The sequence below is a fragment of the Lactuca virosa genome, chromosome 8, assembly GCF_052849685.1.
Source record: "Lactuca virosa cultivar CGN04683 chromosome 8, Lactuca_virosa_CGN04683_v6, whole genome shotgun sequence".
Classification (NCBI taxonomy): domain Eukaryota; kingdom Viridiplantae; phylum Streptophyta; class Magnoliopsida; order Asterales; family Asteraceae; genus Lactuca; species Lactuca virosa.
The window spans coordinates 40,590,913-40,663,001 of NC_136433.1; the positions used below are offsets into that span (position 1 = coordinate 40,590,913).

The 72,089-nt window shown below is 38.1% G+C and overlaps 2 protein-coding genes across 10 annotated transcripts; one reads left to right on the top strand and one right to left on the bottom strand.

Annotated features, from left to right (window-relative positions):
* Positions 1–34,241: 34,241 nt before the first annotated feature.
* LOC145128972 (uncharacterized) lies at positions 34,242–37,068 on the top strand. 9 transcript variants are annotated; one of them, XM_079063734.1, is made up of 10 exons: positions 34,242–34,623; positions 34,748–34,801; positions 34,912–35,009; positions 35,103–35,206; positions 35,278–35,524; positions 35,597–35,664; positions 35,773–35,843; positions 36,245–36,349; positions 36,462–36,581; positions 36,898–37,068. In XM_079063734.1, exons 1-5 carry the CDS (start codon positions 34,421–34,423, stop codon positions 35,371–35,373), a joined length of 555 nt encoding a protein of 184 aa, XP_078919860.1. In that variant the 5' UTR covers positions 34,242–34,420; the 3' UTR covers positions 35,374–35,524; positions 35,597–35,664; positions 35,773–35,843; positions 36,245–36,349; positions 36,462–36,581; positions 36,898–37,068. The 9 variants fall into 7 exon arrangements, with proteins under 9 accessions (XP_078919860.1, XP_078919868.1, XP_078919861.1 ...); XM_079063735.1 differs by having other exon boundaries at positions 36,256–36,349; XM_079063736.1 differs by having other exon boundaries at positions 36,273–36,349.
* A 1,277-nt stretch (positions 37,069–38,345) lies between these two features.
* On the bottom strand, positions 38,346–41,638 carry LOC145130276 (membrane-associated protein VIPP1, chloroplastic-like). Its single transcript, XM_079065105.1, has 11 exons — positions 41,631–41,638; positions 41,289–41,386; positions 40,939–41,043; positions 40,725–40,825; positions 40,502–40,612; positions 40,356–40,420; positions 40,214–40,295; positions 39,195–39,269; positions 38,960–39,030; positions 38,735–38,809; positions 38,346–38,595 (listed from the first exon to the last, which is right to left on the bottom strand). Exons 1-10 carry the CDS (start codon positions 41,636–41,638, stop codon positions 38,761–38,763), a joined length of 765 nt encoding a protein of 254 aa, XP_078921231.1. The 3' UTR covers positions 38,346–38,595; positions 38,735–38,760.
* Positions 41,639–72,089: the final 30,451 nt, after the last annotated feature.

Sequence of the window (72,089 nt, forward strand, 5' to 3'; positions counted from 1 at the left end):
ACCATGTAACTCATAACTTTACCCATTCCTTATGCTCCATGGATTTTAACCTCCATGGGTCACCCCATGGACTTAGTCCAACATAAGGAATCTTGGATCACAAGCCCACATATATAAGAATGAATGATTTACACAATCAACCCATATATTTAATTAGTCTCCTTTTGATCACTTAATTAATTCCAAATTAATTCTTGATCAATACTAATTAAATAACCTTATTAATATATTAGAACTTATAATATATTAACCAACCTTAAGTGTTATTTCTCTCATTATAGTCTATCCAAATGCATGATGCCATGCAACCCAAATGGACCATGCCGGGTCGGGTCAAGTCTTACCAATTATAGTTATGGACTTAGACATTAATCCAACAGTCTCCCACTTGGATAAGTCTAAAACTATTATTGCATATGACTTCAGGAACCGATCAGCAATCGTAGCTCTCAAAAGCTTCTGTCGAACTCTGACCTTGTCGATGAACTCTGACCTTTGTCAATGACTTGTCCATTAGATAAGGGATCATATATTCCTCCATTCTAGATATCATATGGACTGAGACATGGATTATCAATCATTCTCTCTGTCCATTTGTTGTTTCCCGATTTCCGATTCATGATGACTGACTGATTGAACAAATCAAATCAGTCCTGGCTTGGCCAAGCACTCACATGTATCATCTTTAAATCATCGAGGGGCCCACAGATATCACTTTTATCCCGAAGGTAAAAGGAATGGATAAACTTCGACTCATATGGCTTGTTCTACTACTTGTTGAATCATACACAACGGCACGTTTTATAACATCGAGTTACCAATGCATTTTCGTGCAATCAATGTATAACCAACTCATAGTAACAACTCACATCTCTAGGTTTGAAGAATATAAGATATTATCATCTCATGATCACTCGTGATAAAATCCATGAAGTGATTCAAATGAGCGCGGGTTGAATCCAATACTCAGAACTTATGAGCACTCATGAGTGTTGTAGCACCACTTTGTCCACCAACTTGGACCTCTACAAACCAACCCATGACAGTCTTGATTCATATCTACTTCCAACATATGACCGACTGTGGATGGTTTGAATAACTTAATCATTCAGGAAGAGCGACTTAGTTATTCTGGAAGTCAAAACATGCAAAGTGAAACACAAGAATAAATGAATCAAATATGGTATCAAACCCTATGAATATAAATAAACACTTTTATTTATCACCATACTGATTACTCATTATTCATTGTTTCGGTTTTATCAACTTTACACTTGAATTTAAAACAATAGTTGTCCCATGCTCCAAGCATGTACACTATGTTTTCTAAACACTAGTCATGCCATACACCAAGTATGCATACTATGTTTGTCTATGATCTTTACTTTGTAAAATAGATCAATTGAACATCACTCCAATGATCCTCTTTTCACAGTCCCAAATCCTTACTGCAAATGCAAGAATTCCAAATTCATGCCATTTACTGAAATCTGTTAGATTCTAAACTTATATGCATTGATCCTCTTAATGATTATGCACAAAGTCAAAAATACTTCACAACAATCATTACAGAGCATTCCAAAGGAGATCAGCTCCTTGGAAACATTCTTCTTTCATTAAGTTTCCTAATCTTACACAGATTGAATAATTTCTAACTTTGAAACATTTCCATATTCCATTTTGACTATCACTTCTGAACAAGAGTTGCCTCCTTACAGATTATGTCAATATGGTCCTTCCAGAATTAACATTATACTTCCAACTGTCCTTGAGCAACCAATCTTTGGTAAACCTTAGATTGTCCTCGACAATTGCTTAATCATTTTGGTCATATCCAATTCTAGACCTTTTCCCTTCATAATGCCCCAGGCATTTGGAAAATTTTAGAAAGGATGAATATAGCACATGTAATCGATCCTATATCCGAAGCATATGGGACACGATTCATGATGTCTCACATAAAGACTAAACCAGTCTTTTGCTATAATATTTCCATTTCAATTTGCCAAGTTCTCAAAATTCAGATTATGAAAAGGGATGCCGTAATCATAATCGAATTTTAGAACGCAAATAATGGACCCATATATAGAATTTCCTTATGTTGAGCCATTCCAACATGAAATTCATATATATATCCTTGATTAAATACGATTAAAATCTCAATCTAAGCTTTTAGAATTGAAATGAAGTATAATTTCCTCTCCCTTAATTATAGCAAAACAACTTTTTCAACCCCTGCAACCTCACGAATTGAAACTTTTGTTTTCTATAATTAACATTGCTAACTTGCAACCTTTGTCATAATTATCATGCTCCCACTAACATGATGATTATTAGCATAACACTTATGCTCCCACTAGCTTTGACATGTACTCAGAAATCAGCTGACTTTCTTACCAAAGTTCAGATTTCTGATACTAGATTGTTTTGATAAAACTTTATCAAAATCATACACCTCTCTTAGATAGCTCACATGTGTGTCTAAACAATTTTAGAACTATGAAAAGGGATGTCGTAATCATAGTCTCAATTGTTTAGACCTTTGCCACTTCTCACAAGTCCATGTTAGTGTGCCGGTAAACCACACACGCTCCACTAACGACTTTGAGAATGCAAATATCACAATTGCTATCTAGCTAAAATCTACTTAGTGAAAGTGTTTTCTCACCATCATTTTCATGAATCGGAGAGAAACCTTATGACACTTAGATTTAATAGTGTATGTGTTCTTATCCATGTGAATTTGTCAAAACCATAATCACAAGACAAGGTTAGTGACAAATCCAAACTCATATTGATTAAACTTGTGCAATCTTAAATTCTTGCCATTTGGCAGCTCAGGTGCCTGCCATTGCTTCCAAGTAGTTGTGCAACCAATTGAGAACTCTCAGAACTCCTATGCAAAGCCAACTTGAATAGGCACAAAAATTTCAACACGATAGGTTATAAACCTCAAGTCGTGTGCTAGTGAAGGACTTTAGGTTTTACTCTTGATTAAGTCTTGAAACTTTCAAGAGCTTTAAGACTCCCACTGTCCTCTTGACATATAAGACTCCCTTGTCAAATATTCAAGAGATAGTGTGGATTCTTTATCAAGACTAACACTTTACACAATTGCCCTAAGTTGGTCTCTGTTTTATCCAAAACATCACAACTTACCAATTTCAAATGTACAAGAGTAGATAACCTTTTACTCTTACATTTGACTAGTGTTAACAAACCCTCTTTAAGATATGTCACTCAAGTTACAATCTTGGAGTATGACTCTAAGAATTGTTTTGGAACGAAGTATGACTCATCTTTTTGATTTAACCATTTCAACAATTCATGACTCCTCTTCTTAGTCATAAGAATGCACTAAGATGAATTTAGAGGACCAATTGTGATATGGTATCTTAATCATTAAGATGATCATAAACATGATACTAAAGTACTCTCCCATCTTTTCAGATTTGAGAAACTTTTATCTTTCTGCCATACTTTGATTCTTCTTATTCGTTCTGTCTCACATTGAAACTTCTCCAATGCTACAGACTTATACTTAAACTTATAAGTATAACCATATTTACTGAACTTAAGTAAATCATGACGAATAGTCTTCTTGATCTTTTGTGGTGGACTTGACCAGTGCACAAGAATGTGTACTCGATCCCTTAGTCCTTTCCTTATTCACATAAGGAATTAGTCTTAATTTTCCAAGCTGAAAGTTCTCATTCATCATACTATACAACTTGCATGATTCCAAGTTTCGGTCCAATTGAACCTTGGGTGATGAGAATAATTGGAGGAGGTGAAAGAAGTATGATATCCATGGGACATCATCTTCATTTAGGAAAGATTGTTTCAAGAGATTTGGGAAGATCATAAATGTCTAGACCAGACATCTTTTTGGGAGATATTTAAGATAGTTGATTTAAAGTCCTTAATATGACACCCAATATGAAATATTAAGGCTAGGACCCAACAAACTATTTTATAACTTAGAAGAGGGATGCCGTAATCCAAGCTATAAAATATTTGAAGGTAGGTGAATGACGATTCACCAATTTCCACCATGAAAAATGAAATAATTTATTAGGTTTTAATTGGATTTGAAAGTCCTAGATCTTTGAGATTCATTGAACTGTTCAAAGGCATGTTTCAATCTCGAGTGTGCCCTTCAGGTTTTGTGACTGGGATGCCGAGGATCACAAAACAAGGTGTGAATAACCATGCAAATATACTTGGTACCCTTAATATTTACCCCTTAATCAGTGTGCCGGTTAACCACACACGCTCCACCGATACTATGATAAATATTAAGTTACCCTTTGCCTACCTTGTTAAGTCCAGGTTAGTGTGCCGGTTAACCACACACGCTCCACTAACGACTTAAGCAAAGTGCAAAGTGTAATTTCATGGGTTAGCACCAAATTCACATTTTCCTAAGTAACTAAGACTGGGTATTAATAAGAGTTTAGTTACTTAGTATTTATCATTAATACTTTTAATGAAATGAGAATTATAGTCTTTGTCCTACCCGTTCGGCTAACGACCTTCCACCAGTCAAGGAAGCGGTGGGTGAGAGTGGACACCCATTAAACTGCCATTTTATAGGCAGTAACCTTATACCCCCCTTATAGACCGGCTTCGTGAATGAGGCCTACTAACGGTAAGACTGACTTTACTCTTATACATATATATAAATATTATTAACTTATAATATTATAAAGTATAAGGGTTGAATTTTAACTTTTAAAATTCTAAGGGCTAACTTGTAATTAAAGTATTCATAAGTGAAAACTTTTCAAATTCCAAAACTTGAGGGCAAGTTTTGAAACTATTCAAAACTAATTAATTCCATAACTTATGAGTTTAAAGTAGTTTTAATTAAAAAAAAAAAAAAAAAAAAAAAAAAAAAAAAAAAACTCTTCAAGTTCCATAACTTGAGGACAAGTTATGGAAGACTTTAAACTAATTAATAAAAAAAATAACTTTTTTTTTATTGTAACTTATGGAACTAATTAAGGTTACACTTTTTTTTAATTTAATGAAGAGACTCTTGAACCTCCATAACTTGAGGACAAGTTATGGAGTCATAAAACCATTTAATTAGAACTAGACTCTTCATTTTGTAACATTTGCCAACTTTTATGAGTTTTATGATTCTTAAATGTGACTTTTCATATAACTTGAGGACAAGTTACAAAAACACACTTTGGAATCAACTCTTAGATTAAAATGGATTGAAAACAACTATTTCTATTAATCTAAGAACCTCATAAGAACAAGATAATTCAAATCATCAATCTTCAAGAAATTAGCATGAACATACAAACTAATACAAATCTTGAAATTATGACAATTATCTTAGAAATTGGATTAGCATGAACATTACCACATCAAAAACAAGTTTATAAGTCCAAAAACATCTTAGGGTAATGTTCCTAGTCCAATTCCAGCCAAAACAATCGAATATATGCATCCAACTCGATTTTTCAGCTATTTTTGCAAGTATAACAAGAAAACAAGCCTAGGCTCTGATACCACTGTTGGGTTTTGCGCATTCTAACACTCCTAAGTGTACATGCAACCCTAAATACCTTGGATCTATGTTTTCTCTATTATACATACAATTATGAACATCCAAGGTATTATCCTAATCTAGCATACAAAATAATAAATATAACAAGATAGAATACATACCTCTTTGATGTAGAATGTCTTCATAAAGCTTGAGTGCCTAGTGCCCCAAGTGTGACACCTCAAATGGTTCACACAACACCAAATACACTTGGAATAACTTGAGAGAAACTTGAACACTCCTTGAAATCGTCTAGCCCTCACATTCACACATTAGTGCCCGATTTCTTGAGCCATGAGATTCTTTTATATGGTGGCTATTAGGGTTACACCATGTAACTCATAACTTTACCCATTCCTTATGCTCCATGGATTTTAACCTCCATGGGTCACCCCATGGACTTAGTCCAACATAAGGAATCTTGGATCACAAGCCCACATATATAAGAATGAATGATTTACACAATCAACCCATATATTTAATTAGTCTCCTTTTGATCACTTAATTAATTCCAAATTAATTCTTGATCAATACTAATTAAATAACCTTATTAATATATTAGAACTTATAATATATTAACCAACCTTAAGTGTTATTTCTCTCATTATAGTCTATCCAAATGCATGATGCCATGCAACCCAAATGGACCATGCCGGGTCGGGTCAAGTCTTACCAATTATAGTTATGGACTTAGACATTAATCCAACAGCTTTCACCGTCTTCACAACTTTGAATAGCCTAGGAATAATAGCAAGAAGTGTCTGCCGAAACTGAATGTACCATCGTAGCATGTCAGTAAACAGCTTCTTGTCAGCTGCAGAATTCTGATTGAACTTGTGAATGATCTCCAAAATATGCTCCAAGCAGGTAGTAGAGAACAGGTGCTTATCACAAAGAGCAAAGATACATTTTTGCTTTTCACCCCTGACGAACATCACAGTGTGAAATTGGGGATCGATTTTACCCTTGACCATGACATTTACATTGCCAATCCTGCTAGAAGGTTTGATCGTTGGACGCTTGTGAATGGCAGAGGCAATTTCTTGGTCCATCTTCGCTACTTCATGAATGTAGCAAACAAGCATTCGCTTGATATGGTCTATTATCGGCTGATACTCCTGAGGATTGGACAACAGAATGTTGTTGAGGAGTATCCAGTCATGAGGGTTAAGGTTCGGTAGATCAGCCAGGGAAAAGTTATGAACCGAGCCTTCAGAGCCTCGAGTCACTTTGAATTTGACATTGACAAATTTCCCAGCTGAATAAGGCTTCAGCACCTTGACAGTAGTGATTTTCTTTGAGCTCCATGTCAGGTACTGTGGTTGAGCGAATTCCAGATAAAACTCCAACAGATCCCGATCTACCTTCGGGTCCGGAGAAGGAATGGGAACAGTGGAGTTGAAGCAATGAAAGATAAATGCCTTTCGAGTGATTGGCATATCAAATTGATCGTCCTTCGAGTTTTCAAGGCTGAACGACATTACAGGTTCAAGCCAATGAGTACTCGGTTCATCTATAGCTTCTCTCTGGAGCGAAGTAATGGTCCATTCAGGAAAGAGCGACTTCTTTTTCTCCAAGAGCTCCTTTTCTTTCTGCTTCTTTTCAAGCTCTACCGATTCCCTCATAAGCTTTTCTTCAAGCTCCTTATCAGTCTGTTTTGTTTTCTGGAAAGGGTTAGTGGGATCTGCTCTGAAAATATCTTCAATACCATCATCATCATTTTCATCATCTTCTCCAATCTTCTTCTTCTTTTTATCCCTTTTGCTGCCCGAAGCTACATTATCCTTCGGTGCAGCAGTTGATTTGGGTTCGGGAGGAGGTTGAGTATGCACCTTTTCCTTTTCCTTTTCCTTTTCTCCCCCTTGTTTCGGCTGGACAGAAGTCACCGAAACACCCTCTATCCGACTTAGGATAGCCAACGCAGGTCTGAGTTTTTCAGCCAAATGGCGTCTAATGGATATGGTCAGAATTGAGTCGTGAGCATCAAGAAGATGTAAGAGGATAGAATGAACGTCACCCACGGAGCTTCGAATTATTTCCCTTTCAGACTTCAAATCATTAAGCTCGGTTGTGGCAGAACGAAGCTTAAGATTTTGAATTTTGAGCTGAGATGTGCGTTTGTCAAGCTCATCCATAATTCGATTTTCAACAGCCAGTTCGGCTTCCAACTGAGTCAAACGCTCTTTGACATTATCATGAAGATTCTGATTGGCAGCTTCAATGGCCTGCCGAGCGACCTCAAGATTAGCCCTTTCGGTTTGAAGAGACCGCTGGAGATTCTCAACTGAAGCATTCACTGTCTGAGCGTTCTTTTGAGCGGCAGCCTGCAATGAATCTAGGAATAAGTTAGCCTCAGAAATTAGTTTTTCGACTTTTGCGGTCGCGTCTTTGCATTCTTTAGATGAGGCCTCAAGAGCAAGCGAGGCCTTCTGACATTGGGAAGTGGAGGCATCAATGGCCTTTGCTGCAACAGAAAGAGATGCATCATGCTCTTTGACAACAGAAGAGAATAATGCCTTGAGAGCAGCTTCGGAGTAAGCCCCAGCGGAAGAAGAGGAAAGAAGCTGATCAAGTTTGTCAGTAACAGCTTTTAAATGGCGTTTGGTAACAGGTGCATCATCATCGTCATCACTTTGAACACGGTAGGGACTGAAGTAAGTGGAATCAAACTCCAAGTCATCACCGCCAAGAACAGTGTTGGTTTCGGTAGATGGGGTTGGTGATTGTGGTTCGGTTGTTACTGGAGGTTCGGTAGTGACAGGAGGTTCGGTTGTTATTGGAGGTTCGGGTGCTGAAGAACGAGCCCCCGTATCAGATACATTGGTTCGAACTCCAGTAGTGGTGGTAGTAGTAGACTCAGTGAAGATGGGTGTAGGAATGGGAATAGTATAGGATGGTTGAGATGTAATGATAGGAAAAATCGGAGGGATGGAGACAGGAATAGAAACCAGTGGAGGAGAAGGAGCATGGGACCGAACGGGTACCTCTGGTGTAGGCGAACGTGGTGGTGTATTACCACGAACCGAACCTTCATCCTCTGAGCTTTCACTGTCAGATGCGCTTGGAGGATTCGTTGGTTGGTTAGGAGGTACATACTCTGAATCAGAATCACTTGATGATTGGAGAATGAGCCGACGAGTAGGTTTCTTGGCTTTCTTCGCTTTAGGCTGAGTTGGCGCTGCTTTCTCAAACTTTCGCTTCCTAGGGGTTTGAACTTTGGAGACTTGGCCCCCCTTATCCCCCTTTTTCACTTCTGGCTTTTTGCCTCTTTTCGCAGGTATGTCTGCCTCTTCAATTGATTTTACCATATCAGCAGTGAGTTCCCTTGGACCAGAGGAGGTAAGCTTCTTGTATTCCTGAATAATTTTGCTTGAAGGAGGGACAGACGCATACATCGACTCAGGAATGGAGCCAGTGAAAATGAATTTTGAGGCATGAGTAACGATGATGTTGGTAGTGTGAAATGTAGCGATGGAAGAGAGCATGGAGTCTGCCATGATTGGAACATGAAACCGATCCATTATCCACTGAGTGACAATAGTCCAGAATCGAGCACAGGAAATTTCGGTGTGGCGAGATGAAGATGATAAACTCTGAATCAGTTGATGCCATAGAACCGTTCCAAAATCTAGATTAAGACCGTGGTACACACCATAAAGAAGAGACATGAAGTACTTACTAGCACCGTCAGAACCAGCACTTCTTTCAGAAAGCCCTTTGAAGAGTAGTGTGAAGAGGCCATTCCATTGAGGAGGAAGGCAGGACTTTTTGAACCTGGTAACAGTCGTTAGGGTTTCAGTATAACCCATGTTGTAGAACATTGAGAAGAGTTGGCATGTGGCAATAGAATCAGGATTAACCATGGAGTCTTCGATTGCAAGCCCTAGAAGAGTACAAAAACGATTCTTTGATATTGAAGCTTTTTGATTGAGAATATCGAAGAAAATTTTGTCTGTCACTTTGTCATATGTTGCAGACGAGTAGATTTGAGAGAGACAAGACATCGGAACAACTTCAACTGTGGTTAGGGATTTGACGAGTGGGGAATACTTCAGACATTCCACCACTTGATACATGACGTATCATAAAGAAAAGGAGAGAGATCGATCAGCAGGTTCTGATTGGGCTTGATCGCAAGAAGAGTGGAGCGTGCAGAAGTCTCTTGAACTGATGATGAGTCTGCCATTGATGAAGCTTGTTGAGGAAGAATATGAACAGTGAGAAATTGATCGCCTGCGTTTGCTCTAGTGAATAGAATTGTGGTAAGGAACAGTCGCAGTGAAAATAGTCCTTATATACGATCTTGGAGAGAGAAAAATCGTAAGTGATGATTGCTGAAATCTTGGAAACGGCTGCTGAAAAGGCGTGATTTTGACAGCTTGCATCCCCGATAAAGTAGAGATGACGCATGCTGACCAAATCCAAATTTGGCGCCTTTTAATCTTATCTTGAATTCAAATCGTTAGCCGTTTAAACTTCCTGCTGAGTCATCGAATCAATCTTCAATAAAAAGCGATTACCATAAGATTCAAAAAGCGTTACACCAAATCGTCGCTTTTAATTTCGAAACCATCTGCATTAACTTGTTAAGAATTGAACAAGACCTCTTTGAGAATATAGAATGTGTGTGCATAAGGGTGTAAATGAGAAAGAAATAAAGCAAAGTGTTTGTGGGAAATTGTGATGTCTTATTAAGACATAAAGCAGTTGATCCCGGGCATGAATCTCTTCCTTTAAAGTCAAGAGAGACTTTAAAGTGCTTGTGTGGCTTCCTGTTGAATAACAATCAAGTACTTGTTAAGAAGCACTGAAAGGCATCTTTTAAATAAGGCTTTTAAGGGTGGCTTTTGCTTCAATCCATGATTTCGAAACTTGATATAAGACCGAAACAGAACGAAGCACTTGTGAGGCCAATGTAGCCTGTTGAACAAGTAGGTGGGAGTCATATTCAGTGACTTGTTGGAATTATGATAACAAGAAATCTCAAAAATTAAAAAATGGATCCTTTTGGAAGAAAAAGCTTTGGTGAAAAACAATTTCATAAGGATCGCTCAAAAAGAAAATGGAGATTTCACAAGGTGACAAAAAAAATTAGATCCTTGAAGTGTTCGCCGTCAATTCATTATGGGAGTTGGATTTTGGGTTTCACTTAATTCGTGGTGAACGAAACTAAGATCATCAACACAGAAAGAGGGTAACCATAAACCTCAGTGGTTATTGCTGAGAGTCTCAAGGGTTACATAATGTGAAGCGAACAGTGATGGAGAAAAATGAGGTGGGTAAGAGAACCGAATGTGCCTCTGTTATAAAAGATTGACAAAACAGAAAACTCTTAACTCAGTTTGAGAAGAGTAAGGCAGCTCATGATTAGAGTAAATATGACACCCTAATTGGTAAGACAAGATTTGTATGTATCAAGTCATTAAGGCTTTACTCAAAATCGTTCGAGGCTTTGGTCAACATACAGCAGCATGCTTCTAGGGACACTTAGCTAGTACATAGTTTGAGATTGATACCTGCCCCAGCTGCACTAGTGAAAGATATTCTTGTAGACAGATAAACGAAAGAGAATATTTTTGGATTTTATTAAATATACTGAAAAAGAATTAAAAACAGAAAGAAAATATTTTTGGATTTTATAAAATATACTGAAAAAGAATTAAAAACAAAAAGAAAATATTTTTGGATTTTATAAAATATAGAAGAAATGCATAAAGGAACTCGCTGGAAAAGAGTATACATACTAAACAACCGAAACCATAAGATAGAAAGTAGAGGCGAAACAAGCCCGGTGAAACCGAACCCGAAATGGACCGAGCGTTCGGGGTATTTCGGTTCCTAGAAATGGATCGAACCCAAAATGGACCGAACCCGAAATGGGCCGAACCCGAAATGGACCGAACCCGAAATGGACCGAACGTTCGCTCTATTTCGCTTCTAACTTTTATTGAAACGTTGTAGATTTTGGTACGGATTCAGCTTCCATCATTCCTAAGCCTTGCAGTATTTTATTAAAACTTGCTTCAGGCAGGGCCTTAGTGAAGATATCAGCCAATTGATCAGTGGTTCTTACAAAATGAATTTCAACGTTACCATCTTCCACATGATCTTTGATAAAATGATACCTCAGTGCTATGTGTTTTGTCTTTGAGTGTTGCACTGGGTTGTGACAAATCCTAATTGCGCTTTCAGAATCACAATATAGAGGGATTTTCTTCATATTCAGGCCGAAGTCACGGAGTTGACTTTGTATCCAGATGACCTGAGATGTGCATGATGATGCGGCAATGTATTCCGCTTCGGCAGTGGAGAGAGATACACATGTTTGTTTCTTCGATTGCCAGCTTACGAGTTTGCCATCCAGAAATTGACATCCTCCAGTGGTACTCTTCCGGTCGAGTCCACATCCCCCAAGATCAGCATCTGAAAATGCTTGAACAAAGAACCCTGATTTGGCTGGGTACCACAACCCAAGAGACGTAGTTCGTTTCAGATACCGAAAGATATTCTTTACTGCCAGTAGATAAGGTTCGCGTGGATTTGCTTGAAACCTGGCACAATAACAAACAGAGAACATTATATCTGGCCGACTAGCAGTTAGATACATCAGAGACCCAATCATTTGACAATAAAGAGTCATATCAGCGATTGTTTTGTCCAGGGAAGGCGTTAACTTTGTACCGAACGCCATAGGAACCTTCACTTTTGAATCTCCCATCATACCAAACTTGGCAAGCAATGTCTTCGTGTAGGCCTCTTGATTAATGAAAATGCCTTCTGGTCCCTGTCTTATGTTCAGACCAAGGAAAAAGTTAATAGGACCCATTGAACTCATTTCAAATTTAGTTTCCATCAGCTTCCTAAATTCAACAGTTAAGCTTGGATTTGTGGAGCCGAAGATGATGTCATCAACATAAATTTGAACGATCATAAGGTGGTTACCCTCTTTCTTACGAAAGAAGGTTGGGTCAACCGAACCTTGTTTAAATTTGGACATTTTCAAAAATCTAGTTAGAGTTTCATACCAGGCCCGTGGAGCTTGTTTGAGACCATAGACTGCCTTGTCCAGGACGTAGCAGTGATCTGAATAATTTTCGTTTACAAAGCCCGGAGGTTGCTCTACATACACGGTTACATCCATTTGAAAGACTTCAAAGTTTTTGTGTGCAACATAGGCAAGAAATATACGAACTGATTCTAGCCTTGACACTGGAGCGAAGGTCTCTTCATAATCTATTCCCTCCTCTTGACAATAACCTTTCACGACCAGCCTTGCCTTGTTACGTATCACGTTCCCTTCTTTATCCATCTTATTTCTGAACACCCATTTTAATTCGACCACAGAAGCATCTTTTGGTGTTGGAATCAATCTCCACACTCTATTTCGTTCAAATTCATGTAATTCATCCTGCATTGCTTGCACCCAATCAGAATGATCAAGTGCTGTCTTGACTGTCTTTGGTTCGACTTTAGAGACGAATGAGTTGAACATGCAAAATTCTACTTTAGAGAAAAGTGATGTTCGTTTCTCTTTTAGTTGAGAGCGTGTGAGAACTTTTTCTGATGAATCACCAATAACTTGTGATTGGGGATGATCTTTGGTCCATTTGATGAGTGGAGGATAATTGGGATCGTATGAGGGATCCAGTTCAGCATCCACTTCTACTTCAAACTCCGACTGAGTGTCATCATCGTTTGTGTTCGTCTTCTCCCCCTCGAATGATGATACCTCCTCAGTCGCAGGGTTAGAGTTCTTTACTTCGAAAGATGAGACTTCCTCAGTTTCAGGATCAGAACTTTCCCTTTGTTCAACGCTTTCGGTTGCAGAGTTCTCCCCCTGGAATGTTGGATCTTGATTGGGAAGATCAGACGAACCCTCCCCCTGAGCGTGAGAGAAATCCTTTTGAGGTTCTTGCATGTCTGGCCTATTGGATTCCATAGGTTGTTCTTTTTCCATATTCGCTGCAGCGTCATCGATTATCTTCTTCAAGTTGTCGACTTTGTTGTCTGTTGCTTTGGATTCAGAGAGAATAGCCTTTTCGGGCTCATCAAACAACAGCATGTATTGTTCAGATAGGTTTGAAATAGGTATTGTAACCTGACCAGAGTTTGGAAATATGTCCCCAGCAGAACCTTCGGTGGTTTTGAGCCTCTTGACGTAATTATCATCGAATGTAACATAATAGGTCTCCTCGATTTTCTTTGATCGTTTGTTGAGAACCCTATATGCTTTGGAGGTTAAGGAATAACCTAGAAAGATTCCCTCATCTGCTTTCACATCAAACTTATTTCGGTGCTCTTTTGAATTAAAGATGAAGCACCTTGAACCGAACACATGAAAGAACTTGACATTTGGCTTTCGGTTGTTTAAGATCTCATAAGGAGTGATCGAAAAACGTTTGTTGAGATAAGATCTATTCTGTGTAAAGCAAGCAGCAACAATGGCATCAGCCCAGAAATACAGAGGTAGTGAAGCGAAGCTCAACATTGTTCGGGCTGCTTCACTCAGAGAACGGTTTCGCCTTTCGACAATGTCGTTCTGTTGTGGAGTGTATGGGGCCAAGAAGTTGTGAGTTGTGCCTTTTTCTGCAAGAAACTCCTCGAATTCTTTGTTCTTAAACTCCAACCCATTGTCACTTCTTATGTTACGAACAACCTTTCTTAACTGGACTTCGACCTGCTTGATGAAGAGCTTTAGTTTAGGAGTGGCCTCTGATTTCTGTTTTAAAAAGAATACCCATGTAAATCGAGAGAAGTCATCTACTATGACGAGAATATACTTGTTACCACCAACACTTTTGATTGAAGAAGGACCACATAAATCAATATGAAGTAATTCAAGTGGTTCAAATATTTTTGTGTTGACACGAGAAGGATGAATTTGTCGACTTTGCTTCCCCATTTCACATGCAGCACAGAGGTGTTCTTTATCGAATTTCAGAACAGGAAGACCCCGAACATGATCCCCAAGCACCAATTTGTTGATGTCTTTAAAGTTCAGATGGGAGAGGCTTCGGTGCCAAAGCCAGCTTTCGTTTGAATGAGCCTTTGAAAGCAAGCAGATTGCTGGTTTTCCCCGTATGGGATTGAGATTTAAGGGGTACATTTCTCCTTTTCGCTTTGATCGCAGCAGAACATTGTTTGACTTATTTTCAGTAATCTCTGAACCCTCGTCATCGAAAGACACTTTCAGACCAGTTCCAACCACCAGTTGAGAAACACTGATAAGGTTGTGTTGCAAACCCTCAACATATGCCACTTTTCTTATCGAGAATTCGCCATTGGTAATCATACCATATCCTTTGATTGTGCCAAAGGAGTTGTTACCATATTTGACAGTTCCACCATTTGCAAGAGACCGAAACTCCCTCAGTTCTTCCCTTCTACCTGTCATGTGACGCGAGCAGCCACTGTCTATGTACCATTCATCATCAAACTGCTCGTCACGTATAACCTGCAAAAATTAAGCAGATTTAGGAACCCAAAGTGTCTTGGGTCCTCGTGTGCTTTTTACAGAACATGGATTTGTAAGTGAAATATCAACTAAAAAGGTTCTTTTTATTAGCGTTGTGTCATCTTTTCTCTTTAGGGTGAAAACTCTGATTTTATTTTTAGGTGGAGTTGCCGAATATGTGTAATTTACGTTAGCATACTGTCGATCAACATTAGGCTTAGTTGACGAATCCTTTGAATTTGTTGGACACAGCTTTTCTTTTCCTTTTTGATTATTCTGTGAGAGGAGGTTAGAGCTAGGAAAATGAGATTTGGAAACTAAGTTAGCCTTATCGATATGGCTCATTTGTGATTGAGAGTAAAGATTGCTTTCCTTTCGTTTCTGATCACTGCTTAGACTGGAACTGAAACCACCCTTTCGGTTCTTCTCATCTCGAGGACCGAAGCTCTATGTTCGGTTGAGATTATGTTGTGGAACGAAACTCTTCTTTCGGTTGGTTTGATGTTGAGAACCGAAACTCTGCTTTCGGTTGGTTTCATGTTGAGGACCGAAACTCTGCTTTCGGTTGGTTTGATGTTGAGGACCGAAACTCTGCTTTCGGTTGGTTTGATGTTGAGGACCGAAACTCTGCTTTCGGTTGTTTTCGCCATGAGTTTGAGTGCTGGATTTTTCTTTTCCTACCTCCTTTTGCTTAGCAGATTTTTCATAGCGAACATAGTTGGGATTTTGAGAACGCCAGAACTGCTTCCTTTCAGTAAGGTTTTTCTTGTACCTCACATTCCTTTGATGCTTTCGATCTTTCACCTGTTTTGGATTTCTGTGAATGTTAGCCTTTTTCTCAGATTTTTGAGCACAAGCTTCACTTTCAAGTGAAGAGGTTTCGCTTGAGACTGCGACTTGTTCGGCTGGAGAACTTTTGGTACCACTTATGCTAGGCTCGTCAAAACGAGTAGGATTATTAAGCGGTTCGGCTACATATCTTCCTTTCACTCTCCACGAAGTTTTCTGCGACAAACCTACTGTTTCATTAGCGTTATCAATGGGTGATGACCAGAAAAACTCATCACAACCTTCAGCATTGTCTTCTGCAATGATTGCTATCAGTTCGGCTGTTTGTTGCAGAGTGACTCCATCAACTTTGTATACCTGATTTGGAGTAGTTTGGACCTTTTGATATACAACGGCCTTTTCTTTAAGGACTTTGGTCTTGTCTTTGGATAAACGAGCAAACTCAACCGAATTTTCAGAAATAAGATTTTTGTTAGTTTCGGGTTCGCTCTTGAAAATTCCGAACAATCAACCACATCATCTACAGAAATGTCACTCATATCATCATCCTCATCGAATTCAGAATTATTTTCAACAACAATTTTATTTTCTGAACTCAACTTAGCATTCAACAAGTCAAATTTTTGTGTGGTTTCAGCTTGGATTTTCAATTTGTCATTTTCATCCAACAAATTTTTGAGCATGTCCTTATGGTCTTTGGACTTTATAAAGGACTCTATTTTGTCAAGACCAATTCTGTAGGCAGGAGAAATATTCTCAGAAGAAACAACGTTTTCACAGTCGTATGCGTCGGCATCGATTTCATCCTCCTTTAACTCAAGGAAGGGTAAAATCATACGATGTATCTTCTTCCCTATCTCACAATCGAGATGCAATTGAGTAATATTGGTGTATAAACGCTTAGCAATTAAACAAAACACATTTCGTTGTTTTAAAAGCTTGAAATTATCTTTTTGCAAATAAATTGTTTCATCCCTAGACCTAATCAACTCCTTCTCCTTCTGCTCAATCCACATTCGCCTCTCCTCACTCTTCAATGACACCCTGCTGATTTGATCAGTTAGGTTAGAGTTTGTGACGCGAGTTTGAGTTAAACTTCCACTTAAACTAGAAAATTTAGATTTTAAACTATTGAATTCATTTTCGTAGTCTGTTATTGGAATTTTCAGAGAGATAAGAATAGATTGTACCTTCTAGATCAACTCATCACAATCGTTGATCTGCTGACTGACGGGCTTTGCAGCGAAACAACGGTCTTCTCTTTCCTTCTCTCCATCATTTCCTCCATCAGTGGTATAGCCTCGCATGTGTGACACTCCAGACGTCACCATCAAACATCTTCTTGTATTCTCCTCTTCCTTCACCAACAGAGCCTTGCCATGAGTTGGCTTCCTCACTTCTTCATCCTCTGAATCAGTCGACCAAATTTCAACTCCTCCAAATTCATCATCGACCGTATTTCCCTGCACAATAAGAGCATTCATGGTGTTGTTAGATCCTTCTTTCTTCTTCCTGATTTCCTCCAAACGCCTTGTGAGGTTCGCTTCCTCGTCCTCATCTTCGTTCTTCTCAGACATCTTTCTGAGCATGCAGTCTTTTGCGAAGTGATTTTTACCTCCACAGTAGTGACAGGTAAAGCCCGAGTCACCTCCAAGTTTCGGTTCCTTCTTTTGTTCTTCCGTCTGAGAAACACCTTTTGGTTCCTCCTTTGCTTTCTCTGCGTTGTAACTGCCATGCCAGTTTCGGTTCTTGTTTGTTGGGAACCTCCTCTTGATGAACTTCTTGGGATTTGACACCATCAGAGCATAATCTTCGCTTGTTAGATCATATTCAGAGAGATCCAGATCTTCTTCCTCCTCAGCTGCATTCTTTCCTTTGGAGACCAGAGCTAAGGATCCCATGCTAGAAACTACATTTGTTTCTTTGGTCAGGGCACTCTCATGCGACTTTAAAATTCCCACCAATTTTGCAAGAGAATAACTCTTAAACTGTTCATGTGCCTTCACTGTTGACACCACAGCCATCCATTCCGATCTAAGGCCATTCATGAATGTTACCTTCTGTTCAATAACCTTCCTTTCGATCCCATGCTTAATCATCTTGCTTAAGAGATTATTGAAGCGATCGAAGGATTGAACAAGCTTCTCTTCAGGCTTCTGCTTAAAATCACCAAATTCTGAGAGCAACAGTGTTTGGATTGAGTGCTCAAGATCTTCATCTGTAGAGTACAATTCCTTCAACCTGACCCATATTTCCTTTGCTGTCGTGCATGAGCTTACCAACCGAAATGTATCTGACTGTAGTGCAAACCTTATCATCCTTAAGGCTTTGATATTGCACTAAAACTTTTCCTTCTCATCCTGAGGGATATCTTTCACGTCACTGATGAGTTGATTATATTCCTTTTGAGTTTTAACAACTCTTGAAGTACTTGCATGAACAAATGGACCAACAGTGATCGCCTCCCAGATTAAGTATCCATTATCTTCTGAGCCAATCACGTAGTCTTCAAAGTGATTCGCCCAGACCTCATAATCTTGAGTGTATAAAATAGGAATCCTTGTTGTCGATCCTATGCTATTTGAGATGTTGATTGGGTTTGACTGAGAATCGTCCATGGATGTGTTGATGCTTGTTTAAACCTGCTTAAGATCAGACTTGTAAATAACGTTAGGGTAAGATCAAATATTTGAAGAACCACGTCAGTAGCAGATGACGGCTCTATAAATATCAATCTAAGCGGAAAACCCTAAGATCTTCTTCAACAGAAGAGATGTGTATGGATTACACAGTCTCCTGCTCTGATACCAATTGATAAGTTGAAAAACTCTTAGATCGATTAGATCTTTCAACAGATTAAACAATAAAATCAAATAAACACAGAGAACACAACATGGAATCAAATAATGTTGAATGATTCAAACGTAGTCACGCCTCAGCAGAGCTCGACAAAGAACTACCACTATAGAGGCGAGCTAGGGTTTCGTAGTACAACTCAAAACAATAATTATCAAAAGCGCTACCCACAAAGGCTGCATGCATGCACCTTATATACAAAACCCTAAATAAAACAATCACAGTTGGACATGCCCAAACTGGATAGTAAAACTGGGCTAAGGACCGAGCCCATGACGCAACACTATAAAACCCAACAAGTTACTTTTCGAAGATAGACCTAAGATCAGGGTATCATCAGTTGCGGGTTCACGAGAATGATGTGCCCAAGACAGCATTCCGAACTCGCTATGGACACTACGAGTTTGTTGTAATGCCCTTTGGTCTAACCAACGCACCGACAGTATTCATGGACCTGATGAATCGGGTGTGCCGCCCTTTCCTAGACAAGTTCGTGATCGTGTTCATCGACGATATACTTGTCTATTCGCGGAGTGAGAATGATCATAAACAACACTTGAGGCAGGTGCTGGAAACATTAAGGGCGGAGAAGCTATACATGAAATTTTCAAAGTGTGAGTTCTGGATCAGGAAGGTAAATTTCCTTGGTCACGTGGTTAGCAAGGAAGGAATACACGTGGACCCTTCCAAAATCAAAGCGATTGAGAATTGGTCTACACCAAAGACACCCACAGAAATCCGGCATTCTTGGGTCTCGCAGGCTATTATCGCAGGTTCATCCAGAACTTCTCTAGAATCGCTAAGCCTTTAACTACCCTGACACAAAAAGGTGTAAACTTTAGTTGGGGAGTCAAGCAAGACACTGTGTTTCAAACATTGAAGCAGGCCTTATGCAGCGCACCTATCTTGTCCCTTCCCGAAGGGACGGAAGACTTCGTTGTCTACTCTGATGCATCCAATCAGGGCCTAGGCTATGTGTGTTGGATAAGGTGTCTAAGTCCATAACTTATTTGGTATATACTTGACCCGACCCGGCATGGTCCATTTGGGTTGCACTTCACCCGAACTATTTATATGGATAACATTATGAGAAGAGTATATTTGCGGCTTATTAATATATTATAAGTTATAATATATTAATATGAAATTGTATTATTTAATTAGTATTGGTCTTAAATTAATTATGAATTAATTTAGTGATCAAATGGTGACTAATTAAACATGGGCTATTATATTTATATAGTGTGGGCTAACACTCATTATGGTAATGGGCTAAGCTTATATGGGAGTCCATGGATGATCCATGGAACTTTTAACCCATGGATCCTTGGAAAGGAAAAGACATGGGTTATTAGGGTTTACCCTAATCATGTGCACTATATAAACAAGCTTGTGATGCATGAAATGACACCCTAGTCTGTGTGAAGAAAGGTGGCCGATTTCTAGAGCATAGATATACTCTCTCATAAGTTTTCCAAGTTTGTGGTGATTTGTGATTTCCATTTGAGGCATTCACATTATTGATGCTTGGCTCTCAAACTCCTAAGGAATCAATTCACAAACAAAGGTATGTAATTCATCTAGTTCTTTTATGTTTAAAAGTTCCCCATGCCATGCTAGATAAGTTATAAACCTTGGAAAACAAATTTTGCATGTATTTTAGACAAACATAGATCCAAGGTTTATTAGGGTTGAATGTACACTTAGGAAGTGTTAGAATGCTCAAAACCCAACAATGTGCTCATGAAACGAGGAAAGGTTATCGCCTATGCCTCGAGGCAGTTGAAAAAACACGAGGTAAATTACACAACTCACAATCTATAGTTGGGAGCAGTGGTCTTTGCATTAAAGATCTGGAGACACTATCTCTATGGAACCAAGTGCACTATATTCACCGACCATAAGAGCCTGCAACACATTTTTGATCAGAAAGAGTTAAACATGAGACAGCGGCGATGGGTAGAGCTACTCAGTGACTACGAGTGCGACATTCGCTACCATCCCGGCAAGGCCAATGTGGTAGCAGATGCCCTCAGCCGAAAGGAGTATTCAGGGCGAAAGGTGAAAGCATTATCAATGACCATTCATTCCCATCTATCCGTGCAAATCAGAGAGGCTCAGCTGGAAGCCTTGAAACCAGAGACAGTGGCAGATGAAGCATTGCGGGGAATGGATAAGAACTTAGAGGTCAAGGGAGACGGGGTGTACTATTTCATGAACCGGATCTGGACCCCAAAGTTCGGCGGGTACAGAGAGGTTGTCATGAATGAGGCTCACAAGACGAAATACTCCGTTCACCCAGGTTCAGATAAGATGTATCTGGATCTCAAACAGCTCTATTGGTGGCCAAACATGAAAGCGGAAATTGCAACCTTCGTGGGTAAGTGCTTGACTTGCGCCAAGGTGAAGGTGGAGTATCAAAAGCCCTCAGGTTTACTTCAGCAGCCAGAAATACCTGAGTGGAAGTGGGAAAGGATAGCAATGGATTTTATCACTAAGTTACCTAGATCTCCGAGTGGACACGACGCCATCTGGGTAATTGTCGATCGGTTGACAAAATCCGCCCACTTCCTGCCAATCAAAGAAAACTTCAAAATGAAGAGACTCACGCAGATCTACATTCGAGAGATAGTTCGCCTTCACGGGGTACCTGTATCCATTATCTCCGACCGAGATAGCAGGTTCACCTCAAGGTTTTGGCAATCGCTACAGAAGGCTCTTGGAACTAAGTTGGATATGAGCACGGCTTATCATCCACAAACAGACGGACAGAGTGAGAGGACAATCCAGACATTGGAAGATATGTTGAGAGCCTGTGTCATTGACTTTGGCACGTCATGGGACACTCATCTTCCTTTGGTCGAATTTTCTTACAACAACAGCTACCATACCAGCATCAAGGCTGCGCCGTTTGAAGCCCTCTATGGCCGCAAGTGCAGATCCCCTCTGTGTTGGGCTGAGGTGGGTGACACGCAGCTAGTCAAGGGTCGAGTCCCCGACAGCACTCTCACAGGTCCTGAAATCATCCGAGAGACGACTGAAAAGATCGTACAAATCCGGGAACAGCTGAAAGCCTCACGAGATAGACAAAAGAGCTATACCGATAAGAGACGAAAACTCTTGGAGTTCCAGGTTAGTGACCGTGTTTTGTTGAAGGTCTCACCCTGGAAAGGCATGATACGTTTCGGAAAGCGAGAAAAGCTGAATCCAAGATACGTTGGACCGTTCGAGATCCTTGCTAGGATCGGTCCAGTAGCGTACAAACTCCAGTTACCCCGAGAACTTAGCAACATACATCCCGTCTTCCACGTGTCGAACCTAAAGAACTATCTGTCTGATGAAACACTTGTGATACCCCTCGATGAGATCGAACTAGACGAGAATTTGCACTTCGTGAAAGAACCTATAGAAATCATGGACCGAGAAGTCAAACGAACGAAACAAAGCCGCATCCCGATAGTGAAGGTTCGCTGGAATGCCAATCGGGGACCTGAATTCACTTGGGAGCGCGAGGATTCAATGACACCCGTTTACGGCCAGTGTCAGGTGGACCCCCATCCACCGACCACAAAACCCCTATAAATATGAGACCCCCACCCTCATTTGAACGATGTTGGCCGAAAACTCTCTCATTCTCTCTCTAAAAACCCTGACCGTAAACACCTAAAAACAACTTCAATCTTCGGGAAAACATCAAGAAACACCATTTGGAGTCATTTCGGGACGTCTGGAGCACTTTTCTCTTTGAAATTAGCACCCTTGTTCTTGAGTTTACGGCCCACCTTCAAAGACCGTAAACTCACCGAGTCTTCAAAGGCCGTAAACCCCAGTTCATGGCCGTAAACCTTGTTTTAGATGGTGTAATGTTTATGCTAATCCATTTACAATGGCTTATATCAAAATTCCATGATTTTATGTGCTCATATAATTCTTGAAATCTTGATGATCATGTTCATGTTCTTATGAGTTTAGAAAAATGATAGGAATTATTTGCTGAATTGTTTATCATTAATTCTTGATCATTTATGTGTTTTAATGGAGTCCATAATTTGTCCTCAAGTTATGGATATCCAAAGGTCACTTTCTTTTAAACACACATTTAAACACATAAGTTACATAAAAATGAAGAGTCTTCATTTTTATGAACCATTAACTCATAAGTTATGAAATGAAAAGTTTTGAAAAGTTTCAAAACTTGCCCTCAAGTTTTGGAATTTGTAAAGTTACACACACTTTAATATACTTTAATTCCAACCCTTAGAGTTTTAAAAGTTAAAATTCAACCCTTATACTATTTATAACATTAATGGTTAATTATTATATATATGTATAAGATCAAGTCGTTTTACCGTTAGTAGGCCTCATTCACGAAGCCGGTCTATAAGGGGGTATAAGGTTGTTGCCTATAAAATGGCAACTTAATGGGTGTCCATTCTCACCCACCACTTCCTTGATCGGTGGAGGGTCGTTAGCCGAACGGGTAGGACAATGACTTTAAATTCTCATTAAAAGTATAATGAATATTATAAAGTAACTAAACCTTTTATAAATTCCCAATCTTAGTTACTTTAGGAAAATGTGAATATGGTGCTAACCCATGAAATTCACACTTTGTACCTTACCAAGTCGTTGGTGGAGCGTGTGTGGTTAACCGGCACACTAACTTGGACTAGTAAGGATCACGAAGGGTGACTTAATGTTTATCATAGATCGGTGGAGCGTGTGTGGTTAACCGGCACATCGATTAGGTGATAATATTAAGGATACCAAGTGAGTTTGCATGGTTATTCACACCTTGTTTTGTGATCCTCGGCATCCCAGTCACAAAACCTGAAGGGCACAATCGAGATTGAAACATGCCATTGAAAGTTCAATGAATCTCAAAAGATCTAGGAGTTTCAAATCCAATTAAAACTTAATAATTTATTTCGTTTTTCATGGTGGAAATTGGTGAATCGTCATTCACCTACCTTCAAATATTTTATAGATTGGATTACGGCATCCCTCTTCCAAGTTATAAAATATTGTGTTGGGTCCTAGCCTTAATATTTCAAATTGGGTGTTATATTAAGGACTTAAAATCAACTAACTTGAATATCTCCCATTGTAGATGTCTGGTTTAGACAACTGTGATCTTCCCAAATCTCATGGAAATCATACTTCTCTACCTCCACCTCCTCCATTTATTCTCCTTGACCCACAAGCTCGAAGACTTGAAAAAAATTCAAGGTCACTCAAGCCCTACTAGCAATGAAACATAAAGATGGAAGACCTGTGTGCACTCATGTCTTACCAATGAAGTCACACTTTGACAGGTTGAGAATGTTGGGTGTCGTTGTCCCAAGGAAGTTGGCTATTGACTGGGTTCTTCAGTCACTTCCAGAGTCATATAGTGAGTTCATTCAGAACTACTATGTGATAAATCACGACATGACCCTAATAGATCTATCTTATTTGCTTGTTGCTGCTGAGTCAGAAATGATGTGGCGTAATGGTCAAGCAAATATGGGTGGAAGGTCTATTTCTCAAACTTCCATGGACATGGACAATGGTAACATTGGAAGTCCAGAAAAGCCTTTTCTTCCCAATGGAAAGGGATCGGCCTTGGTCGACCCTGTTGACCAAAAGGCAAAGGGAAAGGCTAGGTCTGTGATAATCCCGTGTACCATTCCCAAAGAGTCTATATGTTTTTATTGTTATGAGAAGGGTCATTGGAAGCGAAGCTGCCCTGAATACCTAAATGATCTGAAAGCAAGTAGAAACAAAAGGTTTGACTCTGCTTCAGGTAAGTCCACTATCTAACTCTGTTAAGTTCCTTATTGATGATTCTTAATACAAAATGTGACTCGGTTACATTTTGGTGTCTGGCAGGATCAAGCAAAGGGAAGGACACTTAATAAAAGGAGTCTGCTGAATCTGATAGCGAATATGGATGGTTCGAAGATCGCATTCTTGAGCTGCTACATAAGAGTTATGATAGATTGCTAGAAGATATGTAATAGCATAGTTTTCATTTAAAGTTGCATTGTAAGGAAAAAGTTTTTCCGCATTTATAAATAAATAAAATTTTGTTTTATTTTATTATATCTCCTTGCAATGGCATTTTATGAAAAATTGATGTTTGTATGGTTCTAGCAATAATGGAAATGTGCATTTGATTCTTTCATTAGTGGTAGTGTCTAAATTTATCAAATAAGGAAAGATTCTCATCACCCACGGTTTCAATTGGACTGAAACTTGGAATCATGCAGGTTGTATTGCATGATGAATGAGAATTTTCATTTTTGGAAAGTTAAGACTAACTCCCTGACCACATGTATATGTGAGACAGGTGAAAGACTAAAGGATCGGGTACACTGGGTGTGTGCATGTCAAAGTCCACCACAAAGATCGATAAGACTATTCGTCATGATTTACTAAAGTTTAGTAAATATGGTTGTACCTACAAGTTGAAGTACAATTCTAAAACATTGGAAAAGTTTCAATGTATGGCACGACGAATGGGAAGAATCAAATTGGGCAGAAAGATAAAAGTTTCTCAAATCTGAAAAGATGGGAGAGTACTTTAGTATCTTGTTTTATGATCATCTTAATGATTAAGAAACCATGTCACAATTCATCCTCTAAGGACATCTTAGTGAATTTTATGGCTAAGAAGAGGATTCATGAATTGTTGGAATGGTTAAAATCAAGAAGATGAATCATACTTCGTTCCAAAAACAAGTCTTAGAGTCATACTCCAAGATTGTAACTTGAGTGACACATCTTAAAGAAGGTTTATAACACTTGTCAAATGTAAGAGTAAAATGTTTTCTACTCTTGTACATTTGAAATTGGTAAGTTGTGATGTTTTGGATAAAACAAAGACCAACTGACATCAATTGTGTGAAGTGTTTATCTTGATAAGAATCCGCACGGACTCTTGAATGTTTGTTTGGTTGTCAAGGAATGATTCTTGACAAAGAGAAACTTGCATGTCAAGAGAACAGTGGGAGTCTTAAAGGTCTTCAGAGTTTCAAGAGCTAATCAAGGATAAAACCTATAGTTTATCACTAGCACACGACTTGAGGTTTGTAACCTATCGTGTTGACATAATTCTTGTTCTTGTGCCTATTCCGGTAAAGTTGACTATGTATGTGAGTTCTGTGAGTTCTCAATTGTGTGCATAACAACTTGGAAGCAATGGTGGACCCTTGGGCTACCAAGAGGCAAGAAATCAAGATTGAACAAGTTCAATCCATATGTTTTGAGTTTGTCACTAACCTTGTCTTTTGATTACGATTTTGACAAATTCATATGGATAGGAACACATACATCATAAAATCTAAGTGTCATAAGGTTTTTTTTCCGATTCATGAAAATGATGGTGAGGAAACGCTTTCACTAAGTAGATTTTAAGTAGATAGCAATTGTGTTGTTTGCATTCTCAAAGTCGTTAGTGGAGCGTGTGTGGTTAACCGGCACACTAACATGGACTTGTGAGAAATGGCAAACAGGTCTAAACATTATGATTACGGCATCCCTCTTCATAATTGTTTAGACACACATGTGAGCTATCTAAAGAAAGATGTATGAGTCTGAGAAGCTTAGATAAAGTTTTTTCGAAGCATCTCGTATCAGAAGTCTGAACTTTGGTGATGAAAGTCAATAAAGTATTGATTTCTAGAAGTCGATTTCTGAGTACATGTCAAAGCTAGTGGGAGCATAATTGTTGTGCTAAATAATTATTATGCTAGTGGGAGCATAATCAATTATGATGAGTATTGTTAATTATAGAAAACAAGAATTTCACTTGGAAAAGGTTGTTTTGCTATAATTAAGGGAGAGAAGATTATACTTCATTTCAATCCTAAAAGTTTAGATTGAGATTTCAATCATCTTTAGTCAAGGATATATATATGAATTTTATGTTGGAATGGTTCAACATAAGGAAATTCTATATATATTGTGTTCTCAAATTCGATTATGATTACGACATCCCTCTTCATAGTCGACTTTTGAAAACATGGCAAATAAAAAAATAGTGTAGCAAAAGACTGATCTAGTATCAGGTCTTTATGTGAGACATCGTGAATCGTGTCCCATATGCTTCGGGTATAGGATCGGTCACATGTGCTATAATATTCATCCTTTCTAAATTTTCCAAATGCTCAGAGCATTAAGAAGGGAAAAGTCTAGAATTGGATAAGACTAAAATGATTAAGCAATTGTCGAGGACAATCTAAGGTTCACCAAAGATTGGTTGCTCAGGGACAGTTGGAAGTATAGTGTTAAATTTTGGAAGGACCATATGGATATATTCTGAAAAGAGGTAGCTCTTGTTCAGATATGATAATCAAAATGGGAATATGGAAATTTTCCATATTGGGAGTTAGATATTAAGAATCTATGAGAAAGTTAGAAACTTTTATGCAAGAAGGATGTTCAAAGCAATGTACTTTGAATATGAGAGTTCGTTTCCATAGAAGTGATCTCCTTTGGAATACTCTGTAATGACTGTTGACAAGTTTTGTAACTTTTGTGCATAGTCATTGCAAGAGGATCAATGCATATAAGTTTGGAATCTAACAGATTACAGTAAATGACAAGAATTTGGTATTCTTTCATTTACGGTAAGGATGTGGGACTGTGAAATGAGCATCATTGGAATCATGTTCAATTGATCTACTTCACAAAGTAAAGATCATAGACAAACATAGTGTGCATACTTGGTGTATGGCATGACTATTGTTTAGAAAACATAGTGTACATGCTTGGAGCATGGGACAACTATTGTTTTAATTCAAGTGTTAAGTTGATAAATCGAAACAGAATAATGTGGAATCAATATGGTGATGAATAAAAGGTGTTTTATTTATATTCATAAGGGCTGAGACCATATTGGATTCAATTATTCTTGTGTTTCACTTTGCATGTTTTGACTTCCATAATAACTAGGTTATTCTTTCCGAATGATTAAGTTATTCAAACCATCCACAGTCGGTCATATGTTGGAAGTAGATATGAATCAAGACTGTCATGAGTTGGTTGTAGAGGTCTAAGATGTTGGACATGGCTACAACACTCATGAGTGCTCATAAGTTATGAGTATTGGATTCAACCCACGCTCACTTGCATCACTTCATGGAATTCATCTTGAGTGATCGTGAGACGGTAATATCATATAAGTCTTCAAACCTAGAGATATGAATTGTTACCTATGAGTTGGTTGTACATTGATTGCACGAAAACGCATCAGTAACTTGATGCTATAAAACGTGCCTTTGTGTATAATTCAACAAGTAGTAGAAACAAGTATATGAGTCGAAGTTTATCTGTTCCTTCTAGTCCTTGGAGGGTTAGAAGCGATATCTGGGCCCCTCGATGATTTTGCTTTGACCTATGTACCGGGCCCGGTCAGAACTAAATTGATGTGTTCGATTAAGTTCCTAGACAAGTTCGTGATCGTGTTCATCGACGATATACTTGTCTATTCGCGGAGTGAGAATGATCATAAACAACACTTGAGGCAGGTGCTGGAAACATTAAGGGTGGAGAAGCTATACACGAAATTTTCAAAGTGTGAGTTCTGGATCAGGAAGGTAAATTTCCTTGGTCACGTGGTTAGCAAGGAAGGAATACACGTGGACCCTTCCAAAATCAAAGCGATTGAGAATTGGTCTACACCAAAGACACCCACAGAAATCCGGCATTCTTGGGTCTCGCAGGCTATTATCGCAGGTTCATCCAGAACTTCTCTAGAATCGCTAAGCCTTTAACTACCCTGACACAAAAAGGTGTAAACTTTAGTTGGGGAGTCAAGCAAGACACTGTGTTTCAAACATTGAAGCAGGCCTTATGCAGCGCACCTATCTTGTCCCTTCCCGAAGGGACGGAAGACTTCGTTGTCTACTCTGATGCATCCAATCAGGGCCTAGGCTATGTGTGTTGGATAAGGTGTCTAAGTCCATAACTTATTTGGTATATACTTGACCCGACCCGGCATGGTCCATTTGGGTTGCACTTCACCCGAACTATTTATATGGATAACATTATGAGAAGAGTATATTTGCGGCTTATTAATATATTATAAGTTATAATATATTAATATGAAATTGTATTATTTAATTAGTATGGGTCTTAAATTAATTATGAATTAATTTAGTGATCAAATGGTGACTAATTAAACATGGGCTATTATATTTATATAGTGTGGGCTAACACTCATTATGGTAATGGGCTAAGCTTATATGGGAGTCCATGGATGATCCATGGAGCTTTTAACCCATGGATCCTTGGAAAGGAAAAGACATGGGTTATTAGGGTTTACCCTAATCATGTGCACTATATAAACAAGCTTGTGATGCATGAAATGACACCCTAGTCTGTGTGAAGAAAGGTGGCCGATTTCTAGAGCATAGATATACTCTCTCATAAGTTTTCCAAGTTTGTGGTGATTTGTGATTTCCATTTGAAGCATTCACATTATTGGTGCTTGGCTCTCAAACTCCTAAGGAATCAATTCACAAACAAAGGTATGTAATTCATCTAGTTCTTTTATGTTTAAAAGTTCCCCATGCCATGCTAGATAAGTTATAAACCTTGGAAAACAAATTTTGCATGTATTTTAGACAAACATAGATCCAAGGTTTATTAGGGTTGCATGTACACTTAGGAAGTGTTAGAATGCTCAAAACCCAACAATGTGCTCATGAAACGAGGAAAGGTTATCGCCTATGCCTCGAGGCAGTTGAAAAAACACGAGGTAAATTACACAACTCACGATCTATAGTTGGGAGCAGTGGTCTTTGCATTAAAGATCTGGAGACACTATCTCTATGGAACCAAGTGCACTATATTCACCGACCATAAGAGCCTGCAACACATTTTTGATCAGAAAGAGTTAAACATGAGACAGCGGCGATGGGTAGAGCTACTCAGTGACTACGAGTGTGACATTCGCTACCATCCCGGCAAGGCCAATGTGGTAGCAGATGCCCTCAGCCGAAAGGAGTATTCAGGGCGAAAGGTGAAAGCATTAACAATGATCATTCATTCCCATCTATCCGTGCAAATCAGAGAGGCTCAGCTGGAAGCCTTGAAACCAGAGACAGTGGCAGATGAAGCATTGCGGGGAATGGATAAGAACTTAGAGGTCAAGGGAGACGGGGTGTATTATTTCATGAACCGGATCTGGACCCCAAAGTTCGGCGGGTACAGAGAGGTTTTCATGAATGAGGCTCACAAGACGAAATACTCCGTTCACCCAGGTTCAGATAAGATGTATCTGGATCTCAAACAGCTCTATTGGTGGCCAAACATGAAAGCGGAAATTGCAACCTTCGTGGGTAAGTGCTTGACTTGCGCCAAGGTGAAGGTGGAGTATCAAAAGCCCTCAGGTTTACTTCAGCAGCCAGAAATACCTGAGTGGAAGTGGGAAAGGATAGCAATGGATTTTATCACTAAGTTACCTAGATCTCCGAGTGGACACGACGCCATCTGGGTAATTGTCGATCGGTTGACAAAATCCGCCCACTTCCTGCCAATCAAAGAAAACTTCAAAATGAAGAGACTCACGCAGATCTACATTCGAGAGATAGTTCGCCTTCACGGGGTACCTGTATCCATTATCTCCGACCGAGATAGCAGGTTCACCTCAAGGTTTTGGCAATCGCTACAGAAGGCTCTTGGAACTAAGTTGGATATTAGCACGGCTTATCATCCACAAACAGACGGACAGAGTGAGAGGACAATCCAGACATTGGAAGATATGTTGAGAGCCTGTGTCATTGACTTTGGCACGTCATGGGACACTCATCTTCCTTTGGTCGAATTTTTTTACAATAACAGCTACCATACCAGCATCAAGGCTGCGCCGTTTGAAGCCCTCTATGGCCGCAAGTGCAGATCCCCTCTGTGTTGGGCTGAGGTGGGTGACACGCAGCTAGTCAAGGGTCGAGTCCCCGACAGCACTCTCACAGGTCCTGAAATCATCCGAGAGACGACTAAAAAGATCGTACAAATCCGGGAACAGCTGAAAGCCTCACGAGATAGACAAAAGAGCTATACCGATAAGAGACGAAAACTCTTGGAGTTCCAGGTTAGTGACCGTGTTTTGTTGAAGGTCTCACCCTGGAAAGGCATGATACGTTTCGGAAAGCGAGAAAAGCTGAATCCAAGATACGTTGGACCGTTCGAGATCCTTGCTAGGATCGGTCCAGTAGCGTACAAACTCCAGTTACCCCGAGAACTTAGCAACATACATCCCGTCTTCCACGTGTCGAACCTAAAGAACTATCTGTCTGATGAAACACTTGTGATACCCCTCGATGAGATCGAACTAGACGAGAATTTGCACTTCGTGGAAGAACCTGTAGAAATCATGGACCGAGAAGTCAAACGAACGAAACAAAGCCGCATCCCGATAGTGAAGGTTCGCTGGAATGCCAAGCGGGGACCTGAATTCACTTGGGAGCGCGAGGATTCAATGAAACAGAAGTACCCTCATCTCTTCCCGAGTCCATGATTTGTATTATGTGTCTGAATTTCGGGACGAAATTCCCTCTAACGGGGGGATGATGTGAGAACCCGAAACTTTTTCCGTTCCGTTATGCGGTTTCCGTTAATAAAATTTGAAATTATTAATTTTCCGTCAAACTTCTTGGTTTAGAAAATCATCTAGTTTTATATAATTAAACTTATATATGCGAGTCGGAACCAAATCGCGCAAAAGAACCGAAGTCTCCTCAAAAATCAAAACAATTTTCGACCTAAGTGAGTTTACGACCGTAAACGAGTTTACGGCCGTACACCCGTTTACGGCCAGTGTCAGGTGGACCCCCATCCACCGACCACAAAACCCCTATAAATATGAGACCCCCACCCTCATTTGAACGCTGTTGGCCGAAAACTCTCTCCTTCTCTCTCTAAAAACCCTGACCGTAAACACCTAAAAACAACTTCAATCTTCGGGAAAACATCAAGAAACACCATTTGGAGTCATTTCGGGACGTCTGGAGCACTTTTCTCTTTTAAATTAGCACCCTTGTTCTTGAGTTTACGGCCCACCTTCAAAGACCGTAAACTCACCGAGTCTTCAAAGGCCGTAAACCCCAGTTCACGGCCGTAAACCCTGTTCACGGGCGTAAATTGTATGTCGACCGTAAACCCTTGTTCACGGCGCGAAAAATCGATCCCTTGATTCAATCAAGTCCCGGTAACATCCCTCAACCGAGCACAAGTGTTCTTCTAACACTTTATCTAACGAAATCGCTAATTTAGACACATATATGTATTTATTTGATAATAGGATTCCGTTAAGTGCCACGTACAACAGCTCGAGGATCTTCATTTCAGTCGACGCTTTCACATAACAACAGTGAGTTCATACCCCTACACTTTTACTGGTTTTAAAACGTTTTCAGGGGGAGAATACAAGCTAAACCATAAATGCTTTTGTAAATTAATACAAATAGCTTTTAACAAATATAAAACTCATGCAATTCTCATACTTTAACCCTTTTGTACTATGTTGAGGATAAGGGAAGTTTTTCAACTTATCACTAAATTGCATAGTTTTCCGGACTCGATATTCACTACGTTATACATGCAAAATATAATAGGTATAGTTTGGGATTTTTGAAACATAACAAGTACAAAAACTGTCACTACTAAACATATATGACATATTTAGTTATAGTTTACATCACAACATGAACATGGCATTCATAACTGTAATTGTCACTACATACTGTAGACATACGGATTTCACTACGGAATAACGCTACAACACTATATGTAAACTAGATTGTACGATACTGTGAGGCTCTACTTCAACACTGTACCCTTAGGTGTACAGGGATAAATCCTATCATAGTATAACCAGAGTCTCCTGGAGGGAGAGCGTGAGATTTGTGAATAGATCTATTCGGGACTGACAATCCCACACCCGAACTGCTAACTACAGTTAGGCAGGCATGCCTGGGGTGACAAATGTCATTTAACTCAACGCCTGAAGAACGTTGGAAAGGTCTCTAGTCATATAAAGTATGGTTATACGACTCACAATATGTATAAATCACCTTTAGTTTGCAAGTTGGCACTCTTCAACAGTTTTATTTATACTAAATAGAACTAATACACACTACAACTGGAGAATTTCCAGGGTTTTCAAACAGAACTGATCATACAATGGTTTCACGTACGAAATACTTATACATCATGATTAGCATTAGCTAGTCACATGAAGTATTATTTTCGCATATCACTACAGTTTTCAGTAACGAACATTCATGGTTTTATACAGGATTGAAAACACTACATTTTCACTAAAGAAAATATCGGATTTTCTTGGAAACATACAGCTATTCATGGTTTTATACAGAATTTAAAACACTACGTTTTCACTAAAGAAAATATCGGATTTTCTTGAAACTATACGAACACCTTTACAAGCTCATCAACAAGTTTTCATTACAAAATACCACTTATGAACTCACCAGCTTTATGTTGATATTTTTCAAACTGCTTGTATTCTCAGGAAATCAGTAGACAGATACCTGCTGGATTTTTTTTGAGGAGCTGGAGCAATAAGAGTTTTATGTTTATATTTTACAAACTATTTGATGTAATTCAAACAAGTTTAAGACAAAGTTCCAAACTGGTGTAATCATTTTCATTTAAGTATTCACTGTAATGGTTGTGTTGCTATGATTGCTATTATTCATTGGTTGTGATGCTACACATGACGTCCTCCACCCCAGAATGTTTCCGTCATTCTGGTTTTGGGGTGTGACATGACATAAGCTATTTGATGGATTAACAATACATTGTCGACAACGAAAACTTCTTAATACGTAAAAACATTTGGGCCCATGTCGTGTGGTCCCACATCTCGCACCTCCTCTCGGCCGACCCTTTTCTTCCATGTACCTCGATTTATTTATTTATTTCTTTTTTTTTATAAATTGGCATAAATATCGTTTCACCATATATTGTTATTAAAAATCTCAATAAAATTTAAAATTTAACATTTCATTTTGTAGTAAAAAACTAATAAAATGTAGTAATTCTTATTGTCATGTAACTTTCTACATTATTTTATTCAATACAAGCTTATAATGAAGTTAGGATGCAAGGTAAATTAATTTTGTAATATAAAAAGTTAAAAACAATTTGTGTTGGAAAAAAAAGTCTCAAAACAATGTTAAAAGAAAAGGCCAATTAAATTATATATATATATATATATATATATATATATATATATATATATATATATTAAAATTCTCCTACCTTAATTACAGTAAAGTTGCAAAGGTTTTGGCAGATTTGGTCCACAACTTTTCATATTTTCAATGGTATAGATTTTTGCCACCAATTTGGTCCCTTAAATTATCAACAATTATCAACAGTCGAAGGTCGACATTTATCTGGGGTTGGCACAAATGGTCCTTTGTTTATATATCTTTTTTCAAATCCGTCTCTATGGTCACTTTATGTCAATATCCATATTTTTTGTGGACACGTGTTGAAAACAGTTCCGGTTTCCCAGTCATTTTATCCCCACACAGCCGTAGGTTAATCGGTCCAGTTGCTTCCTTACACCGCTTCTTATCCAACCGGTCAGTCTGCTTATCTCGAAGCTTCCCACCGCCTCTCCAAAACCATCCATCTCTATCTGAACTCATTGGTGTCCCTTATCACTAACCGTCATGCCATTCGCTTAGGGTCGATGTCTGACTTCCGATGGATTTCTAGGGCAAAGTCATAGAGGTGCTTCCATGGTGAAGGATGGCTTCGCTAGATTTAGTTCCCTCTGTCGAATATTATTGGTCTCTCGCATCCGCCCATGCCTCCTCTTCTCCCATCTCGGACGTCCCCTCCCGCTGTGTGCTATGACCATCCTCGATTTAGCTTCCAATACCGGTGTACCTCAACGTGATCGCTCCAGCAAGGTTGTGCGTCGTCACCGCTTTCGCCACCGGTATCCTCAGACTCTTTTCATTTCGACTTCTACCCCTGAATCTCCTTCTGTGTCTGAATTAATGTGGTCCTAAATTTTGAATCGGTGAGTCTGAAGCCAATTTCTGTTCCTTTTGCGTTCATAGATCGATTATGGGTTCCAGTCGTCTCCCTTTTATCGATTGGAGCTTCACAAAATTGTTAGGATACGTCTCTCTAAAAACCCTAATTACTTCATAATTTTATTTAGTTTTGTTTGTTATGCCTACCGTATCTGAGTAATTACATTTTTATGATTTGTGCTTTACAGGTGTTCAAGAAAGGGGGATATAAGAACCAACAATCTAAAACCAGAAGGACAACGTAGCATTATCCAACTTAGAGCACCGAAAACCCTGTCATTTCATTGTTTGTGATTCTATCTATCTGTCTTCCAAACTCGATTTCTTCAAAAATTTAGTGATGATTTCTCTTCTCATGTCATTTGTGTGTGTTTTCTAGGGCTAAATTGTGAATGGAAAGAAAACAAATATCGCTCAGGAAGAGAGAGAAGGGAGATCGATGCTGCCTTCTCTCTGGTGAAAGTGGATTTACAAAATTCACAGGTAAGTATCGTTTGGTTCCCTATTTACACAAAGTATTAATCATTAAAGAAATTTTTTTTTTTTTTTTGTAGAATGAATTGGCAACTTTGGAGCAGCAAAAGTCGGGTGATAAGATGTTGAAGTTGGTAGATGACATGTGGAGCATATCATCTACCATGTCTATTTAACCAATACAAATGTTCTGTTCAGCGGGTCTCATAAGCAGGTCTCATGAGGTGCTTAGGATCTCGCTACAAGATGAGCAACGGTTGTGGTCACTCTTTGTCTTCCCAAACTCTACCTGCAAATATGGCGATTCAATTGAGCAAAAAACGAAAGGTTAGTTTTACCGATCATTGTTTTTAATAAGGCGTTTTTACTCTTATCTCCAAATTTGTTTCTTTTTAATAGATTATCGCCAACCATATTGATGCTTTAATCGATGAAGGATCCGAGTCTTTCTCATGTTATCCGCACAGGTACAATTACCAAGCACTGTGTAGCGAAATTTTTTTTCAACAAATTTGAACCAAAATGAATAATTTTCTAACTATAATCGTCTTTTTTGGGATTTATCAATTGTACAGGCATATTCAAACCTTTGGACCATCGTCAACAATTTGCAATAATTTGTTTGATGGTATACCATTTAATTTGGGTAAGTATATATTTTTTTGTTTATTTGTTTTTAGGCACTCAAAAAGAAAGCAGAACTCATAGTTGCAACTGTTGACCGCCAATGAATCGATGCAATGGTCCAAATTATATTTTAAGAAAGATCAGTTACTCATTTATGAAATGGAATAAAATGATAAGTTAAGTGAGATGAATTACTCATATATGAAATTGAATAGAATTATATGTTCCCTAAGATAAGTTAGTGATCTATCAAATGGAATAAAATAAATGGATCATTTCAAAAAAAAAACACAAAAATGGACCGATTAGTCAAAATTGAGATGCTAGAGGACCTAAGAGCATGTTTAATTTGTTTCCAATACCTAAACTTCTTGGCATTTGCTCAGTTTGTAATTTGTATTTACATTTGAACTCTGAAAGGTTCTTCTCAGTTTTTCCTGAACAACAGACACTTGTGCCTATCGACGTGTCAAGGGAAGGGGACGCAGGTGTTGAGGTCCACTGCCTCCGCCACAACCTTCGATGGTGAGTCTGCCTTTCATTCTTTTTTTTTTTGTTTTTTTTTTGTATTCGTATATATACACTAAATTTCCGATTCATGTCCAAATCAATTTATTTATATTGTTGGTGTAAACAGGTTGCAGTTGGTTTTAGGTGATGTGGAGGAATTGCTGTAAGATTAGATTTCAAGCTTTTTCAACAAATGTCGATTTTTTCACATATGAATATCGTTTTAATGCCCTTCTGTTTCAATAAGGTACCGTTCAGTTTTGTGTGTTTTTTTATTACTTTCATCTATTCTTCTTCTTCTTACCTCTTTTCATCTCATTATGACAATTCTTCATGATGTTCTTTGCATTTGCTAATTTTAGTAGAGATATTTCATGATAGTTGAAACCTAAATGGCAAATTATCTTCAAAGTTGCACATGATCTGATAGTATTTACCTTTTAGATTCATTAGTAACTGCTTTTTCTTAAAAAATGTAGCAATTTATTTCATGGATGATCTATCTTTCAGTTTCTTCATAATTGATCTACAAGTGTTTTATCTGATCACTATTACTATTACAGCTTCGATTGCAGGATACTCTTACAATCAAACCTCCCAAAAAAAACTTCATTGGTGCTGAGATTAATGCTGTCAACATTCGCACGGCTATGTGATATTTATATATGTTTCATTTGCAAAAAGACAAAATATGTGTAAATATTAAGAATAACAAAGTACTTTCTTTACAATAACCCATGACGGACCAAACTATCAAAACGTACCACAAATGATCAAAACAATTGATCAATAATCCCTTATTACAAATCCATATCCCGCAGAGCAGAGCGGGGTTTCTCCACTAGTTTACATTAAAAAGTACTTTGTAAAGGAAAAAAAAGGCGTACAAAAGCATCCAGCGTGAAATAAAAATGCCAACTAAATTTATACTATAGAAATAGTTTGTTTTGGGAAAAAAAAAAGTTCACACGAAAGTAATGCAGGAGAGATCAAACCCGGGCTAAAGGATTGACGAGGCGCCCTTTTACCAAGTGAACTAGTTATATGTCAAATTCTAAATATTTTGTTATTTATTTAAATATAAAATAGATAATACGGCTAAAACTCGGGCCCTATTCTTTTTGGAGCCCTGTGCGACCGCACACCTTGAACTCCCTTAGGGCCGGCCCTGCTAACCTTTAAGCAAAATTGGATTTTTCTTCTTGAATATTTGTAGATCTTAAATTCCTTGATGCTCTTGGATGATCTAACACCCATAGTAGAGTGCCTCTATGTGGCACAAGACACAAAAAAAAAAAGAAAAAAAAAAAAACTAGACAAAGTAAAGGGTGCAAATTTTCCGGCACTACAAAGGTTGTCGGAGGATGATGCATCACATGATCGGTGTTGTGCATGTATGTATGACTTAAAAGGGTAACGAACATTTTGGAAACTACGTTACCCAATTGCATAAGATACTTATATTTTAATTGCATAAGATACTTATATTTTTCTTATTTATCAAAGCTAGTCCAATAGTTCATCATCTTTATATTTCATCTTATTTTCTTTTGTCAAAATCATTTCAAACGAGTTTATAAAGACATCTTCTCTTGAGATATCATGTAAACGAAAAATGTGTACAGTTAGAGTTGTAATTCTGGAAGGACGTTTGACTGTAGTGAAAAAGACCTATTTGCCCTTGCATTCTCATTACACGATTACACAATAACATTTAACTTCCATTATTTAGAAAAATGTCACCTTTTTTTCCTTATAATCACTGTCATTCTTCTCATACAATCATAACTAAAAATTACATTTTTTTACAACAAATTTTGATTTAAAAAATCAGAAAAAGAATAATAATATTGTTTGTCAAATAACAGAAAACACATCCACATACCCCAACACAAGCATGCATGATTTGCTTCCTCCCTTAATGTGTATGATACAACAAATATTGTTGTGTTGTAAATAGATAGAAAATAAATTATCAAACTCAATAAAATAAAGTGATGAAAAATTCAAATAAACAAAAAGTCGCACACTAAGATATATAGTTTTAATTTTGACAAAGGGTAACATTGGAATTTAATAAAGTTAGAGTAACCATTTTCCAAACAAAATATGAAGTTGATGATGAGGTAATGTTGATTCTATAGGTCCCTAGTTCTTTGTCTTAATTCATTCAGCTCTTTCTCTATTTCAACATCTGGAAATGGATATGCTGCTTTTGAGTTGGAAACCGTTGTTGTTCTCCCTGGTGGAAGCTCTCCTTTCTGTAAAATCCCAAAAACGCCCTTATGGTAAAATAATGTAGGGTAACATGCATATTTATCTGATTTTGTATGAAGGGTGATAATGTGATTAATTAATGTTTAAAAGGAAAGGATTAGGAAAGAAAATAGAGAAAAATACCTTTGTGGTTCCAGATAGTTCCTTCTTTAAGCTTGCAAGATCATCATCAACTGATGAGCTCTCCAGCATTGCAAACTGCAAAAGGGTAAATGAGTAAATATGGATTGCTTTCTTTATTTTATTTTAAACAGAAAGGAGTTAATAGAGAAAAAAGAAAATTTACCTTTCCTCAATTAAAAATTCCATTAACTTCAAGAAAAAAAAAAGCGAAGGATGAAAACAAACTTTGCTGACTGTGCACGTGCTTTGAGAGTATCTTTCTTTGACTTAGCCTCTTGTATCTTGCTTTCTAGAATCTGTTAAGAGAAGATTAAACAACCAACAATGTTGAAATATATACATTTAGATTTTGAAAAAATATATATATTTAAAAAGAAGTGAAAGATATATATATATATATATATATATATATATATATATATATATATATATATATATATGAAAATAAGGAGACACACACCCGAGTATTATTCACGAGATTTTCCACAACACCTTTCTGCTGATCAAGTTGAGTCCTCAAAGAAGCTGCATTGTCCTATAAAATAACACTGTGTGTAGACAGATACATTATATATATATATATATATATATATATATATATATATATATATATATATATATATATATATTAAATCCAAGGGAGCTTAGCAATAGTACTTTTTTTACCTTTAGGTTTTTGCCACAAGAATTTAGTGAATTTGACACTTTTAGTCCCTAAAGTCAAAACTTTTACATTTTTATGTTTTGATTAAGTTTTTGTGTCTTTAGGTTTTTGCCACAAATCTTTAGTGACTTTGACATTTTTAGTCCTTGCAGTGAAAAGTTTTACATTTTGGTGTTTTTGCCACAAATCTTTAATGAATTTGACACTTTTCGTCCTTGTAGTCAAAACTTTTACATTTTGACATAAAAAACACAAATAACCTCCTTTTGAATTTTGCCACCATATTTTCTCAACTTTGACAACTTTAACATTATTGTCACAACACTCTTGGATTTTATCCACCAATGTCCATTTTTTTGGTTGTACAAATTTTAGGGGGTGTCAAACATTTTTAGTCCTTGCAGTGAAAAGTTTTACATTTTGGTGTTTTTGCCATAAATCTTTAATGAATTTGACACTTTTCGTCCTTGTAGTCAAAACTTTTACATTTTGACATAAAAAACACAAAAAACCTCCTTTTGAATTTTGCCACCATATTTTCTCAACTTTGACAACTTTAACATTATTGTCACAACACTCTTGGATTTTATCCACCAATGTCCCTTTTTTTGGTTGTACAAATTTTAGGGGGTGTCAACTTACTCCCCTATTTGTGGTGATTTACAATTTCAACACATATCTTTTAAAATTTGCCGATTTTTCCCATAATACCCGAAAAGCGGCATAGCCGCGGGTTCTTTACTAGTTTTTATAAAAATATCAAAAGCATTATGACTGATTTATAAATTTCCTAAAAAAAATGAAGTCTTACTTACAGCATAAGATTTACGCCTCTTTAAAGCTTCACGTGCAAGATCTTCATCTCCCTTACTAAGAGCAAGTTGTGCTCTTTTATACCTACAAATTTAATTCTTGTTTTTTATTAAAAAAAAACAAAACATTTATAAAATCACTCACCAGTCTTGAGAAGCTTGCTCAGCAGCTTTATATTTGTTCTCCAACCGCTTTTGAGATGCCAAAACCTTCACAACCACAATCATGAAATTAGTTTCATATCCAAAAGTAAATAAATATATATAAATAAATAAAAAATGAATGTGTACTTGGGCTGTAGCTTGACGCATCTTTATAAGATCATCATTCATTTCAATAACAGCTTGCTCTAAGATCTTTTCTGGATCTTCAAAGGTGCTAACAAGTGCATTTGCATAGGACTAGAGATCAAAAACAACAATTTAAAACACATCAAGTATTGTGGTTCATGGAAGCCAAAAACTATATGACATAATATTATTAATAATAATAATAATATCCCAATATTTCTACCTTGACAATTCGTGCAAAACGATCAAAAAGATTCATGCGGATCCCATAACATCTTGTATTTCTAGGGTGATCTAGTCGTATTGTAACCTTTAGGGCTCCAACTGCAAGACAAATGTAAAATGATTAAAAGGACTTTTGCTCATATTCATTCGGCCTGATTTATAAAAATTCATAAAATTTGAAATAGGTCTGACTATATTAATCAGTAAGTTACCTCCAGAACCAAATAACGATGTCTTGTTAGTTGGAATCCTGCAAAATCCAATTTTGGTAGAAGAATCCTGTACCGAAGCTAATGTTGTTGAAGCGATACTTAACCCTGCAACAGGTGCTCTCAATGCCATTGAATTCTTTGATGAATTAAAACCAAACCCTACTTAGGTCGACCCAAATCCCCAAATCGTAACAAGTAAGAAGATTATATATATATATATATATATATATATATATATATATATATATATATATATATATATATATATATATATATATACAAAGGGATAATCGATCACAACTGGGTTTTCATGCTGCTATTCTTCTCTGTTTTGTTTTGGGGTTTCTTACTTGTGGTGGCGATTGTATTGCAACTTTCGTTGGGGTTGTGCGAATTGCGATGGCGGAAAACGTGATGAAACCGAGGTGGAAATGAATAGCCCAAGTTACTAAAATATAGAAAGTAAATATATTAAAAAGATTATTCACAAACATAAACTAAAATCGTATTTAGGGTTAATTTTAAAACATTGTCCGTTATTATATAAATACCATTAAACTAAAAAAAAAAATATCGTCAAAAAGTAAAAAGTTTTGACTTTTATTTTTAAAATGCTATTGTGATCTTTAACAGTCTTTCTTTCAATTTCTTCCAATAGTGATATTTTAAAAATAAAAATGATAGTTTGTTACCATTTCATATTTTTTAGTTCAAAAGTATTTTTAAAATACTTTATATAGTTCATTATATTTTTGTAACTTTTTTAGATCATAATTTAATAATCCATTTTTTTTCCATTATTCATTTTTAACACTTGTTTATTATCTAAAATACATTAAATTTATTAATTTTGTAATATCAATAACTACACACCAATATATCTTTATTTTTAAGACAAAATATTATGTTACAATATTCATATTTTAATATGCATATTTACTTCAACATTATTTTGTTCAGATTCATCTTGACCTCAAATCCAATAGTCATATCATTTATTTTCATGGATTTTCATGAGAACTCATCTGTATTTTAACTTTTTAGATCAAAAGAATAGATTTAAATAAATTTGAGATGCAACTAGATCAAACGAAGATGGCTAATTCATTTTTTTTTCATTTTGTACACTTTTTTGTTGTTTTAAAAATAATCAAACATATAAAATTAATAATCTTTGTACTCTATAATTAGATATTAGTATCGATCTATTTTTTCATACAAAACAAAACTTTGTTACAAAATTCATAATTTAATGATTATAGTTTTTGTTAAATTGTTACTGTTGTAACATAACATTTTGTATGAAAAAAGATTGATCTTGATGTGTAATTATTAGAATTACGAAATTAATAAATTTAATGTGTTTTTAGATAACAGAAAAGTACTAAAAATTTTGAAAAAGAAAATATGATTATCAAATTGTAAACTAAAAAAATTATGAAAATATAACGAACTATGTAAAATGTTTTAAAATATCATTAAACCACAAAAAAACATGAAAATGTAACAAATTGTCACTTTTGTTTTTAAGATATCATTGTAACCCAAGGGTTATTGCAGATCACAATGGTATTTTAAAAACAAAAGTTAAAGTTTGATATCTTTTGACAACGTTTTTTCAGTTTAATGGTATTTTAAAACATTTTCGATAGTTTGTTATGTTATTATGATATTAACCCTAATATTATATTCTCAAAAATATATTTAGGGTTAATCGCATATTTATGCATCAAAGTTTAGTCATTTATGCAATTATGTCATTTTTTATACAAAAATACAACAATGTTTTAAATTAGGTCCAAATTATAAAGCATGTTAATCTTGTTACTGTTAAAATTTTAATTAACGTTATATTTCAATTTTAAAACCATAATTGTTACATTTGTGGAGAATATACATTGAATAACAGTTGGCATCATAACTTTTGTTCTATTGGCAAGATAGCAATGATACAATATACTAAATAATAGTTAGCCCATTTGAATTTTCCAATAAAACCGATCAATTTTTGATAACTAATATTTCGTTTAAAAATATTAATTTTCCAATAATTTACTTATACGTTGGTGTTAGCAATTGAAGATTGTAGAAATAGAAATTGAAGAATATATAACAGCAAATTGTTAGAGTGGCGCATGATTTGTTTTTTCATATTTTTAACTCTTAATCTTGCCTTAATCAATAAAAGAGAGCAATATAATGCATGCCATAATCGATCGAGAAGTTGGTAAATTTCAAATGAAACAATGTCCTCCAACCATTCCCCTGATATATGAGATATATGATTCGATAAATCGTAGGTAAAGAGAAAGACTGAACAAGGAGAAACCATGGCAGAAAATACATCACAATGAAGATTGGTATAATATCCCAAGAAAGACGATGACAACGTATCAACCTCAAAACAAGATCACAACTTAAGATTTTAAATGATAGATTTTGATTATTTGGAGGAGTAGCATCGACAATTATACATGTGGATTGTCCACATAAGCGATTACATGGTTTCCATTGAAATATAACATCATTAAAAATTTTAAGAGTTGTTAGGTTAACAAGTTGCATAATTTAGACCTAATTTAAAATATTGTTGTATGTTTTGTATAAAAATAACATTATTGCATAAGTTGGAAAAATGACTAAACTTAGTTGCATAAATAAGCAACTAACCCATATAACAAGTTGCATAATTTGGACCTAATTTAAAATTTAAAATATTGTTGTATGTTTTGTATAAAAATAACATTATTGCATAAGTTGGAAAAATGACTAAACTTAGTTGCATAAATAAGCAACTAACCCATATAACAAGTTGCATAATTTGGACCTAATTTAAAATATTGTTGTATGTTTTGTATAAAAATATCATTATTGCATAAGTTGGAAAAATGACTAAACTTAGTTGCATAAATAAGCAACTAACCCATATATATATATATATATATATATATATATATATATATATATATATATATATATATATATATATATATATAGCTAGGTTCAAATGTGGATTGAAATCTATTGTGCGGACATATGGACAGTGCTATTCTGTGAGAATGATAAAGAAAATATGTTGTTTGATAATGTGAATACGTTGATCTTACATAATTATTGTCATTATCACTCATTCTCACTAATTAAATCATCTATAAGGTTATTATAGACTTTTTATTATTATTCTCATTCTGTCAGAATGTTTATTGATTCGTATTATATAAGAATGAAAATTAGTAAAAAACGATGTGTGAGAACAAAAATAAATAAGAATTAGTGAAAATGAATGAAAATGACGATAGTTGTGTAAGGTTGAACGTAATCACATTAGCAAACAACCTATTCTCTTAGTATTTCTTATAGAGAATAGCATTGTCCACACGTCCCCACAATAGTTGTTCATCCACATTATAACCTAGCCCTATATATATATATATATATATATATATATATATATATATATATATATATATATATATATATATATATATATATATAACCCGTTGGAACCACGGTTACAAAATTAATTAAACTTTTATAGTAAAAATTCAAAGTTATTAATCAATTATTTTAAATAAATTATTAATTAAAAGATTTTTTAGTTATATAAAATTACAATCATTGATTTAAATAAATATGTGAAATTATATCACTTTATAGGTTGTATTAATTTTATTTTAATGCTATTAATTTAATGTAGATAGAGTGAGCAATTTAAAATTTAAAATTTAAAATGAATAATCAATAGGTTGACAAGTGACAAGTATTAATTAGGAGACATAATAGGGTGACATATGGTAAAAGAAGAATAAAACTATTCTTTTATTAGAATAGGAATATATATATATATATATATATATATATATATATATATATATATATATATATATATATATATATTTCTTTTTGTTTTGAAATTATCATCTTTTTACTAATTTTTTGTTTGTACCTTTTCACACTAGATCTTATTATCGTTTTACTCCCAAAATATTGTCTCGGATTTAACAACTCATTCCTAACTTATTAGGAAAATGACATTGGTTCCCGTCTCATTCCCCTCGATACCAATCAGAATACAACCTTTTGCAAAATACAATTGATCTACAAATATATCTATGGATCTGAGCTAAATAATCAACCACTTTGAAAATAAATAAATAAAGCCCAAAACTCAAAAAAATGAAGTTGCAAAATTGACTTTTACAAGATAAAATAGTCTTTTTTCAGTCAGCATCTCCAAGGTCATCACTTTCATCTCCTCGTTTGGATATTGCTACAGAACCATAGAACCCGGTTTGGTTTCTTCCTCTTTTTTATTCCCTTTTCCTAAAGGGGGTTTCATTTCATGTTTTACCTAAAAATCCAAATCTAAATATAAATATAATGATGTGTATAAAGTATACCAATCAACTTTTAAACTTATAACCTAACAAAACTTAACTAACTATACACTTATAAGCAATGTACCTAATCAGATTATAGAATGGTAAGTAAGTCGGATGTTGATCACAAGGAACATTATTTAATTAATAAAATAACTATTAAAAGTTAAACTAAGAAAAACAACTAGAAGTGGGGGGTTTTATATGATTTTACAAGTTCAGATTAACTTAATTAAAATAATCAACTAATTACTAAAGTAAAAAAAAACAGAAAGATGATTTTAAATCAATAATAAAATATACTTTTGTTTAGCTTCGAATCCCTCTTGTTTCCTATGGCTGATTTCAAGACAATGGATTAATTACTTTAGATACCAAATAAAAGTTACTAGGCATCATGATCAGACTAACTAGCATAAGTCAATTCAATAACTTTAACCCCAATGATCATGCAAGTTAAGGACACTAGATTGATTTTAAAGGTAATTTGGAATCTGAATGATAGAATCTACAGACTACTATTCTTTGGTCAAGTCTAGTAATCAAGCAAATATTATGATCAAATACTACTCTCTAACACAATTAAGCAACTAACTTATCACCTATACTAGGATACGACTAGTCACCAGTTCTAATAGTTTAATGATCATAAATAGTTAGGTAAATCAATTTCATGCAATTAACTGCAGCTTAACTACACAATCTTGAGACAAAGCAATAAAGATAGAAACTTTACCGGGCTAGCTTTAGATTTATCAAACAATATTTAAACATACAACTAACTTCATCAATCCATCAAGGAAGAAATCAACACATAGCATGTAACACCCGGTTTCGAATCGCTTCATTATTTTGAGGCTGCGACTCGATCATCAATTATCATAAGGCTTAGGAGCTTAGGGAAGAAAGGATTTGGCCCTTTTGAATGAGGGTGTTAAAGTCTAAGTGATCCGAGTGTTCGATGGTGTTTCGGAGCCCAAGGGCATAATCGTAACTGGTTATCTCGTTCCTTTATGAATTTTGGGTTTGGTTCGGTGAACTTCAAGACTATGATGGGTTGCTAGAAGTGTAGGGCTTCTCGCCACCTTTCCGCGGATATAAAGTTCGTCGGAAACGGACTTAGAATGAAGAAGTTATGGTCTTCGGAAGAATTTAGGGTTTTGGGAAAAACCCCGGTACGCGGGGAGTACATGGGTGGTACGCAGGGCGTACTCATGCGAGGGAATTTACGCGGTGCGTACTTTGGCATACGCTTAACGTAGTCAGAAGTCTTGGTCACGAAGGTTCGGCCTCATACGTTGGGTGTACGAGGAGTACGCTAGGCGTACGAGGGGTGTCTAAACCCTAAATTTTGATCATGTGTTCCCTATTTAATCATCCTTATTTCTTAGGATTGGCCTCCTTATTAGCCTCTAAATCCCCATAAACCCTAAAATCGAGTCTTAGCCTCCATTGTTGGGTGTTTGAGCCTTGGGTGAGGATTTGGTGTTCATTTTGTGGATCTAGAAGATGAAGGAGGAACTTGAAGGCTTATTGTTTGAACGAAAGCTTTGAGATCCAGCAATTTCACCTCCTCTTGGTAGCTTGGGAGGTATAAAGTCCGAAACTTTTCTTTTCATTTCATAGATCTTATTCTTGGTTCATTTTTAGTCATTTTGACCCATCTTGATTGATGATTGGGAGTTTAAGTCATTTGTGAAGCTTGTAATTGTAGATCTGGTTGTTTCATGGGTTCCTTGGGCATAATGGTGCAAACTTTATGGTGGTTATGGTTCCATGCATGTATTAAGTTAAGTATTAAGCTCTTTTGAGCTCTAGAGTCCATTTAGCCATGCATACACATAAAGTTGGCAACTTTATGTGATTAACCACCTTGGGGAAGTCAGATCTGAGTTTGGATCCAAGTCTTAACGGATTAAGTGCTTAATTGGAAAGTTGGCTTTGGGCTGGTGAGTACGTTGGGCGTACAAGCCTCCCAAGCAGTACGTTGAGAGTACAGGCTGAGTACGCCCCTCGTACTCAACAGACTTGGGCCTTTTTGCTTTTTGGGCTTCGGTTTGGGCTGGGTTGTGTTGGGCCATCTGGATTTCATTATTAGCTTATTGTATCTTGTTGAGCCTTCTTGGGCAAAGGCCCATGAAAGGAATTAGGCCCAATTTGGAAAATTGGGCCATATTTGGGCCTTAGATGTTTATTTTGGATCTTGGGCCTTTTTGTCATCTAGTTTGGGCCTTGGCTTTGGGTTAAGATTGAGGAAGGGTAAAAAGGTCGTTTACCCTAACTTGGACTCATAGTGTGAGTCAGTTGATAGATGTTGATGGGTTGTCATTTTGGTATCTGATAGCGCGTGAGTTATAGCGGATCTGCAGTCAAAGATTTTTCATGGGATCAGTTGTTGATGGGGTGTTGTCTTGATATTGGCGGTTCGGGGATCTAGCAGCCAACAGACATGGATCATCTTTATGGTTCGGCAGTGCGAGGTGAGTCTTCCTCACAGTACTTTTGGGTCAAAGGCACCAAGGACGGCCCTTTGGATTGTTATCCTGGTTTATCGTATGATTGAGTATGGTGGTGATCTATTAGATCTGTATGAGTGTGTCAACACGGTGTATGTGTGGTTGGGTTGAGGCAGTCATGCTTTATGCTGAAGGCCAACAGACCCAGGGCGTCCCGGATAGACTGAAGGCCAGTAGGGCGTACCAGTCAGGACGAAGGCCCGGAGAACATTCCAGATAGGCTGAAGGTCGGGTGAGGCGTACCAATCATGCTGAAGGTTCTGTGAGCGTACCAGATAGACTGCAGGTCGGAGGGGCGTTCCAGTCAGACTGAAGGCTTTGTGGGCGTACCAGATGGACTGTAGGCCGGTGGGGCGTTCCAGTCATGTTGAAGGCCATGTATGCATGTTGTTTGTTGTATATGTTATATGTTGTGTGTTGGTACTTTGGGGGAAACTCACTAAACTTTGTGCTTACAGTTTTTGGTTTATGGTTTCAGGTGTTTCAGAGATTTGTGGCAAGGCGAAGGTGTGACTGTACACATCCTGATTTTATGTCATTGATCTTGGGAGGCACTGATTTTCAAATAATGTTTTGAGAACACCATTTTGTAAACATTTTATTAGTAAAAGGATCGTTTTGAAAAGTTTAAAATTGTTGAAATTTTGTGGGATGTTACATAGCGATTAAGAGTTCATATAATCTAAACGAAAGCAAGGGTTTTTATCCCATAACCAGATGTAACACCATGGTTTCCAAGTATTTACACTTTTAACCTTGTTGTGTTAATTTTTGGCACTTTGGTCCAAACGCCAGGCGTTTGGCATAGAATGTTAAGCGTTCAAATGTCAGGCGTTCTATGATGGACGCCAGGCGTTTGCACGCAGAGACCAAACCCTAATTTTTAGGGTTTTTACCCTATTTAAAGAACATTATGGCCTCAAAACCCTTCACCACTCCAGCCTCCATCCTCATTTCGAAAACTATAAGTGTGTATGAGAGTTTGAAGCCTTGGTTCATCTTTTTGGTATCATTTAGTGTTCTTGATAAGAGAAGGAAGATTTTTTAGTATTGTGGTTGCTCTCTAGCTTGTGTATCTGGACTCTTGACATCTTGGAGCATCATTTTGAGGTATAAAGTTCAGATCTTGTTGTCTTATTTTTTAGATCTTGATTTAGATTATTTTATCTTCTTTTTGGTCCCAACGACTTGATCTTTGTGAGTTTGGAATGCTCCAGAGGTTTGGACTGTCCTTCCAAGCATAATAGTGATTCTAGAATCATAAAAATGCAATCGTGGGTCTTCATAATCTTCTATGCAAGAGTTTGGAGCCTTATAGTTGATTTTGAGTTAGGATCTTGGTGTTTGGCTCATTGTAGCCATGCATGGCCATAAAGTTTGCAACTTTATGACTTTAGACGTTCCATTATGATTGGATCCGAAGTTTGGACAAGAGATCTTAAGCCATTAAGACATTGGTTTGGAAGTTGGTAATCAGCGAGCAAATGGCAAGAGTTTGCATGGGAACGCGCAACGTTCAGATGTCAGGCGTCACAGGGTGGAACGCCAGGCGTTTCAGCAAAAGCCCAATGGATCGATTTTGGACCTTGGGCCATTATGGGGTTTGGCTTAGTTTAATTGGGCTTTGGGTGATCATTTTGGTTTTGGGCCTTTCGAGTAGTTGGATTGGGCCTTGGCCTTGGGCCAAGTTAGAAAAAGGGTAAAATGGTCTTTTACCTTAACGTGGTCGTGGGTTCGAGTCCCACGGATGGCGCCAAATGATGCGACATCGACCTCCGATGAGTCTTTTGGTCTTCTGCTGCGGCGAAGATCTGGATATCACAGTGCAAAGTCATTAGAGCCGTCCCAGGGACTGTGCCCCGGGAGCGGACTCCGACGATTAAGTTAGATCATCTGGAAGATCTGAGATGGTCCTCCATAGCTGGAGAGAACCATCTTGGTGCTGGTGGTGGTGTATGGTGGCTGACGGCAGCGGGTGGCGGCTGAGCCACCCGGCCGGAGTGTAGTGTGGCGGCTGAGCCATGGGGAAGGATCCTAGGGCAAAGATCCTAGGGAAAAGGGGTCCTAGTGGTGGCTGAACCACTTGGGAAAGAGTCCTCCTTCATGGAGGAGGCACTATTCTATTTATAGTGGACAATTAGGTCAAGGGGAATTAGGTCTGGCTTTGGGCCAGCCCAATTCAGGCCCAACTAGCAAGGAGTTGGGCAAGGCCGCCCGGAGGCGCCGGGCGAGGCTGGCGGGCGCCGGGCGAGGCTGGCGGGCGCGCCCCAGGCAAGGCTGGCGGGCGCGCACCAGGAAAGGATGGCAGGGGAGTGCCAGACGAGGGAGCGCCTGGCCGGGCCGGCAGGAGAGTCCCCAGCAGGGCTGGCAAGGGAGTCCCCAACAAGGGAACGCTAGGCAGGGCTGGCAGGAGCACGCCAGGCCAGGCTGGCGCGCTAGAGCAGTCTAGGCCATGCCAATGGATCATATATCATCAGGTCGGAATCCAATTATTAATTGGATGTGTTTTATGATGACAGTGCGGGGATTTGCCAGACTAACAGACAAAGATTTATCTGAGTGATTCAGCGCGGGGATTTGCTGGGAGCCTTATCTTGATGAGGATTAATTATATGGATAAGGAGTAATTTGGAGGATTCAAGGAATCCTTGAGGAAAGTACAGATAGATGTGGAAGGTAATATGGGCCCATACTGTGACGTCCTCAATTTCACAGCCCGAAAAGACCGATTTGTTTATGCTTGATTTTAAAAATCAGAGTGTCTTTAAAAAAAATACGTTGCGGAATTTGTTCCCAAAAAAACATGATAAATATATTATCAAATCATTTCCGAGGATATGTATTTTATTCGTTTTAAAACTTTGGGATGTCATCGTCAATACAGAAACATAAGCATAAACAAAACTTACATTCATTTACACTAGTGATTTTACATCTCCTTTAATCTCTAAGTGTAACGTAGCTTCGTATCGACACCTATGATACAAATAACTTGAGTGGGTCAGGTTGGGAAACCTGGTGAGTATATAGGGTTTTCAACCCACAATAATAAAGTTATTGTGTTTTATCATCAGACAATTAACCCAATTACCCATCCCAATTATCTTCTTTATTTCTTAAGGATTTACCCTAAGAACCATCTATCACTCATTCCTAAGGATTCATCCTAAGGAATAGGCACGAAGTACATCGTCGCCAGAGTTTATACAACAGGCACTAAGTCCATAACTGCCAAGGTTTATACAACATGTGCTAAGTCCATAGATCTCATTTATCGACAGTATTATTCACAGGAATCCACCTGCAATACATGTCAATGGGTTTTTAGAGTACATCTGATGAACATATAGTTCACAACACCTACAGGTTGCGAGCCTGCTAGTATTCCATAGACCGTCTAGAATAGTCCATGGTTGTCATACATACTCTGCTGAATGACGGGGGCCAACGTTTGGGTAAGGGCTTCTCTCATATTTCACCCCTCACCCTCATCTCATTATCTATATCACCAATCATCTCATTTATCCAACTCATATTTCATCACATACCAATTATTTCATCTACCCATGTTTTACCCAACATTTTTGTAGATATAAAATACATATACAGTTTAAATCATTTAAAACCTGTATAAAACATTCATTCAATATCCATCTCAAATAAACAAACAATATATATACACACAACACATATTTTATATAAAAATACTTCATATCTATGTGTAAGATGAAAGTGACTATACACTCACTTGATTTAACGATAATCGGGCAGCACTTCGTTTCTTAAAACGATCGTTTCCGATGAAACCGAGAGTTTTAATGAAAAAACCGGGCCTTGCGAGGGTTGAGCTTCAAACCGAAAAGATAAATTTCTCGGGGTCTGCGGTCACTTCGGGACGTTCTTCGGGTGTTAGGTAGGTTCCCGAGGCTTCGGGGGGGTTAAAAGGGGCTTAAAATAAGCTTTAGAGTGAAAAAGTATGCAAAATTCCAACAAAAACCGGGAGGGTTCGCACCCTCCCTTATATAGTATGCGAGACCGAGGATCGACGGCCGAGAAGAGGACACGCGGCAGCAGATGCGAGGCGAGGGCAGGTGGCGGTCTCGGATTGGGCCGCGCCTTCGGGTGCGAGGGGTTGCGACACGCTTCGACTGCTACTTCGGATGAGTCATCGGCATCGGACACAGGGAAGCACCGCGGGCGAGGTGACGTGGCCGAACTTGAGCCATGCGAAATTCCTCGGTTTTAGCATTTTTCTCGAATTGTGTGTCTCAAACTTCTAAAATCCATAACTTTCGCATACGGGCTTCGTTTTTTACGTTCTTTATATTCACGCGTAGGTAAAATTATGCTCTACAACTTTCGTTTAGACTCCGTCGGCTAATTTTGACATTTTTTTTAATATTATTATTTTTAACAGATCGGGACAGGAAAAATCCCTAAAAATTCATAAGTTCTTCATCCAACGTCCGTTTTCGTCTGTCTTTTTACCGTTGTACTACTATTGACGAGACCTTCGATTCTAGTTTAGGTTGTGTCGGCTAAAAATCATTCGATCTAAAATTCGAGTTTTTAGCTGTCTACTGCTAAGCTGAAACTTAGAAAAATCATAACTTCCTCATACGAAGTCAGATTTGGACGTTCTTTTTATGAAAATTCTCGGTTTAATGAATACTACGACTTTTATTTAGATCGCTAAGGCTAAAAAGCACTTTACCGTAAATTCACTTTTTACGTCACACAACGTCATGTCGGTTCTGTCGCGAAACTTCGACAGGTCATAAATTCTTCGTTATAACTCGGATTTCGGTATTCTTTATATCTCCGGAATCCTTGTTTCGGCCACTACAACTTTCTTAATAGATATCGGCTTTATCTAATATTTATTTTCGACGCTTATTTTTATTCTTAATTAATTAAATCATAATATTCAAATAATACATTTTTATTATTTCAAAAAAATTACAAAGATTGGCCTAGACTATTACATCATCATTAATGCCTAGACTAGAAACACGGGCATTACACATACTACTGGAAGCAGAGGATCCGTACTCGAGCGTAACATCCCGAAATTCAGGTACTTCTAAATTCATCCCTATGGTTTTATCATATGTCATTTTACTCCCTAAGTCCATGAGATTGAGCCTTGAAGCCTTGTGGCAATTTGGTAATTTGAGAAGGATAGTATGCTGAGCGTACATGAGGGTACGCTAAACCTACTACGACGCACCCTAGTATGATGGGCAAATACTTATGTACGCAGGGCGTACTCTTGTTAGGAGAAAACCCTATATTTTAGGGGTTGGGTGGTATATAAGCATCATTATGGATCATTTCACTCCACCTTTTCAGCCTCCATGCCCTTTGAGTCGTCTTTGGTAAACCCGAACCCTTAGTGAGTGTGTTTTGAGCTAAAGAGTGTGTTGTTGGTGTGTTCAAGGAAGAATAAGTTGCATCAAGAAGTGTGGAAGCTTGAAACAAGGCTTGGATCTGGAAGTTTTGCCCTTTTCTCCATCATTCCAAGGTATAAAGTTCATACCTTGATGGCTTGTTTGATAGATCTCTTTATTGGGTGTTTTTATGCTTCTTTTTGGTCCCAAATGCTCCATCTTGAGCATGGCATGTTCTGGATGTTTTGAGTTGTCCTTTCAGACCCTTGGAGGGGTCCTTAGTCATAAAAATGAGGTCCCAATGGGTAGAAGTGTCTCACGCATCTTATGGAATGTCTTAATGAATTAAGACCATGTATTAAGGACTTTTTGGACGTGTAAATTCATAAAGCTGGAGACTTTATGACTTTAGGGTGCATTTGGACAATGGATATGAAGTTCAGGCTTAAGTGCTTAAGCCATTAAGAAATTAATGAAGTTATGGGCTTTGCGAGGGTACGCCCCGCGTAGAAGAGGGTATGCCCCGCGTACTCGGTCAACTTCCCCGTAATCAGTCAAGGTGAGGCTTGCGCACGCTGAGCATACCTCCGGAGTACGCCCCGCGTACTCGCATTGAACAGCCAATTTTGAGTTAACTCGGTTAGGTTGACTCGGGTGAGTTGACTCAGTGGATTTTTGGAGTTTGACCAAGTTTGACTTTTGAGGAGTATTTTTGGGTAGTTTTAGGATTTTGATGGAATTGGTCACTTGGTGGATGTAGGCATTGAGTAGAGAGCTGAGATTCGGAGTCGGGCCTTATCAGTTCAGTTCAGCTTATGAGGTGAGTTTTTCCTCACTGTATTTGTGGGTCGAAGGCACCAATGTCGGCCCTTGGATTGATATTCTGTTATGCATGCTTTGTACTGTTATGATCTATTAGATCGGTATCCTGGTAGATACGATGTTGTTATGCTGTTATGATCTGTTAGATCGGTATCCTGGTAGATCGGGATGTTGCTATGTTGTTATGATATGTTAGATCAGTATCTTGGGAGATAGGATGTTGATATGCTTAGTGATCTGTAGATCTGTGTGGTAGGCTGTAGATTGTTATATGATTATCTATTATATGTGCACATGTTTGGTTAGTGGATGAGGCTTCACTGCTTTGTGCGTAAGCCAACAGGCTGGGGCATTCTAACCCGATGGTTGGGGGCCTAGGGTATTCCATCCCGAGGATGATTGGACTTATAGTATGTTGGTATTCCGACCCGATGGTTGAGGGGCCTGAGGTATTCCAACCCGATGGTTGATTGGACCCATAGTATGTTGTCATTCCAACCCGATGGTTGAGGGGACTGGGGTATTCCAACCCGATGGTTGATTGGAACCATAGTATGTTGTTATTGTATATGTGTTATTTGTTGTGTTTGAACTTTAGGGGACTCACTAAGCTTTGGGCTTACAATTTTGGGTTATGTTTCAGGTACCTCAGATGATTGTGGGAAGGCAAAGGCTTGGTAGTGCACCTCATCATGTTGTGTATTGTGATTTTTGGAAAACTCTGATATTAAACATGTTTTGAAAACGACAATGTAAAAAATTATGACTTTGGTTGGTTTGAAAAAATTTAGATTTTTATGAAATTTTATGGATGTTACTAGTTGGTATCAGAGCCTTGGTTTGAGTGAAATGGAGGAACACTTATGTGAATCCAGTCTCAAACTAAGGAAAAAAATATTTTCAAATAGGTTTCAAAATGGTCGAGGAGGAAGCAAGGTGTACGATCAGCCGGAGCCAGTAAGTAGACCCCAAAATACCACACTGTTATTGATATCGTGATATGTTAGAACAACATGCTGGTGATTGGATAGGGATCTTCAGGAATTGCATGATAGAATTTTCTGATTATATGATGCTTGATAGCCTAGGATCTTTCTTTTATGGAATTGGCATCATTAGTGTAGTTTCTTAGTGTATGCATCATGGTCATGCATAACTAAGATCCTATAGCCTGGGAATGTTTGGGTTGGCCTTATTTCCTGTTCTTTTTTGATGAAGGGCTTAGGGTAGGATCAGATATATGGATGTCTATAGGGTCCAGAGTTATGTATGGCTAGCATACACTAGTGCTGCAGGGTTGGTGGAAGTTTCATGGATGCGTTGTGTAGGGTCAGCCCGCCAGTTTCGAGTTATTTAGCCTTTCCTCTAGGGACTGAGGATTGAGTGTATTTTTATGCTAGTGAGTATTGTTAGGGTGTTGTGATGATCCTCTAAGAAAAATACGGGTAGGTGTGGAAGGTAGTATGGGCCCATACTACTGAAAGCACATGACCCGTACGCGTAACAAGGAAGTCACAACCCCTAGGGCTTTGTTGGGAGTTGGTTCCCCGATTATGATATGCGTGTTATCTGATATCCTCCCGGTTTATTTTCAGTATGGTAACTATACGTCTAGTTGAGGCTGGGTCCGGTTCGGGATCAGGAGTTGGCCGTCAGGGTGAGTCAGCTGTGTTGGATGACAGGATCGGGGAGATCTTGCAGGAGGAGGTTGTTGCTCATTTCCGAGCTCAATTTCCAGAGATGTTTGGGTCTATCAAGACCACCATGGTTGAGTATCTCAATGAGCGCTATGCTACTTTGTCTAAGACTGCTGCTGCTGCAACCACTACAGCCGTTGCGGCTGTAGGGGTTGGATCGGGTCAGGTTTTTCAGTATCGGGACTTCGACAATACGAAGCCCCTGACTTTCGATGGGGTGCAAGACCCGACCATCGCCATGAGATGGCTATATGATGTGGAGGGGTGTTTCTTCACTTGTTCATGTCCAGCTGACCAGAAGGTCAGGTGCGCTCTGAACCTTCTGAGGACCTGAGCGATGGATTGATGGAGGCTTGCTACTAGTTCATATTCTGCTGAGCAGAGAGCTGTTATTTCTTGGGAGAAGTTCTCTGAGATGTTCTGCTCCCGTTATGTGCCGCTGGTGGAGCGTGAGAGGTTGTCCCAGGAGTACCTGGATTTGAGACAGGGTTCTGAGACAGTGACAGAGATCACCAAGATGTTCACGGAGAGGGCTATGTTTTGTCCTGAGTTTGCTGCATCTGAGCAGACTTAGATGACACGTTACTTGAGCATGCTCAAGATGGAGATCAGGCAGTTTGTTTCCACCCAGTGCTATGGTACTTTGTTGGAGATGCAAGAGGCCGCTAGGTGGCGTGAGATTGAGATTGACTTACATTCGAGGGAGAAGAGACCGGCCCCGACGTAGTCGCAGCTTGCGTCAAAGCTGTTTAGGGTCGCTGACTCTAGTTCGGGGAGTCATAGGGGCCGCACTTGTGGGAAGTGCGGTAAGGTGCATGATGGAGCTTTTCGATCTTCTTCGGGATGCCACACGTGTGGAAAGTCGGGACATATTGCTAGGGAATGTCGGCAGCAGACTCCAGCATCTGGTATCAGACTTTGTTACCATTGTGATCAGGTGAGCCATATGAAGGCCCAGTGTCCCTTGCTTTCTTCTAGGCTGGCGCAGGTTCCAGCCCCGGCTACTTTGAGGATCACATACGGGAGTCAAGGCAGGGCGGAGCCCCCGAGGGCTCGAGCTCGCGCTTTCCAGCTTACTGTCGAGGAGACCAGAGCAGCTCCAGATGTTGTGACTGGTATGTTTCTATTCATTATTATGTTGATTATGTCTTGTGTTAAGCTTATGTTTGTACCTTTGTTAAGTACGTTCCTAGTGAACTCTTTTCCTGCTCTAGTGTTGTTTGACTCGGGTGCGAGTCGGTCTTTTGTTTCTCGATCGTTCAGTAGGGAATTTGATATGCCCATTGGGGAGTTAGAGTGTCCGTTGCGAGTTTCTATCGCCAACGAGCACGAGGTTTCTGCATCATCAGTATATCAGGGTTGTATTATGGAGATCTTCGGGGTGCCTTATCTGATCGATTTGATCCCTATCCCCATGGGGGATGTCTGCGTGATTGTGGGTATGGATTGGCTGAGTCGTTTCGGTGCTATGATTGATTGTGAGGGCCAGCGCGTGGTACTCCAAACCCCAAGTGGGGGAGAACTGGTTATCAATGGAGAGGGAACCAGGATGGGTTCAAGGTTTTGTTCTGCAGCCAGAGCTCGGTAGTATATTCAACACGAGTGTGCGGGTTATTTGGCTTACTTGGTGGATATGCGGGTTGGGGATCAGGTTTCAATTTCAGAGGTCCCGGTTGTCAGGGAGTTTGCCGATGTATTTCCGGAGGAGTTACCCGGTGTGCCTCCTGTGAGGCAGGTCGAGTTCAGGATCGACCTTGTGCCTAGTGCAGCCCGGATTGCCAAGGCGTCGGATCGCTTGGCGCCGCCTGAGATGCAGGAGTTGTCATCTCAGTTGCAGGAGCTGCTAGGCAAGCAGTTCATGAGGCCGAATAGTTCTCCATGGGGAGCACTGATTTTGTTTGTCAAGAAGAAGAATGGTTCACACCGAATGTGTATTGATTACCGGGAGTTGAACAAGCTAACAGTAAAGAATCGTTATCCCCTTTCGTGGATTGATGATCTATTTGATCAGTTGCAGGGTGCATCTTGGTTCTCCAAGATAGATCTGAGGTCCGAATATCATTAGGTCATGGTGAGAGAGGAGGACATGGCGAAGACCGCGTTCCGGACTCGTTATGGGCATTACGAGTTCGTGGTGATGCCATTTGGTCTCACCAATGCGCATGCAGTATTTATGGATTTGATGAATCGAGTATGCAGGTCGATGCTCGATCGTTTGGTTATCGTGTTCATTGATGATATCTTGGTATATTCCAAGACCATAGAGCAGCATGAGGAGCATCTTTGCGAGCTTCTAGGGGTTTTGAGGCGAGAACGACTTTATTCTAAGTTCTCGAAGTGCGAGTTTTGGTTACGAGAGGTTCAGTTCCTTGGACACCTCGTTAACCAGGACGGGATATTGGTCGATCCGTCCAAGATCGAGGCGGTGATGCAGTAGGAGGTTCCGAAATCTCCCTCGGATATTAGGAGTTTCTTGGGATTGACAGGGTACTATCGGAGATTCATTCAGTATTTCTCCAAGATTGCAGTACCCCTCAATCGTCTGATGAGGAAGGGGGTGGATTTCCGATGGGGCCCTGAGCAACAGACAACATTTGAGACCCTTCGGCAAAGATTATGTGAGGACCCGATTTTAACCCTCCCTGAGGGAATTGAGTATTTCGTGGTATTTTGTGATGCTTCCATCATTGGTTTGGGGGCGATCCTCATGCAGAGAGGACGGGTGATAGCATATGCTTCGCGACAGCTGAAGCCGCACGAGACGTGGTATCCCACGCATGATCTGGAGTTGGGGGCAGTGGTTTTTGCCCTCAAGATTTGGAGGCATTATATTTATGGGGTCGCCTGTACTATCTACACGGACCACAAGAGTTTGAGACATATTATGGATCAGCCGAACCTGAACATGAGGCCGCGCAGGTGGCTGGACGTAGTGAAGGATTATGACTGCGAGATCCTTTACCATCCGAGTAAGGCGAATGTGGTGGCGAATGCTTTGATCCGCAAGTCGGTTGGGCCTTCTGATGGGGGATTGTGTATGAGGATATCAGTGGATTCTCCAATTTTGGGATTGATTAGGGAGCCTCAGGCCAAGGGTGTTTGGGAAGAGAACTGGAAGATAGAGAGGATCAGGGGTGAGATTGCCAGATTTGTTCCGGATAGTCGTGGATTGTTGATCCGTTGTGGTCGGGTATGGGTTCCTATGTCTGGTGGAGTCAGATAGATTGTATTGGAGGAAGCTCATAAGTCTCGTTTTTTTATTCATCCGGGGGCCACCAAGATGTATCGGGATCTGAGATTGAGCTATTGGTGGCCGTGAATGAAGATGGTGATCGCCTGGTACGTTGAGAGATGCATGACCTGCAGGATGATCAAGGATGAGCACCAGAGGCGGCATGGAAAGCTGCATCCTCTGGAGGTTCCCATGTGGAAATGGGAGTAGATTTCGATGGATTTCATCACCAAATTGTCGAGGATGGCAAAGGGTTTCGATGCTCTTTGGGTCATCGTGGGTCGATTGACCAAGAGTGCCCACTTCCTGGCGATTCGGGAGAGTTCTTTGGCAGAGAAGTTGGCCGATGTGTATATTCATGAGATCGTTACTCGCCATGGGGTTCCTTTCTCCGTTGTTTGAGACCGTGATGTTTGATTCACCTCTCGTTTTTGGAAAAATTTCCATGAGGAACAGGGCACGAGGTTGCACTTCAGCACGACTTATCATCTGCAGACCGATGTCCTGAGTGAGCGGACGATACAGACCCTTGAGGATATGTTGCAGGCGTGTGTCATTGATTTTGGTGGGAGTTAGGACTGCTATGCCGATCCGAGTTGGAGTTTCATAGTTGGAGTCTCAGAGTCGGCAGAAGAGCTATGCCGACCTATGCTAATCCGAGTTGGAGTTTCAGGTCGGCGATATGGTGTTACTGAAAGTCTCACCTTTGAAATGTGTGATTCGCTTCAGGAAAAGGGGCAAATTGGGTCCCCGATATATTGGGTCATTTTAAATTATTGCCAGGGTTGGCAAGGTGGCGTATAGATTGGATCTTCCTGAGGAGCTCAGTCAGATTCATAGCACTTTCCATGTTTCACAGTTGCGAAAGTGCATGTTGGATGAGGATGCGGTGGTTTCCTTGGATGATATTCAGGTTGATGAGCGCCTGAACTATGTTGAGAGGCCAGTAGCTATTCTGGAAAGGAAGGTTAAGGTTTTGCGTAACAATGAAGTACCTTTGGTGAAGGTACGGTGGCAGGTCCAGAGGGGCTCCGAGTGGACCTGGGAGCCGGAGGTTGAGATGCATGAGCATTATCTAGATTTGTTCATTGCATCAGACTTCAAGGCGCGAAGTCTAGTTCAAGTGGGGGAGAGTTGTAACATCCCGAGATTCAAGTACATCTAAATTCATCCCTATGGTTTTATCATATGTAGCAATTTGGTAATTTGAGCAGGATGAGTACGCTGAGCGTACACTTATGTACGCAGGGTGTACTCTTGTCAGGAGAAAACCCTAATTTTTAGGGTGTGGGTAGTATATAAGCAGCATTATGGATCATTTCACCCCACCTTTTCAGCCTCCATTGTCACAACTAGCACTTTTGGCTAGGAAATTTTGTCCTCAGGTAAGTAAGGACTATTGTGAGATTTGTGCTAACACTCCTAAGTGTTCAATATGAGTTCCTAAGGAGCCATAAAGTGTTAGAATGCAAATCTCTCCAAGTATGTGAAATCTCTCTCAAATCTCTCTAAGTATGCGAAATCTCTCCAAGTATAGTGAATCTCTCCCAAATCTCTCTAAGTATGCGAAATCTCTCCAAGTATAGTGAATCTCTCCCAAATCTCTCCAAGTATGTGAAATCTCTCCCAAATCTCTCCAAGTATGTGAAATCTCTCCCAAATCTCTCCAAGTATGTGAAATCTCTCCGAAATCTCCCTAAGTATGCGAAATCTCTCCAAGTATGGTGAATCTCTCCCAAATCTCACTAAGTATGAGAAATCTCTCCAAGTATGTGAAATCTCTCACAAATCTCTCTAAGTATATGAAATCTCTCCCAAATCTTTCCACGTATCTCAAATCTCTCTCAAATCTCCCTAAGTACCTTCCTCAGTCGAAAACAGCTCAAAACCGGAAGAGGAAACGCCAAAAGGACCCTCTTGGCCGGAACCCTCTTGGTCCAGACTCCTCTTGGTCCGGACTCCTCTTGGTCCTGAACCTTTTGGTCCGGAACCCTCTTGGTCCGGAACCCTCTTAGTCCGGAATACCTTCTAAGGAGCCAAGAGGAATTTCACTTCGGAACCCATGTGCTTCGGACCTCCTTATTACTCCTGATGGATTGACTCCGGAAGGTGCAAGCTCCAGAATGCTTCGCTTAAGCCTGACTTCAGAAGTTCTAGCCAGCCTTCGCATCCTCGGTCCCGACCTCCGGATTTTGCCTAGAGCCTCGGAACTTGCATGATGACTCCGAAACTCCTTGCCACCCAGCTTCGGACCCTCGCAGACCAAACCCTCCATTCCGGAATATGAAATGTAGCTTCGAATTTCACATAATGCCTCCAGAATTCACCTTTTAGCTCCGGATTTTGGACTATTACGGACCTTTTCTTCATTTTGGGGTATTTTGAGGTCGGGAATCCCACCAAACTCGTATTTTTCCTATCCTAAACCCCTTAGACCCCTATTTTATGCTAAAATTAATTATTCTAAGCATATTTTTCATAAAAAAAATAAATGTTTGGGATTTAGGAAACCTTATCCTAAATCAAGAAAAGGACAAAGGGATTGACTTTGTGATTTGATGAAATTCCTCATTTCCCATGTAAATCACAGTATTCCATACTTTACCCACCAAATATCCATGCATGGACCACCAGATCCCCATGCATCAAAGATTCCATTCCTTTTCTTATACTCCAAAACCACGACAGTAAAGGAGTTTAGACTCCACTTTCTCTCTCACTCTTCCCATTTTCCCTCAAAACTCATCTTCAAAACAAGAACAATGATCTTGCTGGAAGGGAAAATATTCTTAATTTCTCCCTGGAGTTGAAAGGTAAATTCCTCCACTCACCTAATATTCTATTATATTTCAAGATGAATCCATATTATTTTGTTCATAATAATATGTGATGATCATCCTTAGGAAAGCATCCCTCCCAGGGAAGTTCCTCATCTCAGCAAGAGTTTAAGGTCGAGATCTTCACTCCATAACTCCAAACAACTCCTCAACCAACTCAAGGTGAGCTTCATACCCCACCTTTTTCAATATTTTTGATGTTTTTGGGGGAGAGTACAAGTCAAATCTTGCCTAAATACTTGCATACTTGCATGTATACGTATGTTTGTATGTGTGTGGAAATATTATTAAATTATTATTTTAGTAATATCCTCATGAACGTAAGATTTCACAACTTCATAAGAAACAGAAGATACTTTGTGTACAAAAGAGCCTCCCAACTATTGGATGTGTCCAACTTAAGCCCTTTATATATGCTTTCATGTCTAGAAATAAAACTTATAAAAAGGAACCTTGATAAGTTGACACTATTTCTAGTGATTTTCGAAAATGGAAACTTTGTGACTATTTTGCAAACTGTCAGGGAGTATTTTATAAATATTCAATATAAAAGTTTGCATCAAGAAAATATCAAATAGAGCCTTTATGACAGAAATATTTTCATGTCATAAGCTGCTGTCATAGAACCTCCAAGAACATAAGTAATGTTCTATGTGTCATAAAACAGAAAATGCGTGTCATAACCGGCAATTATAAATTTATACAAATTATAAATTGACACTTTTTCTCTTGACTAAAATGACTTATTTTTCAATAAACAAAAAGGAACGAACACGAGCACCTAGTTAACGAGCACAATCAACGATATGGAACGAGAACGATATTTCTATTCAATAAGTACGAGTTTCATTATTTATCTAACAAATAATGGATCTCTAACGATTGCTCAAAAGGTTGTTAATATTCTAGTCAGACAAATCTCAAAAGTACCTAAATATAAAAATATTAGTGTACGTCTAAGTCCTTTAGGAGTTATAGCCAGAGTCTCCTGGAGGGAGAGCGGGAATTTGTGTATATATCTATACGAGGTTGACACCCCGCACCTTCGCTGTTCGCTACAGCTAGACAGGCTAGTCTAGGGTGACAAATGTCTTTTCCAAACCGAGGGCGCCTGAGAAACGCCAAAACAAGCACTCCGTCAGATTAGTATGGTTATAACGACTCACTATAATATGTTCTATTAACTAGAAATTTATGTAAGGAAAAACCTCATAAATAAATTTTTGGCACGTTGTGTTGACCGTCCTATACATGATAAGTGATGGTCCGCATTTATTGCGTTGACTGTCCTTCTTCATCGCGTAGAATGTCCACAATAGCCATGTTGATTCTTTCTCCTAACAAGTATAGAGTCGTACTACTGCTATTTTTTACAAATTAAAAAGCGTAGGACTCTATGGAAAACGTTTGTAAACGGTTTTGATAACGATAAACTAGCCCACACATATACATAGTTGGAAACTAGAACTTACGATTATTTTATAGCAGAAAATATAGGATTTTCTGGAGAGAACGATTTTTCTACGATTTCGATAATGACAAACTAGAACGCACATTCAATTTTACTCGATAAGAGGAACAAGATTTTCAACCATATTTCCTTTTTGAAAATAAGAGATTTTTCTGGAAACGGTTGATTTTTACTATTCAAAAGAACTATTCTCGGACACAACTCGCTTTAAAAAATTACAATACTTTTCAAAGATCACTCCTTATAAGGATGAACAAAAGTAATGACATGCACACATATATCCATGATTTTCAAGGCAAGACTTCAAACGATTTCATAGAAAATATCGGATTTTCTGAAAGTACAATACGAACGACTCTAAACAAGTGTAAACGATTTTATACAAAAATGCTTATGAACTCAGCAACTTGTTAGTTGACGCTTTTCAAAATGACTTGTATTCTCAGGGATCTAGTAAGCAGGTAACGAGGGACGCGGATGCAGGCCTATTTAGCTGTAGCTTGGAATTTTCTACTTATGTCTCTTTTGTGTAACTCGAAGAACAAATACAATATGTAAACAATGTAATTTTGTTATCTCAATGTATGATGTTTGGATTGCTCTGTTTCATTTATATTCAATTGTTATGATAATGCACAATGAAGTCACCCGCCTCCGGACGTTTCCGCCGTCTGGTCCGCTGTATGGACGCGTCAGTGACTCTAGGGTGCATTTGGACCATGGATCTGAAGTTTAGGCTTAAGTGCTTTAGCCATTAGCACTTAATGAAGTTACGGGCTTTGCAAGGGTACGCCCCGCGTAGAAGGGAGTACGCCCCACGTAGAAGGTCAACTTCCCCGTAATATGTCAATGCGAGGCTTGCGCACGCTGAGCGTACCTCCGGAATACGCCCCGCGTACTCGCGTGGAACAACCAATTTTGAGTTGAATCAGTTGGGTTGACTCAGTGGATTTTTGGAGTTTGACCAAGTTTGACTTTTGAGGGGTATTTTGGATAGTTTTGGGATTTTGATGGAATTGGTCACTTGGTGGATGTAGGCATTGAGTAGAGAGCTGAGATTCGGAGTCGGGCGTTATCAGTTCAGCTCAGCTTGTGAGGTGAGTTTTTCCTCACTGTACTTGCGGGTCGAAGGCACCAATGCCAACCCTTGGATTGTTATCCTGTTATGCATGCTTTTGTATTGTTATGATCTGTTAGATCGGTATACTGGTAGATAGGATGTTGATATGTTGTTATGATCTGTTAGATCGGTATCCTGGTAGATAGGATGTTGCTAAGTTGTTATGATATGTTAGATCGGTATCCTGGTAGATAGGATGTTGCTATGATTAGTGATTTGTAGATCTGTATGACTGGCTGTAGACTGTTATATGATTATATGCTATATGCGCACATGTTTGGTCGGTGGCTGATGCTTCACTGCTTTGTGCGTAAGCCAACAGGCCGGGGCATTCCAACCCAATGGTTGAGGGCCTAGGGTATTCTATCCCGAGGATGATTGGATCCATAGTATGTTGGCATTCCAACCTGATGGTTGAGGGGCATGGGGTATTCCAACCCGATGGTTGATTGGACCCATAGTATGTTGGCATTCCAACCTGATGGTTGAGGGGTCTGAGGTATTCCAACCCGATGGTTGATTGGACCCATAATATGTTGTTATTGTATATGTGTTATTTGTTGTGTTGGTACTTTGGGGGAACTCACTAAGCTTTGGGATTACAGTTTTGGGTTATGTTTCAGGTACCTCAGATGATCGTGGGAAGGCAAAGGCTTGATCATGCACCTCCTCATGTTGTTGTTGGGTTTTAAGCATTATAACACTCCTATGGTGCACATGCAACCCTATATGCTTTGGATCTATGTTTTCTCTAATTATACATGCAATTTGAATTTTCCAAAGCATACATCTTAACTAGCATACAATAGAGGATATACCATATAAAATCAAGTTAGATGAATACCTCTTGATGTAGTTTGTAGTTCTTGGCCTTTAAAGAGCTTAGCACCTCAAGTGTGATGCCTCAAATGGTTCACAAACACTATGAACAAAGGAGGAATTTGAGAGAGAGGTTAAGCACCACCAAAATCGGCTAGGGTTCTCTTAGAACTCTTAGGGTGATTGGGTAACCAATTTTGGCTAAGGGATAACACATATATAGTGTAAGATTCCAAGAGTCATGGGTAAACCCTAATCCATACACTTAGTTTATGATCCATATCTCATGTGGGCTAACTCTCCATGGATACTTACATAAAACTTAGCCCAACATGGATCAATAGCCCAAACACTATATATATATATATATATATATATATATATATATATATATATATATATATATATATATATATATATATATATATATATCACTGGTTTACATAATCAGTCCCTGTTAATTTAATTAGTCTCTTTTGATCACTAAATTAATTCTTGATCAATACTAATTAAATATTATGATTTCTCAATTGATATATTATACTTGTAATATATTAATAAATCATAAATAACCTCTTTCTCAAATATCCATCCTATCAGATTGTTCTGGTGAAGGCAACCCAAATGGACCATGTTACTCTCCGGTTAAGTACATACCAATTATAGTTATGAGCTTAAACACCTAATCCAACAGTCTCCCACTTGGATAAATCTAATAACTATAATTGCAGGTACGACTTTAGAACCCGACTAGCAATCGTAGCTCTTAAAATTCGCTGTCGAACTCTGACCTAGTCAATGACGCGTCCATTAGATAAGGGATCATATATTCCTCTATTCTAGATATCGTATGAAGTGGGACATGGATTATAATCATTCTCTCTGTTCATGTGTTGTTTCCAGATTTCCGATTTATGACGACCGACTAATTGAACAAATCAAATCAGTCCAGGCTTGGCCAAGCACTTAGGGTTGTCATCACTAAATCATTAAGGGGCCCACAGATATCGCTTTTATCCCACATTGGGTAAAAGGAATAGATAAACTTCTACTCAAATGCTTGTTTGTACTTACTCATCAAATCACACACAACAATATGTTTATAACACCAAGTTGCTGGTGCGTTTATATATGCCAATGTGCAACCGGATTGTAAACTACAACTCACATGTCTTGGTTTCAAGAATATAAGATATTATCGTCTCACAATCACTCGTGATAAAATCCATGAATTTATTCAAATGAGCGTGGGTTTAATCCAATACTCAAATCTTATTACAGGAGTACTTATGAACACTACAACAAACTTGTGCTATGTCTAAACGCCTTTAGACAATCTACAGACCCATTCATGACAGTCTAGCTTCAATACCTACTTCCAAAGTATGATCGATTGTGGATAGTTTGAATAACCTAGTTATTCGGGAAGTCAAAACATGCAAAGTGAAACACAAGTATAATCGAATCCAATATGGTCTCAAAACTTTTGAATATAAATAAAACACATTTTATTTAATCACCATATTGATTACACATTATTCATTGTATAAGGTTTAGATTAATCAACTTAATACTTGAATTAAAACAATAGTTATCCCATGCTCCAAGCATGCACATTATGTTTACCTATGGTCCTTACTTTGTGAAATAGATCAACTGTAAACATTTCCAATGACTCTCATTTCACAATTTCAAATCCTTACCGTAAATGTAAGAATACCAAGTCCTTGCCACTTACTATAATCTGTTAGATTCTAAGCTTATATGCAGTGATCCTGTTGTAACGACCATGTACACAAGTCATAGAGACTTTGCCAATTACAAAACTTCCATTGGAAATTGTTACAAGACAATTCCATAGATACAAAGTCTCATATTCAAAGCACATTCCTTTGAACATCCTTCTTGCATAAAAATTTCTAACTTACTCATAGGTTCTTAATATCCAACTCCCATTATGGAAACTTTTCCATAATTGCCATATGACTATCCATTCTTAATAGAATTCGATCTATTCAGAATCATATCAATATGGTCCATTCATTACTATACTTCCAACTGTCCTTAAGCAACCAATCCTTAGCGAACCTCAGATCGTCTTTGACAGTTGTTTAATAACTTTAGTCATATCCGGTTCTAGTCATTTTTCCTTCTTAATGCCCTAGGCATTTGGAAAATTAGAACAGGAGAATATTATAGCATATGCAATCGATCCTATATCCGAAGCATATGAGACATGATTCATAATGTCTTACATAAAGACATGATACTTAACAGTCTCTTGCTATAACATTTCCATATATATGATTTCCTTATGTCAAATCTTTTCAACATAACATTCATATATATCCTTGACTAAATTTGATTAAAATCTCAATCTAAGCTTTTAGATTCGAAATGAAGTATGAATTCCTCTCCCTTAATTATAGCAAAACAACTTTTCAACCTCTGCAACTTTGCAAATCGAAACTTTTGTTTTCTATAATTAACATTGCTAACTCGCAACACTTACCATAATAATTATGCTCCCACTAGCATAATAATTACTATCTTACTAGCATAACACTTATGCTCCTACTAGCTTTGACATGTATCCATAAATCAGCTGGACTTCTAGAAATCAATACTTATTGACTTTTTACCAAAGTTCAGATTTCTGACACGAGATGCTTTGATAAGCCATTATCTAAGCTCATACACCCTTTATTAGAAAGCTCATATTTGTGTCTAAACTATTCAGAACTTACAACAATAAGTTCCGAATGTTCAAACTATTTGCCATTTCTCACAATTCGAACTATGAAGAAGGATGCCGTAATCATAATCGAATTTGAGAATGCAAATATCACAAATGCTATTTGCTTAAAATCTACTTAGTGAAAGCGTTTCCTCACAATCATTTTCATGAATTGGAGAGAAACCTTATGACACTTAGATTTTATGGTGTATGTGTTCATATCCATGTGAATTTGTCATGACCATAATCATAAGACAAGGTTAGTGACAAATCCAAACTCATATGGACTGAACTTGTTCAATCTTAATTTCTTGCCACCTGGTAGCTCAAGGGCCTACCATGTCTTCCAAGTTGTTTAACAGATCACTCTTACTGATTAATGAACTTTCACTGATCAAGGTGCTTTGCCTTATGCAAACAATTGAGAACTCATAGCCATACAAGTGCACTTTAGAGGATCAAGTGCACTTTAGAGGATCAATTGTGATTTAACCATTTCAACAATTCTCGATTCCTCTTCTTAGCCATACAAGTGCACTTTAGAGGATCAATTGTGATATGGTTCCATAATCCCTAAGATGATCATAAAACATGATACTCAAGTACTCTCCCTTCTTTTCAGATTGGAGAAACTTTTATCTTTCTGCCTATTTGATTCTTCTTATTCGTTCTGCTATACATTGAAACTTTTTCAATGATCCAGAATTACACTTAATCTTGTAAGTATAACCATATTTACTAAACTTTTAGTAAATCATAACGAATAGTCTCATCGTTCTCTATGGTGGACCTGACCAGTGCACAACCAAGTGTACCCGATTACCTAGTCCTTCACTTGACTCACATATACATGTGAACAAGGAATTAGTCTTAATTTCCCAAACACGAAGGTTCTCATCCATCATACAATAAAAGTTGCATTATTCCAAGTTTCTATTAAATTGAGACTTGGTGATGAGAATCTTTCCTTATTTGGTAAATTTAAACAATACCACAAACGAAAGAATCAAATCCATTTTCAACATTGCTAACAATAGAAACATACAAACATCAATTTTCACAAATGCCATTGCAAGGAGATATAAATATAAAATCAAATCAAATTTTTATTTATTTATAAAATACGGAAAACTTTTCCTTACAATGCATTTACATATGAAAACTATGTTACTACATATTTCTAAGCAATCTATCATAACCCTTAAGCAACAGCTCAAAATTCTAATCATCGAACCATGCGATCGAAATCCATCTCTTCGCGATCAGGATCATCTTACTCCTCCTTTAAGCTTCCTTTCTTTTCGTCGATCCTACAAAACATCAAAATGTAATTACATTACATCATGTATTAAGAATCTCCAAATAGGAACTTAATAGAGTTAGATATTGGACTAACCTGAAGCAGAGTCATACATTTTGACTTTACCATCCTTGTGGTCCTTCAGGTAGATACGACAGTTTCGCAACCAATGCCCTTTCTCTTGGCAATAGAAGCAAACAGATTCTTTTGGAATGGTACACGGGACAATCTCAGACTTAGCCTTCCTCTTTACCATTTGGTCAAATGACTTGACCATGCCCGATCCATTTCCATTGGGAAGAGAAAGTTTTTATGGACTTCCAATGTTTTCCATGGAAGTTTGGGAAATAGATCTTCCAATCAAATCTGCATTACCAGTGCGCCAAATCATTTCTGATTCAACAGCAATTAGCAAATAGGTAAGATCAATAAGGGTCACGTCGCGGTATGTCATGTAGTAGTCTTTAACAAACTGACTATACGACTCGGGAAGTGACTGAAGAACCAAATCAACAGTCAACTTCCTTGACACAACGACTCCTAACATTCCCAGCCTGTCAATGTGCGACTTCATCTCCAAGACATATGCACACACAGACCTTCCATCTTGGTGTTTTCTAGCCAATATGGCTTGAGTGACCTTGAACTTTTCAAGTCGACGAAACTGTGGGCCAGGGAGAATTATTGGAGGAGGTGAAGGAAGTGCAGCATGATTTCCATCTCCACAATCCAATCGTGGGACATCATCTTCATGAGGAAGGCTTTTTCCAAAAGATTCGGGAAGACCATAGTTGTCAGACCTAGACATATATAACGGGAGAAATTCAAGTTAGTTGATTTAATTCCTTAATATAACACCCAAAATGAAATATTAAGGCTAGGACCCAACACAATATTCTACAATTCGGAAGAGGGATGTCGTAATCCAATTGTAAAATATTTGAAGGTAGGTAAATGACGATTTACCAATTTCCACCATGAAAAACGAAAATGAATTTTAGGTTTTAAATGAATTGAAATTCCTAGATTCTTTGAGATTCATTGAACTTTTCAATGGCAAGTTTAAATCTCGATTATGCCCTTCAAGTTTGTGACTGGGATGCCGAGGATCACAAACAAGGTGTGAATAACCATGCAAATTAGCTTGGTACACTTAATGTTACAAATCACTAAATTAATGTGCCGGTTAACCACACACGCTCCATTGATCCATGATTAACATAGAGCTACCCATTGCCATCCTTCATTAGTCCCATATTAGTGTGCCGGTTAACCACACACGCTCCACTAACGACTAATAAGGTGCAATGTGCAATTTCATAGGTTAGCATCAAATTCATATTTTTTCTAAGTAACTAAGATTGGAAATTTATAAAAGTATTTAGTTACTTGGTATTTCATTATACTTTTAATGAGAATTAATGTCCTATCCTACCCGTTCGGCTAACGACCCTCCACCAGTCAAGGAAGCGGTGGTGAGAGTGGAAACCCATTAAACCACCATTTTATAGGCAGTAACCTTATACCCCCCTTATAGACCATCTTCGTGAATGAGGCCTACTAACGGTAAGACTGACCTTTTACTTATACATATATAATATTTTAAACTTTTAATTTTATATAATATAAGGGTGTATTTTAAACATTTAAAATACTAGGTGGTTTAATCTTTTAATAAATTATACTCTTAATTTAATTAAACTTAAACCATGTTGTTATGGATTTATTAATCTTCACCTTTAATTTAACACTTTAATTAATTTAATAAAGTCTATAAGGTGTAATTGAACTATTCAAAGCATCTAGGTTATTAAAAATTCAAAATTAAAACTATTTAATTAGTTTTTAAGTTATGAACCCAAGAGTTGCATCTTTTGAAACCTTTCAATTACTAGAGTTAATGTTTTCATAATTTGAGACTTTTCAAATACCAAAACTTGAGGGCAAGTTTTGTAACTCTTGAAAACTTTTTCATTTCCATAACTTATGAAAACTTATGAGTTTTAATGTTCATGAATGAGACTATTCATATAACTTGAGGACAAGTTACAAAACTCACTTCAAGAACAACTTAGATCAATTTTAATTAACAACATTATCATATAATTTCACTATTGATCTAATCTAACTCATAGCAAGACAATTCATATCAAATAATACAAATAATTATCTTATTATCTTAAAATTTGACAATTGTCCTTTAATTGGATGAGGATCATCATCACCAAATCAGAAAATACGATTTTTATAATTACAAAACAGTTTGTGGTAATGATCCTAATCCAATTCTGGCCAAAAAATCGAAATTCTGCAACCAGAAGCCTCTACTCGACGAGTACATGAACTGGACTCGTCGAGTTGCCCTTTTAGTGAGTGAACTCGTCGAGTCAGGCATTGGACTCAGCGAGTCCATCAGTCAGATGCCAGAAAATCAATTTTTTAGCTTTGAAAAATAACCAAGCATCAAATATAACAGAAAACAATCCTAGGCTCTGATACCACTGTTGGGTTTTAAGCACTATAACACTCCTATGGTGCACATACAACCCTAGATGCTTTGGATCTATGTTTTCTCTAATTATAGATCCAATTTGAATTTTCCAAAGCATACATCCTAACTAGCATACAATAGAGGATATACCATATAAAATCAAGTTAGATGAATACCTCTTGATGTAGTTTGTAGTTGTTGGCCTTTCAAGAGCTTAACACCTCAAGTGTGATGCCTAAAAGGGTTCACAAACACCATGAACAAAGGAGGACTTTGAGAGAGAGGTTAAGCACCACCAAAATCGGCTAAGGTTTTCTTAGAACTCTTAGGGTGCTTGGGT

Coding starts and splice junctions, on each gene's coding strand:
- LOC145128972 (XM_079063734.1), top strand. CDS start 34,421: ATGGTGAAGGATGGCTTCGCTAGATTTAGTTCCCTCTGTCGAATATTA. Junction 34,802..34,911: donor GATTGGAGCTTCACAAAATT/GTTAGGATACGT, acceptor TGTGCTTTACAG/GTGTTCAAGAAAGGGGGATA. Junction 35,010..35,102: donor GAAAACCCTGTCATTTCATT/GTTTGTGATTCT, acceptor TGTGTTTTCTAG/GGCTAAATTGTGAATGGAAA.
- LOC145130276 (XM_079065105.1), bottom strand. Junction 41,044..41,288: donor CAATACAATCGCCACCACAA/GTAAGAAACCCC, acceptor CACCTGTTGCAG/GGTTAAGTATCGCTTCAACA. Junction 38,810..38,959: donor GCACGTGCACAGTCAGCAAA/GTTTGTTTTCAT, acceptor ACCCTTTTGCAG/TTTGCAATGCTGGAGAGCTC.